The sequence below is a fragment of the Macrobrachium nipponense genome, chromosome 13, assembly GCF_015104395.2.
Source record: "Macrobrachium nipponense isolate FS-2020 chromosome 13, ASM1510439v2, whole genome shotgun sequence".
Taxonomy (NCBI): domain Eukaryota; kingdom Metazoa; phylum Arthropoda; class Malacostraca; order Decapoda; family Palaemonidae; genus Macrobrachium; species Macrobrachium nipponense.
The window spans coordinates 9,566,000-9,638,088 of record NC_087206.1 but is presented as its reverse complement, the minus strand read 5'-3'; the positions used below and the strand labels follow the sequence as shown (position 1 = coordinate 9,638,088).

At 38.9% G+C, this 72,089-nt stretch overlaps 3 protein-coding genes and 1 long non-coding RNA gene across 10 annotated transcripts in view; 2 read left to right on the top strand and 2 right to left on the bottom strand.

Moving 5' to 3' along the window:
- LOC135225635 (collagen alpha-1(XVIII) chain-like) overlaps positions 1 to 14,272 on the top strand; it is an 82,309-nt gene extending 68,037 nt beyond the window's left edge. For both annotated transcript variants that reach the window (XM_064264958.1, XM_064264957.1), the window contains 11 exons: positions 1 to 211; positions 1,531 to 1,594; positions 2,147 to 2,259; positions 3,114 to 3,206; positions 5,505 to 5,660; positions 8,244 to 8,273; positions 8,841 to 8,864; positions 9,223 to 9,335; positions 9,496 to 9,577; positions 10,151 to 10,266; positions 11,469 to 14,272. The exon at positions 1 to 211 is cut by the window's left edge and continues 8 nt beyond it. In XM_064264958.1, the coding sequence (XP_064121028.1) occupies positions 1 to 211; positions 1,531 to 1,594; positions 2,147 to 2,259; positions 3,114 to 3,206; positions 5,505 to 5,660; positions 8,244 to 8,273; positions 8,841 to 8,864; positions 9,223 to 9,335; positions 9,496 to 9,577; positions 10,151 to 10,266; positions 11,469 to 12,051 (1,585 nt within the window). In that variant the 3' untranslated portion in view covers positions 12,052 to 14,272. The remainder of the gene's footprint in view (positions 212 to 1,530; positions 1,595 to 2,146; positions 2,260 to 3,113; positions 3,207 to 5,504; positions 5,661 to 8,243; positions 8,274 to 8,840; positions 8,865 to 9,222; positions 9,336 to 9,495; positions 9,578 to 10,150; positions 10,267 to 11,468) is intronic.
- Positions 14,273 to 21,361: 7,089 nt separating this feature from the next.
- LOC135225632 (potassium channel subfamily K member 15-like) lies at positions 21,362 to 56,653 on the top strand. Its single transcript, XM_064264956.1, has 8 exons — positions 21,362 to 22,000; positions 23,658 to 23,770; positions 28,340 to 28,511; positions 29,169 to 29,360; positions 42,215 to 42,407; positions 43,136 to 43,305; positions 45,419 to 45,606; positions 56,456 to 56,653. Exons 1-8 carry the CDS (start codon positions 21,961 to 21,963, stop codon positions 56,639 to 56,641), a joined length of 1,254 nt encoding a protein of 417 aa, XP_064121026.1. The 5' UTR covers positions 21,362 to 21,960; the 3' UTR covers positions 56,642 to 56,653.
- LOC135225634 (uncharacterized) lies at positions 33,519 to 41,710 on the bottom strand. Its single transcript, XR_010317054.1, has 3 exons — positions 41,556 to 41,710; positions 41,157 to 41,264; positions 33,519 to 33,850 (listed from the first exon to the last, which is right to left on the bottom strand). It is a non-coding gene; the product is annotated as an uncharacterized LOC135225634 (long non-coding RNA).
- Positions 56,654 to 59,020: 2,367 nt separating the features above from the next.
- LOC135225631 (XK-related protein 4-like) overlaps positions 59,021 to 72,089 on the bottom strand; it is an 85,001-nt gene continuing 71,932 nt past the window's right edge. For all 6 annotated transcript variants that reach the window (XM_064264950.1, XM_064264949.1, XM_064264954.1 and 3 more), the window contains 7 exons: positions 71,282 to 71,442; positions 67,776 to 67,865; positions 67,006 to 67,223; positions 66,093 to 66,338; positions 64,741 to 64,931; positions 64,300 to 64,423; positions 59,021 to 63,597 (listed from right to left, as the gene is read on the bottom strand). In XM_064264950.1, the coding sequence (XP_064121020.1) occupies positions 63,467 to 63,597; positions 64,300 to 64,423; positions 64,741 to 64,931; positions 66,093 to 66,338; positions 67,006 to 67,223; positions 67,776 to 67,865; positions 71,282 to 71,442 (1,161 nt within the window). In that variant the 3' untranslated portion in view covers positions 59,021 to 63,466. The remainder of the gene's footprint in view (positions 63,598 to 64,299; positions 64,424 to 64,740; positions 64,932 to 66,092; positions 66,339 to 67,005; positions 67,224 to 67,775; positions 67,866 to 71,281; positions 71,443 to 72,089) is intronic.

Here is a 72,089-nt window from a genome sequence, read left to right as displayed (position 1 = left end):
TCGACCACCCCCTGGCCTCAACGAGTTCGATTCCGTCGGCATGTCCGCTGCTGTTCCCGGAACTAGCCAAATGGGTCCACCTGGACCAAAAGGACCTGCAGGCCCTCCTGGACCAGCTGGACCAGCTGGCCCACCCGGACCTCCAGGTCTTCCAGCCCCGTCTTCTGCCGAACCCGAATATATTCCAGTTCCCGGTCCACCAGGTCCACCGGTAAGTATTAGGTTTACAGGCTGGTTTGGTAAATAACTCTTTCTTTGGGCTATCAAATAGTTACTACTTGAATGCCCCTTTGACTGTCAAATAGCTACTAATTGAATGCCCCCTTTGGCTGTCAAATAGTTACTAATTGAATACCCCACTTAGACTGCCAAATAGTTACTAATTGAATGCCCCCTTTGACTGTCAAATGCTACTATTAATGCCACCTTTGACTGTTCAAATAGCGTACTAATTTAAAAAAAAAAAAACAAAAAATAAAAAAAAAAAAATTTTTTGGGGCCCCCCTTTATTTTTGGGGGGGTGAACTGGGCAAATAGCTACTAATTAAATGGCCCCCGCCTTTGGCTGGTTGCAAATAGTTACTAATTAAATGCACCCTTTGACTGTCAAATAGTTTCTAATTGAATGCTCCACTTAGACTGCCAAATAGTTATCAATTAAATGTCCTCTTTAACTGTCAGACATTTACAAATTGAATGGCACCTTTGACTGTCAAACAGTTACTAATTGAATGCCCCAGTCTTAGGGACGTATGGAGAACCCTTCTCTCAAGGGCACGAGAAGAAAATGACCAGTACAATCTCGCCAAAGTCCTCTGGGCAGTTGTTTACGATGCCAGTGGCATTTTTAGAATTAAAGATTTAATAAATATATATATATATATATATATATATATATATATATATATATATATATATATATATATTAGATATATATATATATATATATATATATATAGTATATATATATATATATATATATATATATATATATATATTAGTATAATATATATACACATAATATATATATATATATATATATATATATATATATATATATATATATATATATATATATATTATGTGTATATATTTATATATATATGTACTTAGTTTTTTACTTATAAATTTCGTCACTCTCAACAAATGATATCGGTGCTAGTGACCTTAGTTGGCACGATCCTAGAGAACACTAACCCAGTCTGTCAATCAATATACTCTTCTGTTAGCGAGCCACTGGTTGATTCTCTGTACTAATGGCCTTGGCAAGAATCTATTCGAGTTAATTTATAAATTGTCTCGGGTTACCCTGGTTAATATTTTGCTGTAATTCCCTTTTTAATAATCTATTTTAATTCATTTATAAATTTGCGTGGATCATCCACCGTTTAATTTCATCATCCAATTAGAACTGGAACTACATTTGATTTAGTTAACCTATTTCATTCCGCTGAATTAGCCCTTAGATAGCTTTGCTTGAGTAGGGTTCGAAGTGTAGCCCAATTTTGACCCCATTTCCTCCTATTCCAGGGACCCCCTGGCCCACCTGGAACCTCCGGCTCATTCTCTTTCACTCCTCCTAGATATGGATTCGGTAAGTAGAACTCATTCTTCTTAGGAGGGCGTGACACTTAGGTAGTGAGATTAAACACTGAAGGAATTTTGATGGCATGTCTCAACGGACTGCAAAATCACGACTAAAGAAAAAATGGCCATATTACATTGTCAGCTGATTCAAAAGGCGGTCACATTACATTTTCAGCCTATTATTAGCCTCTTTAGATAAACATTACATGAATTCTGATCAGTAGTAAAATCTTTCTAATTACTTTGATTTAACTTTGCACTATTTTAACCGTAAAGTGAAAAACCTTTAAATATTTTTTTCTCTATATTGTTAGAGTGATCAGTTCTTGAGAATGAGAATTTCTATAAACATATAAACTAAGGTCGTCCTAGTAATTCTATTATGATGTATTCAAAAACTATACAGGAGAAATTTACAGTACTGAAAATTTCGCCATGCAAAAGAAAAAACAAGCGCGAAGCCCATTTTTAGCTAAGTACATGTTTTGTCGCTATCTTAACCAACTTTACTAAAAAAAATCAGCCATTTCACCATTCCACTTCTAATATCTATTCAAAGGTGGTTCCTCACCAATGAATGGCGTTTACGAAGCTCCTCCCGCTGCAACCTCCAACCTAGGTCTAGGCTCAAGTGCTACACTCACCTTCACTTCTCGTCCAGCAATGCTTCAGGTAAGGAAAGGCAATTGCTCCGTTTGCCTTCGTACGCAAATTTTGACTCATTCATGGAAATTAGGTCTTAGACTCTTTACCAACTACTCGTAACTCGTAGTATATTCACAATCACGAAGTAACACGGCTTTCCAAAGCATAAAGTTTTAGCCGTTTAGTAAGCGTCTGGAAAATCAAAAACTTTTAGCAGTACAATCTGAGTTGCGTAAAAAACCGTCTTAAGTGAAACACATTCTAATAAACCAAAGTCTAATAAATGATTGACCATAATAAACAGACAGGACAGAAACAAACTCGTACTCTGTAACTGGTGGGAAAAATTTAGGCAAAACTAATTTAGTACCCATCAATCAAGCATTAAAATCATGAATTAGCCCTCTCTCTCTCTCTCTCTCTCTCTCTCTCTCTATCTCTCTCTCGTCTCTCCTCATCATCTCTCTCGTCTCTCCCCTTCTCGTCTCTCTCGCCCTTAACCGAAGTGTTCATTCTACTCCAAACCCAATGCTCTTCTGTATATGCAAGCAGCATTTTTTATTATCTGATGGTTACACGACTGTTTTTGGCAACAACTTGGAATGAGAAAGAGGGCCGAAGTGACATAAAGGACCTATCAGTTATTATTATTATTATTATTATTATTATTATTATTATTATTATTATTATTCAGTAGATGAAACCTATTTATTTGGAACAAGCCCACAGGGGCCATCTGACGAAATTCAAGCTTCAAAACATAATATAAGGGAAAGACCTCGACTAGGAATTGCCAACCCCTCCTGCCTCCTTCCCCCACCCCACCTGGACTAGAACCCTTCTATAAGTGTACTATAACCGCATTCCTTCTCATCCTACAGGCATGGGCCCAGCATGACCGAGGAACACTGGCCTACGTACTAGATGATGACTCACTGTTCCTGAGAGCAGCCAGAGGTTGGCGGGAAGTTACGGTACGTAACGTTCGTTAGTAAACAATGTTTTGTCTTCATTTTCATATATATAGCAAATGCTTCCTATGGATGACACTTATTTTGTATCTTCAGTTTCACATAAATAGCAAATGCTTCCTTGGATGACTCAGAAAAGTTATTGTTTCATCCGATATCCACTAAATAGTCTTTTTACTTAATTTTTGGGAAATAAAAGCTCTACTAGACGTTGATGAAAAGTTCTTAAGTAAATTGGAATCTTCATTTTTAAATATTAGCAAATGCTTCTTTTGAGCGACTTCTAGTTAATTTATAGTCTGCTTATTCCCTCTTCTGATAGACATTTCAAAAGAAATCCTTTTGAATTAGCAAATTCGCAAAAACTGTTACTTTTTTTTTTACTTGTCTAAAATTGCTTTTGAAGTATTTGTCAACATAATAATGAATTCATGTCACGTTAATTACTAAAATGCTTTTATAATGAATTCATTTCACGTTTATTACTAAAATGTCTCTATATTTGCCTTCATATCTAGCGAATGTTAACTACTACGAGACGAGACTGGCCTTTGTATTTAAGCAGAAACTCTAAACCCGAAACAAATAAAAGGAAAGAAAGATGAAAGAGTAAAAATGCAAAAAAAAGTTAATAAACAAAATGACAGCTTAAGTAATGAACTCTCAGGGTAACGTAGAATAAAGAAAAAAATTATACTTTATATATATTTCTCTCTCTCTGGGATTTCAGAAAGTAACTGGTCGCTTTATTCAACTAGAAAATAGTTTCTTTCATAACTTAAACATAATCTCTTCCATCATTATGCGAATTTTCACTGTTAGAAAATATGAGTTTTCAGAAACAGCAAACAAGTTTTACGTTCAGTTGCTGAGTCACTGGTCAGCAACTCTAGTCTGTTTCTACTGTCAGCTCTACTACGTTCTTCTTGCAATATATGGATTTTCGCGTACTTTAAAATCATAAACAATTATGTAGAATCTATTCAAAAATACTTTTCTTTGAAAGATTAGATGCTGGTTTCTTGTAGATTTGCTCGTAAATATACCAAGGGGTTGCTGTTGGTTTTAGTTATTTCTCTTTTACGATAATATGTCGGTCGTAAATGTAATTTTGCAAAGAAAAGTGCTTTTGTAATATGTATGATTAGTCCAACAGACTGGTTCCGTTGTGAGCTGTAGATGAAACAAAGACAACCAGTCTAGGTATCCGTGGATAATTTATGCTGAATGGCGGGCTTCCACAGCATAAATATTCAAGAAGAAAGTCATTATTAATCGCTTTCTCTACTGTACAGAAGCTTGTTGTTTGAAAAATGCAAGAGTATGATATGCAGATTTCTTCGCGGATGGGCTGACAGGCCCTAAGTAAATAAAAAAAAAATAATGCTCATTTTTGTGCACTATGAGAGGCTATATTCAGTCGCCTTTAGGCACCAGATATTCTAAATAATTTATGCAAAGAAACGGGCTGTTATTTATCTAGAAGACGTAAAATTAATATCATTATTTATAAATCAGACGTAATATTAACACCTTTATTTATCTTTCAAACATAAAATCAACGTCATTATTTATCTGTCAAACATAGAATTAACGTCATTATTTATCGGTCAGATATAAACTTAAAGTCATTATTTATATGCCTAGCACAAAAGTAACATCATTATTTACTTGTCAAACATAAAATAAACGTCATTATTTATCTGTCAGACATAAATTAATACCAGTATTTATCTGTCGAACATGAAATTTACTCCTTTATGCATGTCAGACATAAAATTAACTACCATTATTTATCTGTCGAACATGAAATTTACTCCCTTATGCATGTCAGACATAAAATTAACACCATTAATTTCGACAAAAACAAATTCATAATTAAGAAAAACGGAAACAAATATTCTATCTGCCAAACATAAAATTAACGCCATTATCCATATCAGACATAATATCGACACCATTGATTACGACACAAACAAATTTGCAATTAACAAAAACCAAAGAAATTTAAAAAAAGGAATTATTCAATTTCTTCATCAGAAACACCGACAGACAGACAGACAGACGGACAGGCTAAGCCTAAAATACGAACGACGGCCAAATAAACTGAGCCACAGCGGCAAAAGCCTCATTTGAATCCCATTCAGCTTCGCCCAATAAATTACCCGGCCGCCCGCATATACGATATTCGCCCACTTAACGGCCCGCCCACAATATATAGATATATATACACACACAAACCGCTTCATCAAATCTCGATCTGTCCACTTATTTCCTCCTCTGTCCAATTTGGAACCGCAGCTGGGAGCGGTGTTGGCACCGCAGATGTCGGCGGTACCCTTCCACCCACATACCCCGGTGCCCCACACGTCCCGGCCGCCTCACGCGCCCCACAACCCCAACGTGGAGACGCTCACGGAGGAATTAGCTACGGATCTCAGCTCTAAGAGACCTTGGGTAAGGCGTGCGTATGTGTGCTCAAGTGTGTATGAATGTGCGTAAGAGCGTTTGTGCATAAATGTGTGCGCGTATGTGTGGGTAAATGAGTGCGTAAGTGCGTATAAGTGTGTGGGTGTGTATATATGTGTGTAAATGAGTGCGTAAGTGGGTATAAGTATAAGTGTGTGTGTGTAAATGTGTGCATATAAGAGTGTGTAAATGGGTGCGTACGTGATCATAAGTGTGATTGAGCCCGTAGAAGTGTATGTAAGTTATCATGAGTGTGCGTGAGCACGTAGAAGTGTGCGTAACTTATCATAAGTGCGCGTGAGCACGTAGTAGTGTGCGTAACTTATCATAAGTGTGCATGAACACGTACAAGTGTGCGTAATTGCGTACAAGTGTGCGTAACTTCAATATACTGAGGAGTCAAGAAAACAACATTATGATTACATAATTTCCATTAATAACTACGGTAAAAGCTTGTATTTATTTTTTATAAAAAAAAAAAAACATACTTATTTTCACCAGCACTTCTATTTTCACCCGCACTCTGACATTTACCACAACGCCACATGTAAATATTCAGCAAAGAGGACTGAGGATAAGTCCACCTAGCTTTTTCATATTTAAACGCGGATGGTAAATCCGTAGACTTTATTTTGAGAGCTATTTTCCTCCACTTGCAAATCCGTTAATTGTTTTTGCGTTTGTGTGCATATGTGTGAGTGTGTGTGTGAGTGAATGAGTGTGTGTGTGTGTGTGTGTGTGTGTGTGTACGTGAGTGTATGTATGTCGCCCACTTGTGAGAATTAATGACCATTTAAATAGGTTTATGTGTCAGCTGCATCATTGATTAAGAAAGGACTGTATTTTGTTTTAAACCTTTGTGTTTTTGCTTTCTTTCGTTTGTTAAAGTATTACTTTTAAGGATTTACAATGATTTATAAGGATTTATGAATTTATAAGGATTTTCAAGGATTTATAATGATTTCATGATTTACAATTGTTCATAAGGATTTGGTGATTTACAAGGATTTGGTGATTTGCAAGTATTTATAAGGAATTGATCATTTCAAGAATTTACAAGGAATTGATAATTTACAATTATTCATAAGGATCTGATGATTTACATGAATTTATAAGGATTTGATCATTAACAATAATTTACAAGGATTTGAGAATTTATAAAGACAATGATTTGTAAGGATTTACATTTACGAAAATTTATCCAGATTTAGACCTGGTGACTAGCAACAAACGATTAGGTTTTGGGAGATATAGGAATGTAGCTTTAGAAGAGAAAGGACGGATTTTTTATGGCGGAGGTTTGCCTTCCCAAATATTCTCTTATTTAATTTCTTAGCATATATGTAAAGGTCTTATATCTATGATTAAGATTCATTAATTCAGCTACAATTTCCTCTCCTCTACAGTATTAAACCCTCAATGCCATTTACAATACAGTGACACCAAGGGATGAAAATTAATTAAATGTTTGCTTGATAGAATTAAATTTCATTGTAATTAAGGCTTGGCATTAATTTACACAGGAATGAAGGCCATCTATACTAGATTTCGACACTTGAAGTTTCCCCCCAAATCTTTCCCCCCAATTCACACCCCAACATACTCTCCTCCCACCACCTCACCCCCCCCCCCCCCAACATCCCCACCTTCGCACCTACACACTCTCCTACAAACTCTCCTTAACCCCAACACACACCCTCTCCTACACACCCTCACACTCTCCCCTCACTTTCAACCCCCTTCCTCCCTCCCTCCCTCTCTCCCTCCTTCCCCATCCGCTGTAAAAGAGGACGAAATTCCTCCATTAATAGAACCATAAACTTTGACGTTAAACCGAGATATATTTGTAGTAAAAGGGAAATTCCCTTCTCATGATGTCACCATCACTGCTTTCTGGTGCTTTCATGGTGTCTCTTGACCTGCTTGCATGTGTGCTTTAGGGTCTCTTATGCGTGTGAAGTTAAATGGTTAGTTCATAAATATAGCAATTACGGTTTATATTACTATGGGAAAATTTAATATATCTGTAAGGCTAAATTTCAATAAATTAATGACCACTTTGGATTTTACATTTTCATGGGTAAACATTTAAACCAATGTGCTATTTAAACTATCGAACAGACAACGCTCTTAAGGACTGAAACTATTATAGAGAAATACTATCATTACTATGTAAGAAATGCGTATAAAGAATGAATTACATCGCAGGATTTAAACTATTCGATTTTAAGACTAAGATTTAGCCTGTAACGAAATGAATACTCAGATGTAAACAATACATAATTATATACAACTTACGATTAAAAGCACCGACAATTAAATATTAACAGAAAAAAATTAACGATAAATTTGAGCATTACAGCTCATGATGTGCGCACTACTAAGATTAAAAAAGCTATGAATAAAATACTCTCTGAGATCAGTAAGATAAGAATCAAAGATCAAGATTAAAACCCTTTTCAATAGATTACGAAGGATGTGATCATGTCTAGGATTCGGGAGAAATAGAACTAATCTTGGTAATGAGATAAATTATGTTCTACAATAAACCATTCCCTACCTTTTTTTCAGTGGGGCGAACCTATGACTACTGAAGTAGAGGTAAGTATAAATAAATGCACAATTAATTTGAAATGTTTATACTCGGGCTATGATATAATGAACATTTTTCTCATACGCAACCAAACTTACACGCATGCACACACGCGCGCGCACACACACACACACACACACACACACATATATATATGCATATATATATATATATATATATATATATATATATATATATATATATATATATATATATAGCATATATATGTGTGTGTGTGTGTGTGTATGTGGGTGTGTGTATGCGTGTAAGTTTGGTTGCGTATTCCTGGGACCACAAGCTGTAATAGAAAAAAGTTTGATTCACCTCTATTTCACTTTGCATCATTAGCTTGTATATCCTAAAGACAATTTGTACCTAGGCATCAATAACATTCGTTGATACCAATCAGTTACAACCTTCATTCACATGAAATTCAAGTAATGTATTTAATTTCATTAAATTACATTTCATTCCTTTGGTCTTTTGAATGATGTAGCTTTGATTTGATTATATTTAGTTCAATTATTTTTCTTACTGTGGTTGCTAAAGGTGATCTTTTTGCTTATTTCACTAAGGGGAACGATTGGAATACAAAAGAGGTAAGTATCCACAAAGGAACAGAGATTAGTTTTTTGTAAAAACAATGATTATTTGTGCTTAATTCGTTATATTGAGTACTTGACCTCTTTGTGATCTCTGTTTCACGCTCACCCTATTTCTGGTATATACCTAGATTTACACGAAAACAAAATATACTGTCAGTTGAATGATGGTTTAATATCAGCCATGAAATTTAGTCATCTAGATATTCCAGCCTTGTTTATGAAATTTCCATACTTGTGTAATACAGTCAGTTGAATGTTGTTTGATATTATTAACGAAATTTATGAAGATTTAATACTTATCAAGTTATGCCTAAAAGACTACTATATTTTATTCCTCGATTTTTTTCCGCAGCTACGTCTGGCAGCACTGAACGAGCCATGGCCGGGCGAAATCCGCGGGGTCTCCTCTGCCGACTATGCTTGCTACAGGCAAGCGAGAAGCGCTGGTCTCAAGGGAACATTTAGGTACGTTTCTGGCATGAAATCGTACTGAAAATGTCGTTGATGCTTTCCTTAGGAGGTCTTAAATCAGCGTAAATTAAACAATATTCGAATTTCGTTTAAATGACTAGAAAGAGTCGCGTTTGATTACATTTTTTAATTAAATGATATTGTTTATCTTCAGGGCCCTGCTCTCGAGTCCAAGGCACGATGTGGCAGCATTAGTCCGCTACGCTGATAGAAACCAGCCTATTGTCAACCTAAGGGTAAGTAGGACTCCAGTGTATTATTGACATTTCATAACATCTAACGTTGGTTAGCTGGCTGATAAACAAGACTGAAAGTTCATGATATATAATGCTGTTTGATTGGTAGAGGATAAGCAGGCTTAGTGCCAGCACGGGCCCTTACGTAAATGCACCTTTCATAGGACTACTTCTTTTGACAACACGGGACACTAGAAGCTAATGAATAGACTCGAATGAAAGTTCAAAACACAAAAATGCTGTTTAGTCGTTGGTACAGACTAGGCTAGGCCTAGTGCCAGCACGGTCCCCCTAAATAAAGGTGCCTTACATAGGCCTACTTCTTTTGACAATACGAGAAACTAAAAGTTAACAAATAGAGATTCCAATGGAAGTTGATAGTATATAATGCTGTTAGTTGTTTGTTATAGAGTAAGTAGGCCTAGTGCCAGAACGAGCCCTTACAAAAAAGCGCCTTAAATATTTATTTTTTCAACAATACGGGAAACTATAGTTTAATAAACAGAAACTCGCGTCTATTTGAGTCTAAATTTTTCTCCAAAGTAACTCTACGCCTTCTTTTTCGTTTTGTAGGGTGACCTCATCCTAGGGTCATGGAGAGATGCCGTTTCGGGTACTGGAGGGCAGTTCCTCGAAGCGCCAAGGATTCTTTCCTTCGACGGGCGCGATGTTCTCCACGACAGCAAATGGTAAGTCCTACCCTGGTCCCTGATTACACTTGCGATTGTAGTTACTATTGTGTTTTGCTCCTCTGGTGATTAGAACACCATTGAAAATGAATTATTAACACGGGACTTAACGGAAAAGAGCTATCGGCTGGTATTTTCTCCAAATATGGTGATGATGGCTCTTTAAAATAGGTTATTAATGACTCAAAAAGAGAAAACCACATTAACCCTCGCCGCCAAAATTGATTTGACACATTCATTGTATCTGGAGTTGCAAAGACTATGGTCAACGACATGGAAATAACATGAAACGACGATTCTCTCTCTCTCTCTCTCTCTCTCTCTCTCTCTCTCTCTCTCTCTCTCTCTCTCCACGATTACTTAACCGCGCTTAGAAGTACGCAAGCTGTTGCAGATGAAATATAACGATTATACTGAAATAGTTTATTATAATGATTCCACCTTTAAATTTAAATCAGTTGCAGGGATAAGGACAAGAAAATGCATAATTGTCTCATTCAAATGTTAAAACTGACGATTATATGACAGTAGTTATGGCATAACTAGCAAAACCGAAAATATTCGATCTATTGCAGAAAAGCTCAAAATGACCCTTAATTAGTTATAATTAATATTGACAGAATATCCCTTTTATAGTGACTATATCGCTAAACCTAAAATAAGATGGGTGACGAAAATGCACTGAATGAATTGAAGCTATTACAGCTTAATTCTCAATGGCTGATCTACTTTCTTCATTCTGGCATCATCCAACTCCCACTAACAAATTTGGCCGGGTCCTATACAATTCGACCTAACTTACTATTACCCAGGACTCATGTTAATACCCGAATTTCTATTTCTGTTACGAATACAGATTTGTATAGTGAATAAGGATCCACTTAATTTGTCTGCTTTTGTTTTCATTTGAATCTGCTGCCTTTTTATTTACAATTATATATATATATATATATATATATAGTATATATATATATCTATATATATATATATATATATATAGATTATGGGCCCTAATCTATCCTATGGCAAAAGTATATGATGACAATAGTGGTAGCCACTGAAATACCTGTCACTTACGAGAGAGAGAGAGAGAGAGAGAGAGAGAGAAGAGAGACTGATCGAATGAGGAAACCCAATTACTCTTTTTATGTTGATCTTAAGATAACTCATCCAGCGCCATTGCTACTCTCTTCCTCCCCTAGGCCGGTGAAGCTCATCTGGCATGGGTCTAACAAATATGGCGAAACTGCTACCCACATCAACTGCAACGACTGGTCGACCTCCTTCTCCAACGCCTTCGGCATGGCTTCTGCCCTCAAGAACCTGCAACTGCTGGACCAGCAGAAGGTCGCCTGCGATAACTACCTGATCGTCTTGTGCATTGAGACCAGCAGCGCCCTCCCGAAACGCAGGAGGAGGGACGCCGCTAAGGGCTCCGTTCAAGATGGAGACGGAAGGCGGTTTCCCAAGAAGTCTAGTCAGCGAGACGACTTCGATGTTCAGCGCCCTCAGCTACACAGACATCCCAGTAAACTCGGCGCCCACCGTCAGGGCGTCCCAGAGGCGACAAGGGCACATTCGCGAGCCAAAGCGGACACGAAGGCGCTAACGACCAAATCAAATTCGGTGCTACATTTGATAGACAACGGCGGTTTGTCCGGCGGCAAAGAGTGCGCCGGAGGGAAGAAGAAGCAGTGCGAAGCGGACGCCGAAGAGGAGGAGGTCCTGGACTTCTCACCCTACGCGAAACCCCCTCACCTCATCCAAGACTTGTTTCTCATCTGAAACGCCCCCTCCAGCCACCCCCCACCCCCCCAAAAAAAAAATCCACCCGCCCATCTTCATTTCCTCTGAAACTCGGTATTAAACCGAAACTTTTCCTGGAGGTACTTTTCAACTTTCCTTTCTAGATCTCGAGCTGCTTCTGATCTCAAGTCCTGTAAGTAATTTAAGCGATGTTTGGAATAACACGGGTTTCCTGCTGAGTAATGAGGTTACATTCTTCTACTTATAGAACGCCAAGGGATTATTTGTGATGATAATGTCTTGTGACTGAATTCCCTCTAACGCCTTTTTCATCTCCGCTATAATACTTCGACGTTCGTCCCTTCCTTTTCGCTTCGGGGGAAAATTTTTTCAGAGTATTCTAACAAATTCTACACGACGTTCTTCGACAGAGTCTGCATTGTCTTGTATATATATTTCGGAACCTAAGGACCCCACATGACCTTAGTATTACTGCATAGTCCAATAAATGAATATACTCCAACGCTCTCTCTCTATCTATATAGTTGTTGCGGTAGCCATAATGGACGCACTTCACCCAAACTGTATACCTTATTCCTCTGTACATATAGACCATAATAGGAGCCATTTGTAAATGAACCCCTTAGCCTTTGTCTACAGTGACTGTACGCCATCAGTAAGGGCTCTTGAATTCGCGAGCGTGCATCTGTAGGATACATGAAACAAAAATATATACATTTTGCTGTATCTGCCGTAGTTCCCATTTTATAAGGAATCCCCTCTATATACATATAGACATATAAACGCCTTTTCGTAACCGAGTCTTCCAGTTGAATAAGCCTTTTTGTATATCGAACACACATACAAACGAACAAGTCTTCCACTCAGATCATATATAGGTGTGTGTATGTGTGAGAGACATCCTCATCATTCATCGCTACTCATTTTTCCCGACATCTTGCATAATTATTACGATGCTGAATTGTCGTTTTCAAGTGACCATAATATGTGTCACGTTCTTGGAGTGTAATTAAGGGTGTTTTTTTATGTATTTTTTTTTCTTTTTTGTAAATACGTAGGTTTTCAAAAAGTCGCATTGCATGGACGCAAGAATACGCTCGCCAAAACATATGCAGCCAGCCTAAATCCCCACTCTTTTGTCATACTGTAAGCAAATATTGAAATACACGTATATACCTCTATTACCTTGAAATCAATATCAGGCTTCCTTACATAGGCCTATGGCCGCTTGTTCAAGAATTCCTTGCCAATTGAAAACTTGCTCGAACTACTTAACAACTCTTCCTCGCTATTTGCTAATTGACACTCATATTTTCCCTTTCCCTACTTCCATTTTCTTTCATTCTTCCTCGGCAGGGGAATAAACTCACCATTTCTCCTCTTTGGTGGTATTTCATCATATGTATAAATAAAGATGGAGTCTGTATCCACGTGTATTTTTTTCGTATTGAAAATAAACTGGCTTAATGGAATCAGAATTCATTGAAACTTTGGAAACTTCATCACCTTTCAGAAACAAATCGCTGTTCGTGAAAGAGATATATGTTTATTGCAGTGCTTTCCAACCGCCTTTAATAATAGTTAATTGTACTGCTTTTGAAAGTCAAAAATGAAATAAGATGAAGCTTCTTCTATTTGGAGTTTCACATGAAATACAGGTTAAATATATCTTCCCTTTTATGTGAAATGCATCACCCTCTCTTTTAAGCATATCTTTCCTTCTCGTAAAATACAAATAACCCTCATTTATTTCGCCTTTCTCTTTCTCCCTATTGATCCGCACATCTGCCAGTCTCTGCTCTAATCCTCATCGAAGTGTCTGATACTCTCTCTATCAAAACAGTTACTACATTACTTTCTCCATTTCAGAAGCTTTCGAAGCCTACAAACTTTTATCCTCTCTGATGCTTATGTGATCAAGGTGTGTACTTGAATTGACATGAACGGAGAATCGCATCATCCATAATAGCTGCCAAGTCGTATTTACCTCGAGTTCGTGTATTCATGTATACGTTACAAATATATATATATAAAGGAATTCTTCATTGTATTTACGCTCTGATTGTGCCATTATGCTATAAGTATCTGAAAGGTACAGATTAGGTAACGAATCGGGAAACTGCTAGACTGGCAGGTCTGTAGATGAACGTGTTTTATGTATCAAGTGAATTACATAATTTTCTATGAAAAACTGACACTGATGTACTCTCCTTGGAGGCAAATAAAGTGTTTGATTCTGTGATGCTTTTTATTCATGCCTTTAAATCTCTTTTGTGAATAGGAAGGTGAGATTATGAAAACATTAACACTAAGTACCCTCTGATAGTTGAAAGCACTTGCTTTGTCGCAGGTCCTACAGGAAAAAAAAAGTAATTGCAGAGATGTACAGGCCAAAATTGCACTCCAGTGGTTTCTCTCAGCATAACACATCCAAATTTACCTAGGATTTTCTCAATTAAATAGAAATGGCAGCTCTTCTTCCCTTAAAATGAATTATATCATTCATTTTATGACAAATATTTAGGTAACCAATCACATTGCATTATTATTATTATTATTATTATTATTATTATTATTTAGGAAGCAGACCCTCTCTCAAGCATACTTTATTAAAAGTAATGGCTACTTCAGCAGCATTACACTTGTAGAGATTCTTCTCTATTTTCCGAACAGCGGCATTTTCCGTGCTACTTAGACAGGCTAGTAGAGCGCCTATGGAGGTCATGATCAAATACAAAGTCAAAATTGGTGTATATATTTGAATTTTACAGATAAACTATGATACCATAGTTATCAAAGTCATTAACGAAATATATATATATGTCTCTCTCTCTCTCTCTCTCTCTCTCTCTCTCTCTCTCTCTCTCTCTCTCTCTTTCTTGAAGCAAGCGAGCTTTCGTCTGGAGCTGCCAGACATCCTCGGGCTGGGAAGCTGAGGGTGGACTGATCTTGAAGCGGTGTCCGTCCTCGTTTATATTTGGAGTTGACAGCAGGGGGTCTGCCCCATGCTGATCTACTATTGGCTGGTGGCGGTAGGTCTTCGTTTTCATTGGTGGCTTGAACCGGGTCTCAAGCCACTTTCCATGCGTTGATGGTTGCGATACTGTAAGTCTTGCAAGCCGCCTAGACCTCCTTAGCGGCGCGGTTACGTCGATGGGCGTTTCGCTATGCTGCGGGACGTCACGGCTAACTTGATTATGATTGGCTGCGGGAGTATCTCGTTCGGGGCGTCGTCTTCCGTGGAGTTGTCGTGCTCGGTGGTGTCATTGTTGGTGGCAGGTCTTCTCATACTCGTAGGGAGGAGAAATTCTTCCTGCGTCGTATTTAGTGTAGGTCTTACTTGCTGGATGAGAAGCGCCTCCAGCAGGCGTAACCGACGGGCTATCATGGGCCCTTCCCGATGATCTTCGTGTTTTGGATGATCACATCCCGGGAGATGGCCTCTTGATGTTTGGTGCGTGCGTGATTTTTGATAGCCCCCTCTTGGGCGTGGCACGAGAGTCTCTTCGACAGGCGCATGGTAGTCATACCAACGTAGGCGCCGCTGCAACCGCGGACTGGGCATGTATACTGGTACACCACATGCGTCTGCTTCAGGGGGTCTCGTACCTGTGGAGAGGGGTTATTTTTCAAATAATAGGTCGCGGTCCTCCGATTCTGGTAGTAGATAATTAGGTCGATATTTTTGGTGTCGTCGGTCGGGGATACATTTTCAGAAATAATTTTCTTGACTGAGTCCTCTTCTTCACGGTTATGTGAGCTCATGAAGTCTTTATAATACAGCTTGATATTATCCTGGGGGCGGGGTTGCGGGTCTCACTACCGTACCATTTCTCCAAGGCTGTACAGATTCTTCTGCTTATAAATTTATTTGAATACCCGTTATTTACGAGTACTTGGGAGGCGCGGTCGCGAGTTTCCTGATGAGTGTCCTGCCAGGTCGAGCAGTGGGAGAGCGCTCTCCTGACGAAGGCCCTGACGGTCGGGCTTTTGAATCTGGCGGGGCACTCGCTGTCACCATTGAGGCAAAGTCCTAGGTTGGTTTTCTTTGTGTAGACGGAAGTACGGAGCCGTCTTCCGTCTTACTCACAAGGACGTCGAGGAAGGGGAGCCGATCGTCGGTGCTGTATTCAACAGTGTAATTCAGCACGCTGCACTGCTGAAATGCCTGACGGAGGGCTTCTACCTCATTCTCGGCGTCGACTTGAACAAAGATGTCGTCGATATATCGTCCATATCTGCGGGGTTGCTGCATCCTAGCGAAGACTCGTTCCTCCACGGTTCCCATGTAAAAGTTAGCGAAGAGTACCCCCAGCGGGGAGCCCATCGCTACGCCGACCTTTTGGCGGTACATCTGTGCTCGGTGGGTGGAGAAAGGGGTCTGCTTCGTGCAGATCTCAAGCAGCGTACGGAGCGAGGCTTCGGGTATGTTGAGGGGCGCCGTCGACTGACTCCTGTAGACACGCTCAAGGATGATGTCAATGGTTTCGTCTACAGGCACGTTCGTAAACAGGGACTCATTATTATTATTATTATTATTATTATTATTATTATTATTAATTATTATTATTATTATTATTATTACAGAAGATGAACCCTATTTTCATGGAACAAGACCACTGACTTGAAATTCAAGCTTCCAAAGAATATGGTGTGCATTAGAAAAAAGAGCAGGTAAAGGGAAATACAGAAAAATGGGATATCACTTATAAAAAAGTTTAGAAAATATCTTTAAAAAGATAATAAATAGATAAAAATCTTTTATCGAAGTGATGAAATGACCAAAAGACGTCGGTGGTGGACCGTCTCATCAAAGTCTAATCATACTGGCCATGATGAACGCGGATTTGCATCTCAAGGTTAATACCAGCAGCCCGAATGAATATGGATTTGCGAGAGAAATGTTACGTAACTGATTGCATAGATAGAAGATCGAATATACAATTTAGGCCGAAGGCCAAGTGTTGGGACTTATGGGAGTCATTCAGCGCTAAAAAGAAAATAGGGAGTAAAATGTTTAAATGGGGTAACAGGAGGAAAACCTCAAAGCAGATGCACTAATTGTTAAAAGAGGGTGGAAAGTAAGATGGAAGAAAGAATATGATGGAGGTACAGTAAAATGAATGAAAGGGCTTACAATTCGGGGAAGAATCTTAAACAATGCCTACGGTGCACCAACTGAGGTGCACTGACGGCACTACCCCCTACGGGGTAAGTGATATGAATATGGACCATTTACCTTTGGTTTGTAAAATACAAGGAATGAGTTCCGACCGTGTAAAATATTTGGCAACAGATATTTTATACCATCTAGATAATAGTCTACCAATACACCAGGCAAATCGATGAAGTGCATATTTCAATTTTTTTCTGTAAAGGTTTACGAGATGGGTGACGTATTGCGATCTCCCTAATTCACCACTTCGATCAACGTAGACACAGTGGGTTTTTAACGTGATGTGACCATGCAGCTGTTTTGGTCTGGAATCAGAATCCAGGGTTTTGCTAGTAAGGCAAGTGTCTAAGCCACTAGACAACGAAGCTCCTATAGTGTATATATAATATATATATATATATATATATATATATATATATATATATACACACTAGGCTGACCAACCCAGCACGGTACAGGAAAACTGAATGACAACCGATAAACTCTCTCTCTCCATCTCTCCCTCACTCTTTCCCTCTTTTTCCTCTCTAACACACCCTCTCTCTCTCATTTCCTCTCCCTCTCACTCACTCTCTCACTCAATTACATGCCCAGCATATTTGACAATTTAAATTTCATCCCTTATCAACCTCCATTTCTAATGGGACTGAGTTTGGACTTAAAGTGCAACAAGTGTGTCACCATTCATCTCAGAAACCTCGAAAACTGTGGATTAAACACTAAAATCTGTCATTTTTTACATTTTATTTGTCATCCCTTCTCAGCCCCTCCCCATTCCTGATGGGGCTAAACTTGGACTTAAAGGGCCTCAGGAGTGTTCCTATTCATCTCTGCAACCTCAAAAACTATGGATCAGACTCTGATATCTGTCGTTTTCAGTTATATTTACATGTCACCCCTTCCCATCCCGCTCCCTTTGGTGCCAGTGATTTTATACACCCCATCCACACAGTATTCTTTCCCAGATAGTAAGTTATATGTATACCAAAATGAGGTATGATAATTTCGTAGAGTTTATTTAGTTACCAAGTCAATGTGCGGAACCAGGCCCCGTTTCAGGGAAGCCCTTCCCACCCTATGTGCTTTAGTGCTCTTTGGTGCTAGTGATGTCTTACCCTCTGAGTATTCTTTTCCAAATAGTAATTCATATGTATACCAAGTTTGGTTGGAACATACACATACATACATGCATCCATTTTTTATATATAGAAAAAATTGTAAAAATTTATATATATATATATATATGATATATATATATATATGTATATGTATATATACATATAATAAAAGGAGCCGATAAAAAGGCCAAAATATAGAAAGTAAGAGCTATACTATTTCAGAGACTGCTGTCTCTCTCTTCAGATAGATAATGAATGAGAAAAGTTACAGAAAAGGCATTATTTATACCGAGAGATCCATCCACAGGTAGCCGTTTTACTATGTCACCCCAGCTGATAATATCTGTTTAATCTTCTTAATCATTGGTTGAAGGAAGATTTTATCTATAACATCTGAATCCCAGATGCTCTTTGAGTTGTTCATTACCTGTCTTTGTTTCATCAATGCTGACTCTCATCTGGCTTTTGTACCGACATTTGCTGCTATAAATTATTAGAAGGAATTCAGTTGTAACAGAACATTGTTACCAGTCATATATAGCATATACATATATATATATACACCACCTTTAGTCATACAATTCAAAACAAATAATAATCAGACTCGAATTGATTCCTACAAACAGTCCCAAATGATTAAACGTAGACGGAAATCGAATTTCCCCTTTGTGTTTACAAAGCCTCCACGTGCCTGCTTTAGGTAAATAAACAGAGGTCGGGAGAAGGGGGCCAAAATCTCCCTAAACTACGTCCCTGTGTTTACTCCTGAGGAGATATTAACGAGTTTACTGTTTACACCAGGAGAGTTCACTTTCTGTAACTCGCGATTCTCCAGTTAACACTTATAACTATGTGGAATAAATTTCTCCTCTTCTCTTATTATTCATTTATGTTAATCGTCCCTATTTTACATTAATGATGAATCTATATAAAGCTTCCATTTTAACCGGTGAGTGTTTATAAACAAATTTCTTCATTTTTCTAGGTAAGTATTTTACTACATAATTTATCTTACTACATCATGGGTCTTCCCCGTTCTTTCCCACTTCATCGACGTTCATTTAATTTCGCTTTCCACCTGACTTTTAGTCACTGTTTTTACCGTTTTGTCTCAGTATGACCTGCTGTCTTTATTCTATCCTACTTGAGCTATGTATCTTTAGAACTTTCTGTCTCGCCTAAGCAAAACATTTTTACATTTTATTTTCTATATGGACGGCTGTCTTTATTTTATCGTATTTAAACTATGTATCTTGCCTTTCACAAAGCATTTTTACATTTTATTCTGTATAGGCGGCTGTTTTTATTCTGCCATACATAGGCTGCTCGTTTAAGACTTTTCTGAATGGGAGACTGTTTCTATTCTATCATACTTCAGCTAAACGATTTCTGCATTATATATTTCTATGTGATGAAAAATTTATTTACTGTCTGTTGTACTTTTGGTCGTCAGGAATAAATCTGAACAATTACTGTCGTAAATTTATTATCAAATTAATTTAAAGAAGTAATGGATATTATTTTTGGGAGGGGAGGGGGGCTGGTGTTAAACTTGCACTGTTTGTTTGTTTGTCTGAAAGAAAAAGCTATGCCAACCTGTCACTCAGATAGAAGGCGCTTTTTATCCGGCAAAGAGCGCGAGAAACACCATATGGAATCCCATAATAAAAGACAGTGTGATGTCACCAATTTTTCCACATTAACTCTCATTCACTATTATTATTTTTTTTTTTTCTCTATCACAGTCCTCCAATTCGACCGGGTGATATTTATAGTGTGGGGTTTCAGGATGCATCCTGCCTCCATAGGAGTCCATCACTTTTCTTACTATGTGCGCCGTTTCTAGGATCACACTCTTCTGCATGAGTCCTGGAGCTACTTCAGCCTCTAGTTTTTCTAGATTCCTTTTCAGGGATCTTGGGATCGTGCCTAGTGCTCCTATGATTATGGGTACGATTTCCACTGGCATATCCCATATTCTTCTTATTTCTATTTTCAGATCTTGATACTTATCCATTTTTCCCTCTTTTTCTCTTCAACTCTGGTGTCCCATGGTATTGCGACATCAATGAGTGATACTTTCTTCTTGACTTTGTCAATCAACGTCACGTCTGGTCTATTTGCACGTATCACCTTATCCGTTCTGATACCATAGTCCCAGAGGATCTTTGCCTGATCGTTTTCTATCACTCCCTCTGGTTGGTGTCGTACCACTTATTTACTGCAAGGTAGCTGAGTTTCTTGCACAGGCTCCAGTGGAGGGCTTTTGCCACTGAATCTGGAGCTGTGCAAGAAACATCAGCTACCTTGCAGTAATAAGTGGTACGAGCACCACCAGAGGGAGTGATAGAAAACGATCAAGCAAAGATCCTCTGGGACTATGGTATCAGAACGGATAAGGTGATACGTGCAAATATTATTATTATTATTATTATATTATTATTATTATTATTATTATTATTATATTATTGTTGTTGAAGAAATCCAGTGATGTAGCTTTACATATATATTAGAAATATATTATTACATTCATGAGCTTTCGAGAACCTGATCGTATCTCTTTCTCGTTCTCGAAAGCTCTCGTTTTATATAAATTTTTATTATATATTCACATTTACAAAATTGTGATTTTTTTCACCAACTTGGTGACTCATGCTATTATTATTATTATTATTATTATTATTATTATTATTATTTTATTATTATTATTATTATTATTATTATCATTCAGAACATTAGTCATATTCGTACTGAACAAGCCCACAGTTGCCCAGTGACTTGAAACTTTAGCTTTCGAAGAATATTGCGTTCATTTGAAAGAAGTAACAGAAGGTAACAGGATAAAGACATATTTCTAGGACGTTTTCTTTGAAACTCGGATAAACTCATCGTTTAACAAAACGTAAAGCATTCACCACTGTACATATAGGTCTAGAAACTTTTGTGTGAAAGAGCAAAATCTGAAAATGTCTGGAATGCTGAGCGGGAGCGAGGTAGATACGTATTACTTTGGCATCTGATCAGTAGCCCTCCGCGAGTGGTGAAGTGGAGATCGGCGGGGCTCGACAACTCCAGTGTTTGCCGCCCTTTTTTGTTGCTAAGCGTTTCAGAGCATTTCCGTCATATTTTCCCCTTAGATCTCCTGGTTACATTGATTGATTTATCAAGGTAAATTTGCGTTGCACTGGGGAAAGTTAATCGAATCAACAACGTGTCATGGGGTGTCACAGAAATCGTCGATTGTGAAAATACTTGAATGACTTTGCGGTGATCTATTACTTTATTCACATCGGTGGAAAGACGGTCAATATTTCATTTACGGTATGACGCAAAATTTCAAAAGGACTTTCTTGATTATTTCGATTGGATGATTTGGAAACACTAGTCGTATCAACGTTTTGTCACGGGGAGTCACAGAGTTTAAATCTACGGCTATCTAGTATTTTCTCATATCAGTGGAAAGAAATTCATTGTTGAACTTGCGCTGTTACCCAAAATTTCAAAATCAATTTCTTGAGTGTTATGATTAGTTGATAATGAAACTCGTCAACTTTTCGTAATTTTTGTGCACAAAGACCAAATGTGAACTAAAATACTCGACAGTGTCTTTAAGACTACGTGCTCCCCTTCCAAATGGAACCAGAATTAAAACCTGGGGAAAAAGAAGATGAAGGTAAGAAGTGTATTGTAGGATAGGCCACGCCCTAGGACCTATGAGGTCATTCAACGCTGAAAGGGAAAGCGACGGTAAGAAGTTTTGACTGTTGTAACAGGAGGAAAACCTCGTAGTTGCATTATGAAAAGATTGTTAGGAGAGTGGAAAGTCAGATGGAAGGAAAATATAAACGGCGGTACAATAAAAGGAATAAAAGAGGTTGCAGTTAAGTGCCCCAAAAAAATTAACAATCATGTTAGCAAGGAAATTCACAAATTTTCATTTGAAAGATTAGATGCACCAAACATGATAATCATGTGTAATTAAATTATGGTTGTAATAAATCTAAACAATAATATGGCACTAAGGGATATTATTTGCTGAAAATGTATTACTTTTCAACGACCAAGTATCAACAAATGGTGTCCAATATCATTTATCTAACCATCTGGAGACTGAAAGAGACCATGAAAAAAACTAAAATTGAAATAAGACAGCAAAGGCTTACCTTATGGGAAGACCTTGTTATCAGCCACTGGAGTATTGAAGTTATTAATAAACAGGACGGTGAGATGTATTCATTCTTTCATCCTGTAATGATAAAAATGCATTATTATTATTATTATTATTATTATTATTATTATTATTATCATTATTATTATTATTATTATTATTATTATTCAGGAAACCTCTCAAAACACAATGATTGAAAATTAAAATTCTAATTCTATAACCCATGAAGGACCCATGGCTGCTTTGTCGAGTTTGAAATAAATTTTGTTCTGATCATGAATCAATATTAAGCAAGAAAATTCGTACCCAAATATCTCAAAATTTAATTGGTTAAAGATCATGACTATTTGTAGTTATAAACTTCAATTATATCAAGAGAATTTTGTCTTTAATTACCAAAATGCCTTCAAAATAAGATGGAACTTTACGAGTTACTTCTTTTTATGGTTGAAGGCCAATTAATATGGTCGGTGCCCTCTCAGAGTGGTCATACTAAGGCAAGGCTCAGAGATCATCATTTTGTTATAATAATTACCTGCGAGGCACAAGTACAAGTCTCATAGTACTTACGAACTCAAAAGAAATTCTCAAAAAATGTTTATCATTTATCAGTGAAAACCCAACATTTCTAGGAAAATTTATCACCTGCAACATCCACTTGTAACATAATACTACAATAGGATTTTCTAAGATACAGGCCAAATAAATTACTTGCTAAGAAAATATGATATCTGAATTTGAAAAGGTAGCCAGATGGCTAAGATGAGGTTTACCCTTTTTTAGTCAACTATCACCAAAATTGCTTTAAGTAAAAAGAAAAAAAAGGAAACAGTAGACTTAATTAAATCAAGAACACTTAAATTTCCAGTGCCACTTTACAGAAGCAACACAGCAGACATACAATTTTAACAAAGTATTCTTGTATTAACAAATGATTTTTAAAATTATTTCTTTAAAGTGAGAAAGGACTTGAAACATTATCTTTTTAAAATATCAAAAATGTCACCCCCTTCATAAATAACTATATTTATCTATAGAAATATTATAAAAATCAAAATTATATATCTTATGATAGTTAATCATCACTTTAGCTGTGTTCATGATAATCTGTCATGATTCCTGAAATCCATCATAAATGCGAATTTTCTTGTCACGTTTTCAGTTGGCTGTTCATGCAAGCAAGTTGCAGACTGGGTGAGGAATGACAGCAAGAAATATTTGGGCAATATCGCCCTCTTGACGGCTGTAATGCTTTACACTTGCTTGGGAGCAAAGGTAAGCCGGTAATGTTTCTCTTGTGATTGACAAACAAGCACTCACACACACAAACACACAAACACACACACACACACACACACGCACAGGAAAAGCTGTTGGAAAGAAAACACGAAACTCCAGACCCAGTTGCAATAGATTGTTGTTGCCACGAGCATGTATATATACCTCGTTTAAAAACAACATCACCTTCTTCATTCAACATCAAAAGTTTAATATAAAAGCAACAGAAAGCTCGGCGATAATGAATTTAACCAGTAATTTATGACGAATCAATTTATTGGTAAACAGTTATTGTTAAACACATATTTTGTCTCTTAGAGCACCTTATGGCAACCCCATTCAATCGACCGTTCGTCTCTCCTTCCACGATCTTATTCATTTGTCGTCTATGGATTATCAACTTGCTTGAATACACACATATATATATATATATATATATGAATATTTATCACATCACCGTGATTCATTATAAATCATTCGAGCTACAAATGTCCTTAATATCTAATTCGTCTACCTCGGAATGATATATCATATATGTACCGAGGGGGAATTTTTTAGTCGATAATAATTTCGTACCCCATGGGATCGAACCCACCGTCCAGTGGACGGGGAACGGAATAAGGATCGGACAGACGGCTGACGCTGCCGAACGGCTATCAAGAGAGGCAAAGGTTTATATCGATTCTGACCATTTCAAATCAACGCCGATCTCGTTGTATTTGTAATTAGAATCGATATGGAACCCCCTCCACTATGCTAGCCGATTCGAGCGTTTGACCAGCACGCAGCCTTATGAATATTTATCACATCACCGTGATCATATAAATCATTCGAGCTACAAATGTCCTTTAATATCTAATTCGCTCTACCTCGGAATTGATATATTTTCATATATGTACCGAGGGGGAATTTTTTAGTCGATAATAATTTCGTACCCCCATGGGATCGAACCACCGTCCAGTTGGACGGGGAACGAAATCAGGATCGGACAGTGACGCTGTCGAAACGGCTATCAAGAGAGGCAAAGGTTTAATATCGATTCTGACCATTTCAAATCAACGCCGATCTCGTTGTATTTGTAATTAAAGAATCGATATGGAACCCCTCCACTATGCTAGCCGATTCGAGCGTTTGACCCACGCAGCCTGTTATGAATTTTATTTATCATCACCGTGATTCATATAATCATTCGAGCTACAAATGTCCTTTAATATCTAATTCGCTCTACCTCGGAATTGATATATTTTCATATATGTACCGAGGGGGAATTTTTTAGTCGATAATAATTTCGTACCCCCATGGGATCGAACCACCGTCCAGTTGGACGGGGAACGAAATCAGGATCGGACAGTGACGCTGCCGAAACGGCTATCAAGAGAGGCAAAGGTTTATATCGATTCTGACCATTTCAAATCAACGCCGATCTCGTTGTATTTGTAATTAGAATCGATATGGAACCCCCTCCACTATGCTAGCCGATTCGAGCGTTTGACCCACGCAGCCTTGTTATGAATATTTATCACATCACCGTGATTCATATAAATCATTCGAGCTACAAATGTCCTTTAATATCTAATTCGCTCTACCTCGGAATTGATATATTTTTCATATATGTACCGAGGGGGATTTTTTTAGTCGATAATAATTTCGTACCCCCACCATGGGATCGAACCACCGTCCAGTTGGACGGGGAACGAAATCAGGATCGGACAGTGACGCTGCCGAAACGGCTATCAAGAGAGGCAAAGTTTATATCGATTCTGACCATTTCAAATCAACGCCGATCTCGTTGTATTTTGTTAATTAGAAATCGATATGGAACCCCCTCCACTATGCTAGCCGATTCGAGCGTTTGACCCACGCAGCCTTGTTATGAATATTTATCACATCACCGTGATTCATATAAATCATTCGAGCTACAAATGTCCTTTAATATCTAATTCGCTCTACCTCGGAATTGATATATTTTCATATATGTACCGAGGGGGAATTTTTTAGTCGATAATAATTTCGTACCCCCATGGGATCGAACCACCGTCCAGTTGGACGGGGAACGAAATCAGGATCGGACAGTGACGCTGTCGAACGGCTATCAAGAGAGGCAAAGGTTTGTTATATCGATTCTGACCATTTCAAATCAACGCCGATCTCGTTGTATTTGTAATTAGAATCGATATGGAACCCCCTCCACTATGCTAGCCGATTCGAGCGTTTGACCCACGCAGCCTTGTTATGAATATTTATCACATCACCGTGATTCATATAAATCATTCGAGCTACAAAGTGCCTCCCTTTAATATCTAATTCGCTCTACCTCGGAATTGATATATTTTCATATATGTACCGAGGGGGAATTTTTTAGTCGATAATAATTTCGTACCTTTAGCCTCTCTTGATAGCCGTTTCGGCAGCGTCACTGTCCGATCCTGATTTCGTTCCCCGTCCAACTGGACGGTGGTTCGATCCCATGGGGGTACGAAATTATTATCGACTAAAAAATTCCCCCTCGGTACATATATGAAAATATATCAATTCCGAGGTAGAGCGAATTAGATATTAAAGGACATTTGTAGCTCGAATGATTTATATGAATCACGGTGATGTGATAAATATTCATAACAAGGCTGCGTGGGTCAAACGCTCGAATCGGCTAGCATAGTGGAGGGGGTTCCATATCGATCTAATTACAAATCAACGAGATCGGCGTTGATTTGAAATGGTCAGAATCGATATAACCTTTGCCTCTCTTGATAGCCGTTTCGGCAGCGTCACTGTCCGATCCTGATTTCGTTCCCGTCCAACTGGACGGTGGTTCGATACCCATGGGGGTACGAAATTATTATCGACTAAAAAATTCCCCCTCGGTACATATATGAAAATATATCAATTCCGAGGTAGAGCGAATTAGATATTAAAGGACATTTGTAGCTCGAATGATATATATATATATATATATATAAGTATATGAAGGCAGGTAGGAACACACAGGAATTTGACATTTTGACATTTAATCCGACGTTTCGCAATACATTATTGCATCCTCAGGGAATTCTACAATAGATGTAAATAAAAATAATTTTAAAAACTTTTAAAAAATCATAAATTAAAAATAGTTATCTAAAAGTTAATTTGAAAAGACCATATTTAAAACACAATAAGTTAAGCTAAAACACAAGTTACATAAAAAAAAAACATGGAATTGAGCATTAATCTACAAGGATTTATTAAAAAATATATAATAATAATAATAAAAATAATAAATAACTAAAGGAGTGGAGCTAACCTGCCAGAGCAAAGTCAAGAGTAAAACTGAAGGCAGAAACGAAAGTAAACAATAAGAGGCTTTAAGAACAACAACAAAGTCAAGATAAAAAAAAGTTGAACAGCCGAGGACTGGGTATTTAAAACAGGAACAAGTTGTTTAAAACAGGAACAAGTTGTTTTAAATACCCAGTGCTCGGCTGTTCAACTTTTTTTATCTTGACTTTGTTGTTGTTCTTAAAGCCTCTATTGTTTACTTTTCGTTTCTGCCTTCAGTTTTACTCTTGACTTTGCTCTGGCAGGTTAGCTCCACTCCTTTAGTTATTTATTAGTTTTATTTTTATTATTATTATTAATATTTTTTTAATAAATCCTTGTAAGATTAATGCTCAATTCCATGTTTTTTTGTGTAACTTGTGTTTTAACTTAACTTATTGTGTTTTAAATATGGTCTTTTAAATTAAATTGACTTTTAGATAACTATTTTTAATTTTATGATTTTTTAAAGTTTTAAAAAATTATTTTATTTACATCTATTGTAGAATTCCCTGAGGATGCAATAATGTATTGCAAAACGTCGGATTAAATGTCAAAATGTCAAATTCCTGTGTGTTCCTGCCTGCCTTCATATCCTTAGTGTGACTGTGCCGAGTGGCCCCCTGCTGATTTTGGCTATATGTATATATATGTATGTATGTATGTATGTATATATACATATAGTATATACATACATACATACATACATATATACATACACACACACACACATATATATATGTAGTATATATATATATATATATATATATATATATATATATATATATATATATATATATATACATACATATATATATATATATATATATATATATATATATATATATATATACATACATATATATATATATATATATATATATATATCTATATATATATATCATATATATTCAGTTTATTTCATGTTCGACTCGGTCTCAAAAGGGACTAAACGATTCTCAGAAACAGAACATCCTTTGTCTATTTCTGTTCTTCGGTAATAATAGTGATACCATAGATGAATTTATGTACCGGCCATTGGATAAGAGAGGATAATCAATCATACATTTGCTGTCATCATACCGCAGAGAGAGAGAGAGAGAGAGAGAGAGAGAGAGAGAGAGAGAGAGAGAGAGAGAGACTGAAATAACAGGCGTGCATTCTTAAAACCATTACAGAAAAAATAAATACAAAGAGTGACGGAAATGATAAATACACCAAACATTAAGAGATAATATCCGAGTAATGTGCTGAGAAATATCCCTTTAGATATTCCAGGCGCTTGAATTTGACGTGGAGAGAGATAATCTGATATCTGCGAAAGAGGAACTCGACCAGTCACGACACAAGTTTGTTAAACAAATGCTCGATTTGTTGGAAACATCGAAAGCGACGAGGGATTACTCGTTTCAACCAGACATCTTCAAGGAAGAAACTGTTGGTAAGTTATAATTATTTCTGATAGATCTTAGTTCACTACGAGAAGATTATTCAAGTAAACTGGTTAATGAAATGGAATTAAATATAAGACTTAGGCCAAAGGCCAAGCAATGGGGCCTATGCGGTCATTCAGTGCTGAAAGGGGGAAAAAAGTAAAAGGTTCGAAATGTGTAACAGGTGCCCTATGGTTCATATTCAGTAAGATTATTTTCGCGCTTACTCATCTTTACGTATAAATCTACCACTAGATACAGAAAAATCACTCTTACTTATCTTTACACATAAATCTGGCACAAGATGCAGTAACATCACTTACTCTTACTCATTTTTACATGTAATCTTCCACAAGCTACAGTAACATTACTCATCTCTACCTATAAATCTTCCACAAGATACAGCAACTTCAATTACTCTTGCCCACCTTTACGTATAAGACTTCCATAAGATACAGGAACATCAATAACTTTTACTCATCCTAAGTATAAATCTTCCACAAGATACAGGAACATCTATTACTCTTACTCATCTTCACATATAACTCATCCACAAGATACAGTAACATCAATTACTCTCGCCCATTTTTACCTATTCATCTATTCAACCAATTGTTAACCACTCACAGAACCTATGAGCTGTCAATTCTATTTCACACTCACAGGAAGTATAAGCAACTCCACAACGCCTGAACAGGACACCCGGAGTGACTGGATACTCCAGCACCTGAAGAAGTACGAACATGCCGTCAAGAAGAGTCTAGAGGAAGGAGTGTCTCTAGATGACAAACCAATCGTTGGAAGGTGGCAGTACACGCAGAGTTTCTTCTTCAGTGCCACGGTGCTCACGACTGTTGGTGAGTTAGGGCGAGGTATTAATAACATGCAGTGGGGTACTTATAAAGTAAGAGCCAGTAAGTGGGGTACTTATAAAGCAAGAAACAGAGGCCTGAAGTAACATAGTGAGGTAATTATAAAGTAAGATACAGTAAGTAAGGTATCAAAAGTTGCAATTTCAAGATACAGAGAGGCTCTGAGTAACATATAGTGAGGTAATTATTAAGCAAGATACAGTAAGTAGGGTTATCAAAAGTTGCAATTGCAAGATACAGAGGCTCGAAGTAACATACAGTGAGGTAATTATAAAGCAAGATACAGTAAGTAGGGTACCAAAAGTTGCAATTTCAAGATACAGAGAGGCTCTGAGTAACGTATAGTGAGGTAATTACAAAGCAAGGTACAATAAGTAGGGTATAAAAAGTTGCAATTTCAAGATACAGAGGCGCTCTGGGTAACATATAGTGAGGTAATTATAAAGCAAGACACAGTAAGTAGGGTATCAAAGGTTGCAATTGCAAGATACAGGAAGGCTCTGAGTAACATACAGTGAGGTATTTATTAAGACTAGCAAACTTACCCATCTACGATGGGTGATAAAATACTGGTGCAGAAGTGAAAAATTTATATGTACTATTTGTTCAGCAATATTAAAATAAGGCGATACACAAATAGTCTCTCTCTCTCTCTCTCGTAATGTATTCAAGGGACGATCACTGAACGCAGAGAAATTCTTATTGTTGTTGTCCCCTCTTTAATGATATTCTCTCTCTCTCTCTCTCTAAAGTAAGTGAAGGGATGATCAATGAATGTAAAGAAGTTCGTATTCATTATTGTTTACCCTCATTTAATGATTCTCTCTCTCTCTCTCTCTCTCTCTCTCTCTCTCTCTCTCTCTCAATGTAAGTCAAGTAACGAAGACGGTGATGGGATTATCGGATTACTTAGCTCTCAAATCACAATTTATATCTCTCTCTCTTCTCTCTCTCATTTTTCGATAGCAAGATAAAATTATAAAATTGTCGTGCATTTATGTCGTTAAATGGCTCTCTCTCTCTCTCTCTCTCTCTCTCTCTCCCTCTCTCTCTCTTGTCGTTGACTTTCATTTAACGGAACAGGGATCTTGATTGGTTCGTTTCTTGGTCAATTACTTGGTACGGTGATACGAATAATAAAGTATCTTTCTTTTCATTATGTTACTGCAAAGACGCAACTTGTATGTCAGTGCGTTATGGCTACTGATAAATGCTCTTATGATCCTGTGTCTTCCAAAAAAGAGTAGAAAGTAGGAACTTGTCAGTTTCCTTCTTATTATGTCCATTGGCAGTATCCGAAATTCCGAGCACACCATTACCGGGGCAGTTACTTCTCAACGTTATTTTGTTCTTTTTTGCACTGGCAGTCCGATGGATTTAAGTTATTCAAAAAATCTTGTGGATATTGATGATAATTTTCATCTTCTATTGTGTCCGAGCTGAAATATTCGCGACTTTCTTCGGGGAAGTTGTACAGAAATTATGTATGAAAAATTGTAAAGTTACTAAGTCTACGGGAATAACCGGCCTCGTTTCACGGCCAGAAACAGCTCTGTTTCAGGGAATCCCTTCTCACCCCTACCCCCTACAAAGGAGGAGGGTAGGTTGGATGAAACCCCATTACAAACCATCTTAGGGGTCCCCACCATAACCCTGCCAAGTTTCATGCCCATCTGACCAACCGTATGGCCGTGACAGACAGACAGACAGACATACAGACAGAGACATTACGCCCATTATAGTATGATGATAAGGTAAGTAAGGTATGTACCAGGTAGCGGTGGTTTACTGAACAAGATACAGTGAGGTGCTGAGTATCATACAGTGAGGTATTTACTAAGATACTGTGAGGTATGTATAAAGTAAGATCAGCAAGGAAGGTACCAGAAGTTGCAGTGGGGTATTGAGCAAGATATTCAGTGAGGAGCTGAATTTTAATTATGATAGAGTACGATATTGGTAATTTGCAGTGGGCACTGAGAAAGGTAACAGTGACGTACTGAGTAACATGCAGTAAGATATCTAGAAAGACACATTACGTGAGGTACCAGACGTTGCAGTGGGTTATCGAGCAAGATACAGTGAAGCACTGAGTAACATACCGAGAGGTATTTAGTAAGATACAATGAGGTATTAGTAAGATACAGTAAGGTACTAGAAGTTTCAGAGGGTTATTAAGCAAGATACAGAGAGGTACTGAGTAACATACTGATAGGTATTTAATAAGATACAGCGAGGTATCAGTAAGATACAGAATGTAAGGTACCAGAAGTTGCAGTGGGGTATTGAGTAAGATAGAGAGAGGTACAACTGAGTAACAGACTGAGATGTATTTGATAAGAAACAGCAGTGCTTTTATTAAGAAACAGTAAGGAGGATACAAGAAGTTGCAATGGGGTATTTAGCAGGATAGAAAGACGAGTAACATGCAGCGAGCTACAAGTTTTAGCGTGGTACTGAGCAAGATCCAGAGGTCACGAGTAGTATATTGCATGTTTAGTAAGCTAAAGTAAGAAAGGTACTAGAAAGTTTTATTTCTATATAGTATGTATATTTGTACTGTTGTATAACTGTGGAATGTTTCTTTTATGACATGTATTTTTTAATGTTATATTTAGTCAGCTCAAGTTCCAGTGACGTATTGGGTAAGTGACAGTGGGGAATTTATCAAGCTGCAAAAGGGTGCTTAGTAAGTTGCTAAGATTTATCGAGTTAGTTGCTGTTAATACTCAGAAAGTGAGGATTTATCAAAATGCCTTCAAAACTTAGTAAGTTGCAATGAAGTACCTTATGAGTTGCAAGCTGCATTTAGGACACTACAGACATTTTGAGAAATCATACTGCGGAGTTATTTTCATTAAATCACAATTTTATTGAAGTTACTAAATAACCAACATAAGAGATATCTAGTCAAATTTATAAAGTAACAAGTAACTGAAGGTATTTCGTTAAGATACAACGAGGTATTCACGAAGTTACATCGAGGTTGTAAGTTACATTAAGCCCATTAAGATGTTTTGCCAAAAAATATTAGCACCCTATTTACTTTATAGCATTGTGGAATTTTCCAATGTAAATAAAGTGCTTCCTTAGTTACTATTAGTATTTTAGTGCATTTGACAACAGATAGATGCTTCCTATTTTAAATTAGGAAAGGTTTTGTTATTCTACATAAAAATCTTACAAATTCACAATTCTTATGAGGCCATAAGTTATTTTAGTATTGCCTGGTTATCAAATTATTCTCTAACGGGCTATTAGCCTGCCTTAGCGTTTATCATTTCAAGCCGAGGGGTCTCTATTGTCATTTTAATGCAAGTATTCATTTAACATTACAGAACTAAAGTGAACCCATTAAAAAAAATATTTCTTATATAAATAAATTTCTCAACTAAGAATTCTAAATTACGGAGTTTTCTAAAGCTCATAAGAAGCCTATCTTCCACTATCAATCTGGAATTAATAATGCATCAAGCCTGTCAAATCATATATCAGCAGTTCAAATCCCTAAAACGTTGACAACTTCAAAATCATTGACCTTTTGGCCAGTTTGCGTCTATTTCGAACTAAAAAGGAGGCATTAGGTGAAAAATACATCTGCTATACAATGGTGTACTAAATAAATCACTTATATTGTTTAACTTTAATACCACAACGCGATACTGGTGTGTGTATGCTTTATTCTTAAGTCTCCCTAACATGCTGTATACCAAAACCATTTACACACTTGAAATCTATTGTACATTTACTGTTAAGATTCATGGTCAATTTTCTGTGGGCGATCGTAGAATTGATGATTCAATGGGAGTAACAAGCACATTTAAACCTATCAGTAATCAAGCAAACTAGCGAGTAATCATGACTTTGCTAAACTTGTAACTTTTTTTCCGCTCTCTCGGAGAGTTCAGACGTTTTGAATTTGTTCCCGCAAACGCTTTTTTTTAAAGCAAACTGGCCATTTCGAGTTTAAAGATAAGGACGACACCCATAAGGGGAAATTTTTTTCTTTTCTTTTGCATCGTGTAAATAATACCCATTCCTCTTAAAAGTAAACTTTAAGTATTGTCAGATAATGACATTTTCACCGAACTTATCACCGCATTAGTTCATTCAGTTTTAGCGTTGGTAAAAGTACAAGTAAAGTGGCATACAAATTTTCATTATAATTCCACACTATTAGTTTCATGACAACTTACGAAACAGCATTTAGAAGCCTTTACTAACTTTGGAAATAATGCAAGCAGCCAATCATGGTAAACTTTTTAATATTGCAGTGAAGTAAAGAATCTTTTAATCATCTTTTGCTATCGCTGAACTGCCAGAGTCCCATTTACAGACGAACATCAGTTCAGCTGACCGGGCAGATTCGTGACCAAGTTCTAGTGCTGGCAGATTCGTGACCAAGTTCAGTAATGGAAGATTCGTAACTTAGTTCTGGAAACCACCGTTGCTATGGCCACTCGCACCAATATAACCTGCCAAAAACTACGAAATATTAGTCAAAACACCGAAATATTAGTCAATTAAATTTTAAAACTAAATTTCTATCCGCATGACTGCTTTAATCTTAAGCAAAATCCACTCCAAAGAATTTAAAATGAATTACTTATAACTACATCAAAATGCAATACCTTATTTATACATTACTTCGATACCTAAAAGAAATGCAATCCAACTTAAACTGAATTATAACCGTTAAGCAGCTGGTTCATCACAGAAAAGTTAAACTATCTCGTAACTAGGGAAATTACTTTCAATGAATATAGATAGTAAAATTTCAATTTAGTAAAATAAAAAAAAATTAAAAACTTATTTTGAGATGTTGACAAGGCTTGGGGCCATAATCTACACCTAACTATGTAAAACAAAGTTTTATGCATTCAACTTACCTGTCAGATATATACTTAGCTATAGACTCCGTCGTCCCCGATAGAAATTCGAATTTCGCGGCACACTCTACAGGTAGGTCAGGTGATCTACCGCCCCGCCGCTGGTGGCGGGAATAGGAATCATTCCCGTTTTCTAAGACAGATTTTCTCTATCGGCCGTGACAGCAAACATTGTTGTTGTTACTCCTGATTTGATTTTCGTGTTTTTTCATCGCTATTGATCTTCTAAGCCGGTTATTTTGGTGACTATTGGATCTTTGGTTTGGCATACTCTTTCGTGGACTGTTTTTTGGACTTGGTTTTGGATATTTCTCATGATGTCGGATTCTAACTTTACGGTTAGAAGACAGTGTGTAAATGAGGGATGCATGGTGAGGCTACCGAAAGCTTCGGTAGACCCTCACACAGTTTGTAAGGGGTGTAGAAGGAATGAATGTTCAATTTCTAACACCTGTGATGAATGTGTAAATATGAATGAGGAAGAATGGAAGAATTTAAATTCATATTTTAAGGAAATTAGATATGGATAGGGCTAGGAAGGCTTCCTCCAGAAGTGTAACGCTAGGTTCTCGCTCTAACGAGCCTATTAAATTAACACCTAACCCTAAACCTCTATCTTCTTCTAGTACTAAGACTGCAAATCCGGCAACGGAAATTGCAGATCTTAAAGCTGCGCTACAAAGGATGGAACGTCAAATGCTGACGTTGAAAGGTAAGCACAGTGATAGTGAATTAAGTGTCCCTAGTGCAGTGGAGGGTGCGTCTGATCGGCTCTGTCTCGCTCCCAGGCCTAGACCTCTTCCAAGCTCACAGGCCCAGAGGAGAAGGAATGTCGAAAGCCGTACGGAGGTTACGGAGAATCCCCACCGATCAGGCGTCCCCTCGGCAGATTCTGTGACGACCCGAACTGCCAAGGATCGCTATCGAAAAAGCATCCTAAAGAAGTGTTTTTCTTCGTCAGATTCTTCACCGAATGTAGGGGATGGAGTTCTGATGAACTGTCACGCCCCTTAAAGAGAAGTTGGAAGGCTCCAACTTTGGATTCAAGCCCTGAACTTTTCTCCGATCTATCACCTTGTGAGAAGAAGAAAAGGAGATTGGTTCCTAAACGGAAATCGGAGTTTCCTTCCGCTTCTAGACATCCCTCACCTGAATCAGGGAAGGAAAAAGAGAATGCGGCTGCGAAAATTATCCTAAATGTGCAGGAGCAACTTTTTACTAAGGAAACTCCCAGGAGAAAGGACTCTTTCCTTCCTATAAAGAAGACGAAGGGAAGGAAAGAAGAAACGGAAGTTTCGGCTTATACTCAGAGGAGTAATAAGAATGCGCCAAAAACGCCAACCTGGCGCAATGCGCCAGATGCGTTTGAGACTCCATACGAGTCAGAAGAGCCAGAAGCGCCAGATGCGCCATATGCGCCAGAAGCGCCAGCCTGGCGAAATGCGCCAGAAGCGCCAGAGGCGCCAGATGCGCCAGAGGCGCCAGATGCGCCAGATGCGCCAGAAGCGCCACCCTGCCGAAATGCGCCAGAAGCGCCAGAAGCGCCACTCTGCCGAAATGCGCCAGAAGCGCCAGCTTGGCGCAAGGAATCACGAGCGCCAACCCGGCGCAATGAGCCACAAGTTGACAAATAAGAGACGGACTTCTTCAAAAGACAATTAAGCCAGGAAGATTTGTTTGGCTTTCGGAAGGATAAACCTTTACCTGACAAGGACTCTAGTTGTCGCACAAGCGGCCGTATTCCTTGTCAGGACATAGGTGGTTCCGGAGAAAGCGATAGGAGAGGACATCCTTCGTCTGACAGGAGAGAAAGGTGTCGCACAAGCGGCCATCGCTCTTGCCAGGAGAAGGATAAGGTCGTTTTGCAGGATCAACCTATCTCTCGTAGGGATGCAAGTTATCGCACAGGCGGTCGTCGTTCTTGCGAGAGTGGGTGGATGTTGCAAGAGGCCAGTCCTCCTGCTGGAAATAAACAATCCTCTTCGGAATTGGATTTGGAAGAGATTTCGGACTCTGAAGATCACCTCGGCTCCGGGTTTGTCAGATTACAAGATGCTGGCAAGCCCTCTTACTTCAAGAGTTTGGGGGACTCTTTAAGCCCGACTGCTCCTCCTTCTCCAAGGTCCTTATTTACAAGCACGAAGGTCCGAAACAATCATCTTTTATTAAAATGAAGCCAACCATTTCCATGAACAAGGCTCTCCGATTCGCAGGAAATTGGTTGGAATCCAAGGAGAAGGCGGGGAAGACAGTCTTTGCCTGCCCTCCTTCCGACTATCAGGAAAGAAGGGAATTTGGTACGAGACGGGCAAACCACGGGGTCTAGCTCTCCCGTCCACTGCCGAAGCAGATTTTTCGAATCTGGTGGATTCGTCTAGGAGACAAGCCTTGTCATCAGCAAAGATCACATGGGGGACTTCTGAGATGGACCATCTCCTCAAGGGATTGTTTTAATGTCTTGGAAGTTTTTAACTTCTTAGACTGGTCCCTTTGGGTGTTGGCCAAAAGACACAAGAAGAAGGAACTCTTAGTCCAGAAGTCCTTCATAGTGTCCTTTCCTGTATGGACAAGGAGTTTCAGGATGGAATCAGGAGAGGTGGCCTCTCTGTTTTGGAACTGGTATTCTGAAGAAGAGAGTCTTATTTAGCTCTTTCTGACGAAAGCAGTTACTCCTACTCAGAGGTCATCTCTTCTATATGCTCCTCTGTCGGACCAATTGTTTCCTTCAAATCTAGTAAAAGATATTTCTCATTCTTTGACAGAAAAGGCCCACACAAGATCTCTTGGCCCAATCTGCAAAGAAATCGAGGACTTCGGGTCCTATTAAGAGAGAGACTCGGGCTCCTCAACAGCCCTTTCGAGGGAGTACCTTGGCCAGACCCTCTTTTAAGAAGAGAGGAGTGCAGAAGAGAGGTAGGTCTTCCTTCAGACCTGTCAGAGAGCGAAATGAGACAACAGTCCTTCAAGCACCGTGAGGAGCCAGACTTCGGAAATTTCCGAAGATGGGCTCGGGACAGGCAGAAATTTGGTCCCTTTCCGTGGTAACAAAGGGATATATGATCCCCTTTCGAGACAGACCTCCCTTGACTACGAACCCGAGGGAACTGTCAGCCCAATACAGGGACCCTGCCAAGAAAGAAGCATTATTGCAACTGGTAGAAACAGATGTTGCAAAAGGAGGCCATCGAAGTGGTTCGGGATCCGCATTCCCGAGGATTCTACAACCGTCTTTTTCTGGTTCCGAAATCCTCGGGAGGGTGGAGAACCGGGTCCTGGATGTGAGCGCATTGAACCGATTTGTGGAGAACACAAAGTTCTCTATGGAAACATCAAAATCGGTTTTTGCTTTGGCTCTTCGTCCAGGAGATTGGAGGTCTCCTTAGATCTACAAGATGCATACTTTCATGTGCCTGCATCCATCATCGAAGAAATATCTCCGATTCATGATGCAGGGGAAAGTATACCAATTCAGAGCCCTATGCTTCGGCCTTTCAACGGCCCCTCAAGTGTTCACGAGGCTAATGATGAATGTTGCGAGATGGCTACATCTAGAGGGGATAAATATATCCCTTTATCTGGACGATTGGCTAATAAGAGCAAAATCGGAAATTCAGTTGAAGGACTTGGAGAAGACTTTGAACTTGACAAAATCTCTGGGGACTGCTCGTGAACGTCGAGAAATCACAATTGATCCCAGACAGAACATAGTCTATCTGGGGATACAGATGGATTCTCGGGGTTTTCGGGCGTTTCCATCTCAAGACAGAATTACTCGAGGCTTAGAAAAGATCTCGAACTTCTTAGGGAAAGAACGGACCTCGGCGAGGGAATGGCTCAGTCTGCTGGGCACCCTTTCCTCGTTAGAGCAGTTCATTTCCCTGGGAAGATTAAATCTCAGACCTCTGCAATTTTATCTAAAGAGGATGTGGAGTTCAAAAGACAGGAGACTTGTCAGACTTTTTGTTTTTCCCATCCAACAGGGGATAAAAATCCGACCTAAAAGTGGTGGTTAACCCCATTAACAAGGAACGAAGGGGTTTGTCCCTCTTGATTCGGAACCCTCACCGAGTGTTGTTTTTCCGATGCCTCGGAAACAGGTTGGGGAGCAACACTGGGTCCAAAGAAGTAGCAGGTTATTTGGACCAGACAACAAACTACTCTGCACATCAATGCGAAGGAACTCCTGGCAATTCATCTAGCCCTGGAATACTTCGAAGCGGAAGTCAGAGGGTGGTAGTTCAAGTCAATTCCGACAACACCACAGCTCTGGCTTACATCCGGAATCAAGGGGGCACTCACTCTTTCTCTCTGAACGAAATAGCGAGAGCTCTATTAACCTGGACGGAGGTAACGGGGCATTATTCTGCGTACAAGGTTTGTCCAAGGAGTAAAAAAACCTAAGGGCAGACAGGTTGAGCAGAAAGAACCAGGTTCTCCCGACAGAGTGATGCTCCACTCAGGAGTCTGCAGACAAATATGGTCACTCTGGGGGAGACCCCAGATCGACCTGTTTGCCACGTCCTCTCAGGAAAAATACAAACTTCTGCTCGCTCGAAGAAGATCCCAGAGCCACAGCGATCGTGCCTTCCTCATGGATTGGTCAGGCATAGATGCATACGCCTTTCCCCCATTCAATTGCTGGGGGAAGTAGTAAGGAAATTTGTGGCATCGGAAGGAATGAGAATGACTCAATTGCTCCCTTTTGGGCCTTCCCGATCTGGTTCACAGAGGTACTGGAATGGACGGTGGACTTCCCCAGATCTCTACCACAGACAGGACAGATCTGCTCAGACAACCCCACTTCGAGAGGTTCCACAAAAACATCCAAAGTCTCTCCCTGACTGCCTTTCGACTATCGAAAGACTGGTCAGAGCGAGAGGCTTTCAAAGAAGTGGCAACTTCAATTGCTAGAGCCCGCAGAGCCTCTACCCTGCGGGTCTACCAATCGAAGTGGGAAGTTTTTTCCGTAGATGGTGTAGGTCGAAGAAGCTGTCCTCTTCCAATACCTCTGTAACCGAAATCGCGGACTTTCTCCTCTTCTTGAGAGAAAAATCCAAATTGGCCGTATCAACTATCAAGGGATATAGGAGCATGCTCTCAGCTGTTTTTAGAAACAGAGGGCTGAATCTCGAGAATAATAAGGATCTTCATGATCTCATCAGGTCTTTCGAGACTAAGAAATTGAGATCGTCGATTCCCGAGTTGGAACCTGGACGTTGTCTTAAAGTTCTTGATGTCGGACAGGTTCGAAAACCTATAGATAAAATCTCATTCAGAGATCTTACTAGCAAATGCATATTCCTGTTGGCTCTAGCAACTGCTAAGAGGATCAGTGAATTGCATGCTTTGGACTCTCGGTGGGATTTAGAAAAGACTCGGCTGTCATTTCTTTCCAGGAGCTTTTCCTAGCTACAAGAATGAGAACCCTTCTAAACCTTGGCCTAGAAGTTTCGAAGTCAAGGGACTCTCTTCTCTGGTAGGAAGAGAGTTGGATCGGTCCCTTTGCCCAGTCAGGACCTTAAAATTTTATTTAGAAAAGAAGACACAGCTTCAGGGATGTCGACAAGGTCTTTGGTGTTCGGTAAGAAACCCCAAGAGACCGATGTCAAAGAACGCACTGGCATTCTTTGTCAGAAATGTAATTACCGAAGCTCATAGGAATTGCCAAGAGAACTCTTTAAAGCTGCTGAGAGTGAAAGCTCACGAAGTCCGGGCTGTGGCAACTTCCCTTTCTTTTACGAAGAATATGTCCATGAGAAACATTTTAGCAGCAACTTATTGGAGGTGCAATTCAGTATTTGCATCCCACTATTTAAAGGATGTTAGAATAACATACGATAAATGTTTCGCTCTTGGACCTTATGTATCAGCGGATACTATGCTGGGAAATGGAGCAGACGCTGATCCTTAAATTTGTTTTTTTTAATAATTTTAATAATAGTTTTGATATTGTTGTTGAGTTGTGGGTTGCTTGAAAGGATGTTCGGGGATAGACTCCTTTTAATCGTCGTAGTTACTAACCCCAATGAGGATCAGGTGATCGGGATTAGTGTCGTGCTCTATGATCATGCCAATAGGCAAGGTGTTTTGTCATGTAAGTGGATAGGACCCCATTGACAAAGATTCCTATGTTGTCTGAAGCGTAAGTGGGTAAGACCCCTGTAACAGACCATCAAGAATTCTTAGCATGAGGTCACTACCTCGCTGAGGCTCTTGAAGCGATACGGGCTCCTAGGCAGTAGCCATGAAGTCTTTCGCTAACACAGGTAGGAATCAAGGTTTTTAATTTTATTACCTACAACATATGTTGTTTCCTGTCTATTTCAGTAGATTAGCTGTCTCTTACCCTCCGCCAAAGGTGCCAATCAGCTAAGTATATATCTGACAGGTAAGTTGAATGCATAAAAATGTTATTGTCATGATACAATAAAGTTTTATGCATACTTTACCTGGCAAGATATATACGGTGTATGGCCCCCACCGACTCCCCTCAGGAGACAGGTGGAAGAGAAAATCTGTCCTTAGAAAACGGGAATGATTCCTATTCCCGCCACCAGCGGCGGGCGGTAGATCACCTGACCTACCTGTAGAGTGTGCCGCGAAATTCGAATTTCTATCGGGGACGACGGAGTCTATAGCTAAGTATATATCTGCCAGGTAAGTATGCATAAAACTTTATTGTATCATGACAATAACATGTACACTTTCTAAAGCATTTTAGTAAAAGAAAAAATAAAAATAGTGCAAGCCCCTATGCCTGACGTACTGTAGACAGAGGTCTACCGTACGCCAAGAGGAGTACCTCCCCCTTCAGGGGCTCTGCCCCTGAAGGGGGAGGTTTAGCTTGCACTGTGTTAGGTTGGAAAATACTCAAAGAGGATGTATATCTTACCTTCCTATTCAGAGGCAAAAAATAGTTACCAACTTAGATCCTGTGACGTCACGGAGTCCACTCAGTTACGGCCGTAATGAAGCTTTTTCAACTCGGTAGTCCAGACGGCTGAAAAATATAGGTCAACTTAAGCACCATTATACGTGGAACAAGTATGTGAAGCACATTACTTTAAAAAAACATACCGAATACAAAAGAATCATTTGTGAACAAAGCTTCTATAATAAAAAAAAAAAAAAAAAAAAAAAAAAAAAAAAAACCGAACACGAGAGAATCATTTATATACTACAAAGCTTATATAATTTTTGAAAATTATGCAATATTGCAACAAGTCAAGCAGTAAATCCTTAAACTTTTTAAAAAGTGAATTTGAACTGCTGAAAGATTAGAGATCCTCACCCACAGAATTAACGAAGAGAAAAACACGAAACGATTAAAAAAATAAATAAATAAATAAACACGCAACTTCAACGATAGAGAAAATATATACTTCTCACTGCACAAGAAGTCTTTACGACTGCTCATTATTTCAAGCAGCTCAACAAAAGTCTCCCATTCACAAACAAGGACAACGTCAGTTGGAAATATAGCAGGGACCCGTGAGTAGTTGAAGGAAGGAACGATAGATGACAATGGCGTAGGTACAAAGCATGATCTCCATGTTCGAAATGAAAATAGAACAATACGTTACAATGATAAGTATAATCAAAATTGTACAGATGAATGAAGCATTATAGAAGCTAAAATGTATCCGTTTTAGGAAACACTTCATCGATGACGAAGGGATCTCTCTCTCACTACATAATTATATACCAATTACCAGTATATACCAGTTGCCAATTCCGCTTGAAGTTACCAATTCTGGCAATAAAAGCTGTCGAGATCAGCCACAAGTGACAAAAATAATTATGAATATTTTTATTAACCGTCCCATATTTATAGGCATTTTCTATTCAGCTGATGATGAGCACTAAACAGCTACAGTTGACCGGTTAAGTCGAGGGGGAAAAATCTCCAATATTCCTAACTAATTAAAACCCCGGTTTTTCCATCCTCAGGGTATGGCAACATCGCACCTTCAACGGCGGGAGGGAGAATCTTTTGCATGATCTTTGCCCTAATTGGAATACCGTTAACTCTGAGTGGCATCGCTGTCATTGGCGACATACTGGCTTCTGTTTTGCCCCTCAAAACTCTCCGGCGTCTTTTGCCTGAATGCATTCGAGCTCCTCTCCTGAAATGGTTCGGCAGGTTTGTAAAAAAAGCTCTCCATTTCTCAGGGCCGTTAAAAGTGTTCGTGTTTTAATCGACCTGTTTCCCTTTGCACTACATGAATACCCAGGTCTTAGAACAGATCCGATCAATAGAGAAGTTCTGTTTTTCCTGTTATATCCTAATTAAGAAGAAGGTGATACTTATGATAATAATGATGAAGATGATGATAATGATCTCTGGAATAGACTCTTCAATGATGTTTCATTGTTGAAGGTTTTCTATTATCAACCAGTGGGGTCACTATCATTGCTAGCAACGCAAAGTTATCTGTGAATAATGTCAAATTATTATTATTATTATTATTATTATTGGTGTTAGTATTATTATTATCATCATTATTATCATTGTTGTTGTTGTTGTTGTTGTCGGAGAAACAAATCCACAGTTATGTATGGGTACAAATACATTTCAAAATGAATTTCAACAGATTTAATTGTAACCATACATAATAGTAAATTTATTTCTCCATTTCAAGACTGATGCCACATGAGTATTATTATTATTATTATTTTTTTTTTTTTGCTTTTTTTTTTTTGCTCTATCACAGTCCTCCAATTCGACTGGGTGGTATTTACAGTGTGGGGTTCCGGGTTGCATTCTGCCTCCTTAGGAGTCCATCACTTTTCTTATTATTATTTATTATTATTATTAATTATTCATTATTGTATTATTTTATTTATATTATATTATTATTATTATGCAAGTGGCAAGGGCCAGGCAGTGGCGATGGTCCTGGGAGCCGTGGCAAGCCTTCTGGCCTTCATAGCCTTGGGCGGCGCCTTCTTCATGTGGCGTGAAGACTGGACGTTCATGGAGTCCATTTACTTCTGCTTCATCTCCACCACCACCATAGGATTCGGAGATCTCGTTCCTGGTAAGCGAAGTCAATGAAATGTCCTTGCATGGACAGCGTTGAATGATAATAGAGTATAGAATTCAGGCCAAGCGCTGGGACCTACGAGGTCATTCTGCGATGAAAGGGACACATTGACAGTAAGAAGGTTTGAAAGGTGTAACAAGAGGAATACCTTGCAGTTGCACTATGAATCGATTTTTAGGAGCGGGTGAAAAGTAATATGAAAGAAAGAGAATATGAATGGAGGTAGAGTAAAATGAACGAAAGGGGTTGCAGCCAAGGGCCGAAGGGACGCTGCTACGAACCTTAAGCAAAACCAGTTAAGTGTCCTTGTGCAGACGTCATTTGCTGATTGACCCTGCAGTTGTGGTAAGTCTTGATTCGCATTTTCTTTTCATAGGGGTGTGGGGTCCGGTTGACATTCTACTAAATTCCCTCTCCCTTCTAGAATATATCTAACTGACTGGAACAAAATTAAAATCTGATTTCCAGACCAAGATTTATACAACTGTACTAATGGACTTAATGTCGTTATCAAGTTCAAGTAGGCCTTTTAACATAAATTTTCACATATAAGCGTACATGAGAGCTATAAGATACTTTTATGACCGAGTCCCGAGACAAGAGGTATGGAGGAGTCTGAGGGAGAAGATGGTGCCAGAGAAGTATGTGCGACTGATACAAGAGATGCACCGGAACGTATATACCAAAGTGAGGAGCAGTGTTCGAGAGACAGAAGGTTTTGAGGTGAGAGTAGGATTACACCAGGGGTCGGCCCTGAGCCCATTTATCTTTTAACATAGTGATGGATGTTATAATAGAGGAAGTAAGGGTGACCGTACCATGGAACATATTGTATGCAGATGATATTGTTCTGTATGCAGAGAGCAGGGAAGATCTGGAAGTGAAATTGGAAAGATGGAGACAAGTACTGGAGGACAGAGGAATGAGAATAAGTAGATCTAAGACAGAATATATGTGTACCACCACTGAGAGGGGATGATAGAGAAAGTATTCAGCTTGGTGGAGAGCAAATAAGGAGAGTTGATAAGTTTAAGTATTTGGGATCTTTTGTTAACGCTGGAGGAAGTATGGAAGAAGAAGTAAAACATCGGGTACAGGCAGGCTGGAACAATTGGAGAGCGGCCTCTGGAGTTCTTTGTGACAAAAGAGTGCCGCTTAGGTTAAAAGGAAAATTTCACAAGACGGTGCTAAGAACAGCAATGCTGTATGGTACGGAAACAGCAAGCATGAGAAAAACAGAGCAGAAGAAGATGGATGTGGCAGAAATGAGAATGCTTAGGTGGATGTCTGGGGTGACAAGAGAGGATAGGATCAGAAATGACTACATAAGGGGGTCGACTAAGGTGGTGGAAGTATCAAAGAAAGTGCAGGAGGGGAGGCTGAGATGGTATGGACACCTGTTGAGGAGAGATGAGGACCACGCTAGGAGACATACTATGGGGGTGGAGGTGCAAGGAAGAAGAAGAAGAGGGAGACCAAGAAAGAGATGGAAGGACTGTGTGAGAGGAGACTTACATGAGAAGGGAATTGATGAGGCAGAAGCGCAGGATAGAAATAGATGGAAACGGCTCATCCGAAACTGCGACCCCATATAAAAATGGGAACAAGCAGGGAAGAAGAAGAAGAGGGCTATAAGATACTTATGTGCCTGTCGATAATTTTGCTGTCACTCAGTGAATTTGGATAGTTGCACTTGCAAATTCACTATTGCACTAACAGCAAAGTTTGGAAATATTACTTACAGAGTTAACTACGGTCCCGTATAAACCACAGGAGTCCGTGCTACTTCTAAATTTGGCGGCTACAGCTCTTACTATAGTCGTTTATTTTAGTAGTTTTTTGTAGGTTTCCGAAACTAGGCCTATATGATTGGGTTTAACTGATCCCACGCGGCTTTAAGTCCATTATTTCTCTGTAAAGTCTTCTAAACAACATGTAAAGTATACGGTGATGAAATATAGATTAAGTTGGCATATTGTAAATATCATAGCTCAACCTGTGACGGTCATTCTAAATTGCCAATCATTTCATAAAATCAGTCACACCGGTGTTTGTGAACCAAGAAACTTATCATTACCTGTCATGCTGTTTCTCAATATCTCGACAGAAGACGTGTTTTTCTGCACGATCTACGTGTTGGTTGGACTGTCACTCACTTCAACCGTCATCGAACTGGTTCGTCGACAGTACGCCACCTCGTGGGACCACATGAAGCAACTTTCTACTCGACTGCACACCCTCTCTGGGCCGCTGGCCGAAGCCATGAGAAGAATGGCGGAAACAGGAGCTGGGACGGTAAAGTTCAATTCAATTAGTACTACAATTATGAATGCTATTGAACAAATGCTTGCAGAATATAGGACAAGAGTTAATTAAGACTTGAGAGGGTTTAACAACTACTAGTTTAAATATTGATTTAAACCATTACCACATTTTGGCATTGAAAATTTCCTTTTCCTTTGTTTTAATGTTAAATATCTGACTAACAGTAAATTTGCCGTTGATCTGAACATGAGTTCATACATATAGCTACGGGAATAGTTAGGGGAAAAAAGATCGCAGCATATAAACTCCAATGTCAAGTAACAGTTTAAAGTGAAATAATACCTCTTTCACTTTTGAGACATTTCCTTGAGTAACATGAATTTGAGTATGTTATGACATTAAATGGCTTGTCTGCTGCTATCCAAGCTTTATTAAACTTAAACTTCAGTAGATTATTACCTGAAACAACCATGAATATAATTAGCAATGTTGGGTTTGCAATGACACAACGTCCTGGAGACTGAACTTTATTACAGGATACTCAGGAGCCAACTGACTCGCAACAGCGTATACAGAATTACAGATAACGGATGCATGCTCGGCAGCGCATGGCCGAAGAACATATCGTACATCCCCCCCTCAAGAATATACTTATACATGGCAAAAATAAAAAGGGGAAAAATACAAAACATATCGTACATCCCCCCCCCAAGAACATTCTTATACATGACAAAAAATAAAAAGGGGAAAAATGCCCTTAGATCAATGAGAAATGAGAGACAAGAGAAGAAACAAAAAATTAAAGCTAACTTCTCGATGCATACACAAAAACGAAATAAAATACATAAATTCTCTGAAAAGAAATATCAATTCCTGATGCAATTGCATACAAAAGATAATAACATCACTCTACAAAGTCTTTGAGCCACTTGGGTTTACCTGCGGCTCTTCTGGGCCTATTACGGCGGTTGGGCTCCTGTGTGGTGCGTGTCCCCTGTTCTGTCGGGGTATGGTTTGCGGAGGACTCGTGCTGAGACATGGGCGTGCCAGAGGGCGGAGCGATGACTCTCAGGTGTCGTCTGTTTCTTTTTGACAGCCTGCCGCTCCCATTAAGCTTGACGGTGTACTGACGATGGGGCTTTGTTTCTGTTACTATGCCCGTTCGATCCCATTGCTTGGTAGCTTGGTTTTGTATGCGTACATGGGTACCTAGTTCGATGGGCGGCAGTCTTCTGGTAGTGCCAGGGATGCGCATCGCCTCCTGCGACCTTGCCACTTGTAACTCCCTTCGACGTATCGTCTGCCTCCAATATCTGTCTACTAACAGGTGTCTCCTGGCCATCGGTACCCCATCGCACAGCTGGCGACCCGTTGCAAGCTGAGACGGCGACTTGTTAATTTCGCTGAGAGGAGTGTTGAGATACTGAAGTATCGCCAGGGCCGTTTTGTCCGACTCAAGGGCTCCCACCCTTTAACGTATTTTCCCGGAGTAGCCTCTTCACCGATTTGACAACTGCTTCTGCCCTGCCGTTAGACTGGGGATACTGGGCCGACGACAGCCGGACCTTGACTCCCCATCTCCTGAAGAAGGCCTCCATCTCCTCGCTGGCCAAGTTCGTGCCTCCATCAGTTGATATTTGTTCTGGGGCTCCCCAACGCGAGAAATATGATCGAAGGTGATTACTGATTTTGTTAGACGTGGCACCATTGGGGAAATGAGCCACTTCTAACCAACCTGTTAGTCTATCCGCATACACCATGTATACACTGCCTTCTATCTGGAACATATCTGCGACGACTTGCTGGAAGGGATATTCCGCAGGCGGCGTGTGTATCATTTCTTCAGGAGGCAGTGAGGGGGCATGTTCATCGCATGAAGTGCATCGGGCGCGGCAATGCTGAAGGTCCCCTTCTATTCCCGGCCAATAGACCGACTGCCTGGCCCTTCTAAGCATCGAGTCGAGGCCTTGGTGTCCTGCGTGTAGGTTAGCGGCATAAATCCTCGGGTATAACCAAGCGAACACATCCTTGGTCCACTGAGTATGTCACCAGATCCTGGTTGATGGCTAGCCGGTCCCGAACGCTGAAGAAGGGGCGAAGGCAAGCGAGTTCTTGCGACTTCTGTTGGGGCCAGTCGCCCGCTGCAACCCTTGCAAGCAAGAGCTGATATACAGGGTCGTTAGATGCGGCGCTACTGACGCAGTCTTCATCCAACACGATGATATCCGGTTCCAAGGCGGCCACGGTTGCACATGCCACTGCCATTTGAATGTCGTCCTCCAAATCCACGTCGGAAGCTTCGCGGGGTGCTCGCATGGTCGGGTACCTTGAAAGAAAATCTGCGGCAGTGTTCCTTTTTCCGGGCAGGTATTTCATGTGGAACTTGAACTGGAGTGTCTTCTCTTTCAGGTTGAATAATCTCGGGTTGATGACGTCCTTGAGGGCTCTGTCACCCAGCAGCTTGACGAGAGGATGGTGGTCCGTGATGATGGTGAGATTAGGACACCCAAGTAGGAACAGCCTGGCCTTCCGCAAGCACCAGGTAAGTGCCAGGGCTTCTCCTTCTACGGGGGCATACCCAGCTTCAGAGGAGGTGAGTTGTCGACTACCACACAGAGCAAGGCGCCAGCCGCCCTTGCAACAAAAGGGGCTGTCAGCTGACTGACAAATACAATACTGCTGAAGGACTACGAACCCGATACCTTCTTTACTCCAATCCGTCATTATCGTCGTAGGGCGTGTTTTGTCGTAATATGCCAAGCCGTCCTTGGCTAATTGACAGATGACCTCCTGTGCCTGCCGGAGTTTGTCACGTAGCTGACTATCCCAGTAAACGTTTTTTCCAGTGGGCTTTCTGAGGAGGTCCCTAAAGGGCTCCATGATGGGCGCCGTTGCAAGGAAGGGAGCTAACTGATTCACGAACCCGAACCACGACCTAATATCCATGATGGAGGGCTTCTCTGGCATATGGAAGTTACGAATGGCGTCTAGTCGTTCGTCTGCGGGTTTGTATGACTCCCATCCCAGGTAATAACCGACGAAAGTGACCTCTCTTGCAGAATTTAAACTTCTCGAGCTTGAGTGTGATACCTGCATTGGCACACGTTGACAGGAATTCATATACATGCCAGAACGCCTCTTCAATGCTGTGATCGTATAGCAAAGTGTCGTCAATGCATTTATGCTTTCTGGTGATGTCTTGCAGGGCATCATCAAATCTTTTTGTGTAGGCGTCCGACGCCGAACAGTGACCCATGGGTGTTCTACGATAACGGTATCGTCCCCATGGAGTGATAAAGGTCGTAAGCGGGCGGCTGTCTTCGTCCAATTCCACTGATGGAAACCCCAGTGGGCGTCCGCCGTAGTATTGTACGTATGAATGGGGATGCTTGAAATTATGTCGAAGGGTGCCGGTGTATGATGAGTTTCCCGAAGACAGTGGGCGTTGAGGCGCTGGAAGTCTACTGTGCGGCGAGGTTGACCCGTCTTCTTGGCGACAACGACCATCCTTGCACACCATTCCGTTGCATCCCCCACTGGGACTGGTTCTATCACGCCCTTCCGAACGTCCTCGTCAAGTTGAGCCTTGACCTCCTCTTCCCAATGCTTAGGGATTGTCGCGGGCATGTGACAGGCATAAGGCACGGCATCAGGCAACAAATGGATGTGGTGCTGCTTGCCCGTCATGACAGGTAACGGTTCCCTGGTTGTATTAAAGGTTGTTGAAGAGAAATGCCGTAATAACCATTCCTCAAGTCTCGGTATATTCTCCTCCACAGGCGGGATGGGTAAGGCTTCATTGTCTTAGGGGAGTTAGGCCGTGCGACGTCTTCATTAAGCACATCAGCTGATGCAACAAGATGGTAGGGGTGAGGGGAGTCAGGGGGTACTATTCCCAGCTCCTTACAAGCATTCAGCGATATATAGAAGTTCTTGGCCGTCGGCACAAAGTAAACCTCCTGCTTCGTGCGTCGCACCTATATCAATGAAGCATGCCGTTGATCCAAGACATCTCACTCGGAGATTAGCTACGTCCCTCAGACCTGTTCGCGGCTGCAACTCCAGTGAATTTATTTGCAGTCTTGAGAGAATCGTGGGTCCGGCAACGCAGATCTGTGCTCCTGTGTCTGCTACGACGAGTGTGGATACTGAATTCCCGTTTCTATGGGAAACACAAGCCTTGATTGTGGGGTGGGGGGAGAGGTGCGTGTCTGCAACAATCGCTAGACTCGAGGCAAGCGGTGCTTTCTTCGTATTCCTGCAGCATTTCTGAAAGGGCCCTACCTTTTGGCACCCGTGGCACGTCATACCTCTTGCTGGGCACGACGCTCGACCAAAGGGATGGCGCCCCCCACAATTTCCGCAACGCTTCACATTGGAATTGCCGCGCAACACCGCGACGTCTGGCTCTACGTCATCAATGCCTGTGACGTCATCACTCGAGGCGCCAGCAGACTCCCTCTCACTGATAGCGACGCGCGGGACACTTTAAACATCTTGGCGTGCAGCTTCGAAAGTGCAGCACAGTGCCTGAAGGGCATCTACACTTTTAAATGTCTCACATGCCTGAAAAACATGCCTCTTTAATACAGGGTCACTGAGGCCTACCATTATTTTCCGCAACAGCATGTACTCTATTAAACACTCCCCGCATTTGGGACACTCAAAATCACAGTCGGTGGCCTTCTGAACACACCTCGAAAAATAGTCGCTCACTGATTCCTCGCGCCCTTGTGCGAGGGCAAAGAATTCAGACCACTGAACTGCCTGATTCGACGACCGCAACACAATATTCCCGATGGCGTCCAGAGCCGCGTCTGGGGCGAGGGCATTCCATTTGGCATCTGAATACCGAGCGTCCAGTGCACGTTGCAACGCCGGTACACAGTTGAGCCTAATGTGCAGGACAACATCCTGCGGCGGGAACTTGTTAAGGTGAATCCAATACGTCATTGAACGTCTCCAGGATCTGAACGCTGCCGAGGACATTACCGCCTCACACTTCTCAGGGGCAGCAGAGACAGGAACTTTACCGGCACGTGCTCCTGAACCGGGAAGGGCATCCTGAAGGGAATGGATGGCACGCTGCTGGTCTGCAAATAACGTCTGTGCTTGCATGACGGCCTGTGACAAGGCCCTTGGCATTGCAGGTGAGGCACGCCTCGGCGTGGCCTGGGGTGGTCGACGTATCTGGGGTATGGCTTGGTCCTTATCCTACTCACTGCACCATGTTGGGTTTGCAATGACACAACGTTCTGGAGACTGAACTTTATTACAGGATACTCAGGAGCCAACTGACTCGCAACAGCGTATACAGAATTACAGATAACGGATGCATGCTCGGCAGCGCATGGCCAAAGAACATATCGTACAAGCAATGACCCCATAATAAATGTAATAAACTATATAAGATCCCCAAAGTAAATCTAATAAAATCAAACAGATACAAAAGAAATAAAAAAAAGGAAATACAAAAGAAAAGGGAATTACTTGGTACATTGCTCTGACTGTCCCTCCATCAGGTAAGTAAACAAAGCATGAAAAGATCACCAGACAAACAGTTCAGCATGAGGTATGAAAGAGCAAAAGAACAAAACAATTTCATAATATTCTTCCCCTCTAGGTATAAAATTGGTTACATCACTTCATAAGTAATCAATCCCATCCGTATCGGTCCGGAGCCCTTGACACCCGGGTTGATCTCGTACTGGAGGCAATGCAGCCTCTGTTCCAATCTCAGCTTCTGGGTGAAGTTCCATGCCCTCCGGAAACTCTTGATGGGTTGTTGTGGGTGACACTGGAGAGTGAGATTGTACGGCCTCTGGTGACAATGGGACAGAAGGGAGTTCTTGACTTTCAGCAACAGAATAGTCCCTAGGGCATGGGGCCAAGTCACGTATGGAAACTGTTGACTCTCGTCCGCTGGGGTATCTAATTTTAGCATATGTTGGGTTAGCATCTAATAGTTCAACTTCATCCACCAGGGGTTCAGTTTTGCTTGTTCTGACAAACCTCCTCAGTAATACCGGTCCTGACGACATAAGCCATGAAGGCAGAGAGCTCCCAGAGGATGAGCGGCGCGGAAATCCAAAAAACTGTTCGTGGGGTGTGACATTAGTTGCTGTCGACAGAAGGGATCTAAGTGAATGTATTACATCAGTGAGTAGTACTAATTCCCAGTGCCGATCGGGAAGATTTTGGGACCTGAGTGCCAGCTGGATTGACTTCCATACAGTACCGTTGAGCCGCTCCACTTGCCCATTAAACGATTGGGTGAAAAGGGGTAGTTCGACTTGTTGCAACTCCCTTCTGTGCGAGATAGGTTTTGAGCTCCCTGGACATGAATGAGGTTCCCTGATCTGAATGTATATACTGAGGCATCCCACACAGGCTGAATATTTGTTCTAAGCACTTAATCACTGTAGTTGTGTTCATGTTGGGACATGGAAAAGCGAAAGGAAAACGAGAATATTCATCAACCACAATAAGTAGATAGGGGTTGCGTGAGGCCGTCGGAACTGGTCCCTTAAAGTCAATGCTTAATCTCTCCATTGGTTGTGTCGCCTCGGTTTCAACTCGGCGCATATCCTGCAGGAAGCACAGACCTTAACGTTCTCAGTGGAAAAGGGAAGATTTTTCGATCTCACAAAGTGCAATAAGCGAGTCACTCCTGGATGGCACAGATTCCCATGTAGTTCAGTATGGGTAGATGACATGGAAACCACAGAACCGCAAAAAGCTTGAGTGAAGGCATCAGGAACCACATTCTCTTTACCGGGGCGATAATGTACGTATAACTGAAGGCTGCGAGTTCCATCCGCCATCCCTGGATCTTATTATTCTTAACTTTAGTGCGTTTCCTCTTATCGAACATGAAAGCAACTGAACATTGGTCTGTAACGAGATCAAAGTGCTGTCTAGCAAGGAAATGACTCCACTTACGAACAGCTTCCACGATAGCCATGGCCTCCTTTTCTATGATGTGATAGTGCACTTCACTTCCTTGTAAAGTCGTAGACATGAAGGCCACAGGCCTGCCACTCTGGTTGAGTACTGCCGAGACTGCTACTTCAGAGGCATCACATTCGACCTCAAAAGGCAAATTTTCATCCACGGAGTGTAGTGTTGCTCCTTCAAGTTCCCGTTTGAGTAGTTCAAAAGCCTGCAAAGCTTCTTCATTTAAAGGAAATTTCTTTACTCTTGCAAGTGGTTGAATCTTAGCAGAAACATTCTGTATCCAGTTAGCATAATAAGCAAACATACCCATTGCCCTCTTTAAAGATCCTTGACTAGAGGGAGGTGGTAGTTCTTGTAGAGGCTGGAGTCTTTCCATGTCAGGCTTTATAACACCATTCCCCACACAGTAGCCAAGAATGTTAATGGTACTCACAGATTTAATAGTTTTAGTAGCATTGAGAGTTAAGTTCCTCGTTGATGACCTCAAGGAAACGCTGCACATTCTGAACATGTTGTTCTTGAGTGTGTCCAGCAATAGTGATATTGTCCAAATATGGGAAAGCACCTTGTATAAGTTTTCTTTTTTCACCATCTTATCCATAGTTCGTTGAAAGACTGCAACTCCATTGGTAACTCCAAAAGGTACTCTACAGAACTGGTACAGGCATCTGTTGGCTTCAAAAGCTGTATACTTCTTGTCTGATTCCTTTAGTGGGATTTGGTGGTAAGTGCTTTTCAAGTCAAAAGTCGAAAATACTCTATATGTTAGGAGTTCATTAACCATGGTGTCAATCTGAGGTAATGGATAAGCATCCAGTTCTGTATACAGGTTGATAGTTTGTGAATAATCAACACACATCCTTTTCTTATGTCGATTTAAGGGATCCTTAACCACCACAACTTGAGCTCTCCACGGCGATATGCTGTCGTCAATAACACCCTCAGCCAAGAGACAACTAGTCTCCGCTTCAATGAATTCTTTGTCATCTTTACAGTAGTGTCGTGATTTGGTGACAATAGGCTTACAATTAGGTAACAAATGCTGGAAGATAGAAGGCTCATCCACAGCAGCAGCTGCCAACGAACGGTAGGAGTTAGCACCAGATAAGTTGAGCGCAGGTTTCGGTCCACCATATTCAATAGTCGCTTTCTGATGCTGTTCATGGAAGTCTCCTGACCAAGTAATACTCCCGAACATCAATCCTTCATTACTGCTAGACGCGTGGATGGATAAGTTTCTCCATTAAGATGAAGAGTCAAGTCCACATTGACACAACCTGGAGAGTTTGTATGCAAAGATTTCTGTGCTAAAGCGACGTCTTTATCGGTGGGATGTATTGGCAGCTTCAATTCCCATGCTACACCTGCATCTATATAACTGTCATCACTGCACGAGTCGACAAGGGCTGTCAACTTCTGTCCATTGATTGTTGTTGTGGTAGCTGCCCGATAGAGGCTCTGAGGAAAAGTGGTCCCAGCGTTAGTCGCAAGAACAGATGACTGTGAGGGATCAAATACTGTAGCTGCTGTAGATTTACCTCCATATGCAGATTGTTTGGACAGGCACGCTTTTGCAAAATGCCCCTTCCTGCCACATTTATTGCAAATGGAATCCCGAGCTGGACAGTGTGTACGAATATGATAGGGACCTCCACAAAAAAAAGCCCTTTCTCTTCATGGACAGAGTAGCTGCTAACACTTGATTTCCAACAGTTACCTCACAGCTCTCAGACTTTGGTCCACTCTTCACATGATCATCTGCAATAAGAGCATGATCAGGGGTAACCACAGCAGCAGTATGCCCAACATGAGGAAGCATGTGACTGTAAAAACTAGCATTACGTTGCGCAAGGTCTAAAGAGTAAGCCTGGTCGTAAGCTGCCTTTAAGTCTAGAGTTTTATTTTCAAGGAGACGCTGCCGAATCATAGGTGAGGCTAGGCCATTTATAAAAGCATCCCTGATCAGCTCTTCTCTGTACTGTTCTGCACTAACTGCCTTTAAATTACAGTCCTTGCGTAATTTACGCAATTCTCTCGAAAACTCATCCAAAGTTTCTCCTGCCTTTTGTTGGCGAGTAACAAGTAAATGCCTGGTGAATATTTCATTAGGTGCCTTAATATATACCTTTTCCAAAGTGGAAATGGCAGTATCATAATTCACACACTCCTCAATGTATTCATACACATTAGGACTGACATAGTTCACGAGTGTCCTTAGTTTATTTGGAGCCATTTCACCACATTCTTGAATAAAGTTGTAAAACGTCTTGTGCCAATGCCGCCATTCCTTTGCTGCAGAATGGGAGCTGGGGTCCAGATCCAGACGGGTAGGCTTCAATTGTTTCTCCATAGTTTAAGTTGAATAAATTGTTATGACATTAAAAGACTAGTCTGCTGCTATCCAAGCTTTATTCAACTTAAACATCAGTAGATTATTACCTGAACCAACCATGAATATAATTAGCAATGACCCAATAATAAATGTAATACAAACTATATAAGATCCCCAAAGTAAATCTAATTAAATCAAATAGTTACAAAAGAAATAAACAAAAGGAAATGCAAAAGTAAAGGGAATTATGTGGTACATTGCTCTGACTGTCCCTCCATCAGGTAAGTAAACAAAGTATGAAAAGATCACCAGACAAACAGTTCAGCATGAGGTATGAAAGAGCAAAAGAACAAAACAATTTCATAACAGCGTATAAAAATATTTTATTTCTGCACTTTTTATCTCCCACGAAAAAATATCCCTACTTATTTTCACACTTAAATGAAGTTTACCCCTTTATAAGTCAACGCGTCATCTTCGTTTTCTATTGTATATCTTTCAAAGAGCATGTATATAATTGTATCTACGGACCTATGGTAGACTTAATATTTTTTCCATGTGCATACCAAACACTCGTGGTTGATTCTGAATTTGTTGCCCTTTTTATATTGGTGGATGTTTGTTAATAACTGCATTAACGCGAAGAAATAATTAATCTAAAAATATACTTATCATTTATCAGCTCTTACATCAGATAAATGTTGAAAATAATGCGATGTAGTTTACATATTCCTGATTTTTTTAAACGTAAAACCTAATCCAATACATAATGTCGGCGGCAGATTAGTTTCTGAAGAAAATTAAATATATAATAAATATAAAAAGAGGAAGATAACCAGTTGAAGGAAACGACTTGGAGAAAAGAAGGCTGGCAAAATAATGAAGACCAAAATTGGTATATGTTGGGTTTGTCGTATATTTGAAATGCTCTAGTTTGATGTTAATAAGATTTTAATGTTTTGATTTTTAGCTGCTGTTTCACTTACGTCTAGTTTTAGGATGTCTTTTTTTTTTACAATATTAAAGTGCTATAATTGTAGTATACGAGATAGTGAGGATGCTTGAATGTGTTCTGTGTAAAGTATTTTGCATATGCTTTTTTTTTATGGCATTTTCATTGGCGAAATTACTGGATAAATTTACGGTACCATCCTGGATTCTAACATCACATAAAATCAACTTGGTCTTTTCCACCCTGAAGCTAAAGTGGTTGGTTACCCTATTCAGTACTATAGCAAAAGTATTTTGGAAAAAGTTTTGACAGATTTCATGGCCTGATTTCGTATGGTTCGTTGCAACAAAAAAACTATTTATGTATTGTAAAGACATGAACAATTCCTATGTTGGAGAGAACTTTCATAATGGGTTTATCCTAACCTTAAACTTTGTTCACTAGTGATGACTTTCATAAAAACCAAAAATTCCTTTACTCCTTCAAATCTTGGTGAGTTTTCTGTGTACAGCACACAAACGAATGATAGTCTGAATGGGTTAATTAAGTATGGAAAACATCTCCCAATCAAATATGAAGCACATTAGATGAAGTTACAAAAGCATTAAGGATTGACTTAACCACTTCAAATATTCCAGGTCGACATGGATATGGAACTGGTGAGGGAGTTACGGGACCTCAACGTGGCACTTGCCAAGGTACATGAAGAGGAGGACAGCTCAGATGCCCATGTTGGTCCTGCTGAAGATCCTTGGACAACCCTCTTAAACATGGCTGCCAAGAAGAAAAGGATAACTGTCGTTATGTACGAAAGCAATGTCTAGGCGTTCTGTGAAAACTGTAGTCTACTATAGTAGATTCACATCAACCGTGCATTTGACGTCTAGGCCAGTCTCATACGACGCTCCTGATTGGCTGTTGATAATCCAGTCACAAGGCTGGAAACTCTCAGTCTCTTGAGAGGGTTAACATAGGTAGGATGTATGTTCCACCTCTCCTGAGGGATACTTTTGAGAGACTTATCAGGAGCGTCGTAAGGGACTGGCCTAAACATCAAATGCACGGTTGTGAATCTACTATACGTATTTCCGTACCTTAGCTGGCCTGGTAAGAGTGAGGTCATTTCCATATGAGTCTCCTAGTTACTTGATTCCTGAAAAATTAAGCACTTGTTAATTTTATTTTAAAAATTACATACTGATGAATAGAACTCATTTCAAAATTGTTTAAAGAATAAAAGCTGGTTTATATAGTGTTGAGTAATGTACATGGATACATTGTAGTTAAGCATATTTAACTGACAAAGAAAAATTACTATGGTTCCAGGAAAATGAAGACCCTTTTATTATTCTTCTTATCTTATGCTATAAGTATGAAATTTCCCTATTTTACATTCTCACAAGCAACATGAATTTTGCATTCTCTAATAAAATATTTACTTAGACTTAAAGAGTAAATTATTCTTTGCTTATAATATGTTGCATCACCATTACAATCTACAGTGTAAATTTAAATGCATTCAATATTAAATTAGGACTGACAAAACAACTAAAGCATCAAGTCACAACAGAACACCATGCTGATACATCTGAATTTCACTTAATCCCAAAAGAAAGAAGCTTTTGCAAATTGCCATCTTGCTCTCGCCTCCTTGAATTGAAGAATCAGCTTTTCATGTTTACTAGTCTGCTTTGGCAATCTAGACATAATGTCCTGAATAAGTAAGTATCCAGGTGTGTTTTTAAAGCTAGTTTACAGCCTTTCTAATTTACAAATTTCAAGCATTTTAGCTGTTGATACATAGCGTCTACTGTTGATTTTGAAAAATAAATTACTGTATAGCAATGTTGCCCCTTTGGTTTTATTGTTACACAGGAAAGCTCAATGAAACTTAAAAATTCTTTAAAATCTCACTTGATACCTTCCTTGTTGTCTTTTTATATGCAGACATCATTTCATGCAAAAACTAATAAGACCAATTAAAACTGCAAATATCACTTCAGTACTCACCAACATACAGTTGGGTTCATGGTTGAAAGAAAAGTCAAAGCACTAAGTAACAACCATGAATAAGAGCTTCTATAACATGAAGGTGGATTTTCTTTGAAAGTGCAGGATTCCAAGCATCAGACATGTTGCTAATTATTTTTGACAATACTTGATCTGCAATCTTACGGGTCTAGTCCCAGCAGCAAAATCATCAGGCACTATGGAATTATGGGAAACAATTATCTGCACTTCATGTGTCAAATCAGATAAGCTACGCTTAAATTTCAGTACAAAAAAAAAATTGTAACACTAATGAGAATATGCATCTTCCCAGTAGTATCCCAGTTTACAAGTTTATTTTATGAATTACATAGCGTACATATATAATAATTTTGTAAATATGTATCCATGAGTAAAAATAAATTTTTTCAAGGAAGCTTTACAGTTCAATATGCATAATTACTGAAAATCTTTATAACTGTAGTATAAAAAGCTTACTTAAATTTGGTTGGGGTGGTCCTAACTTCTCTATGGCATTCAAGGATATAAAAAAATAGTATAAGCATATAGCTAACTGACATGCCACAGCACTCAGGGGATATTATGCTATGGAATAGTACCCACTGTCTTTAAATACATTGGTAAACGGAAAAATTCAACACTCAATTAATCAGTACCTTTCCCACTTTATAAATTCTTCAAGAGATATGTAACAAGTTCACCAACCATAGTACTATACCTAAATGTCAGGAATGAATATACAGTACTACTATATTAACTGAATATGGTAAGAACAAACACCACTTACCACGAAAAAAAAAAAAGTAAGAACTGATCCAATTGCTGTCACCCAGAAACCAAAATTAGCCAACTGGAAATGAAAATTGTTACTGGTTAATACTGGAAATCAACTAGCAAATTAGGGGCTTATAGTCAACTTAATGTTTTAAGCCACAGTAGATGAATTACAAGGTGCTAAGAGCTAAGCAGTTGTCTGTTAATTTTGAAGGAGAAATACTACTATTTTGAAACATACAATTTGATTAACCAACTTGTGCATTAATTTATTTTGCACAAGAAATCCTTTATAAATAAAACTCAAAATACAGTATACGCACACTAAATGGCAACTTCTTGTCATGCGTATATGACTTGGTGAACCTACTTCTGACTCAGCTTGCAAAAAATTGATAAATTGGGTTAAATGATTAAGATTGTATAAAATTCATTTAATAGCATTAATACGTACATGGCAGGCAGCATACAACTACAAAGTAACAACAGTACGTAATAAAAATACCCATCTTTGCATTGTCTGAATAGATTTGATACAAAACTGTTCATGATACAGTAATCAAGTTCATGTATAGGTAATTGCATGAAAAAAATACTAGATATCTAAAAATATACATTCTCTGTCATTAATTTCTGTTTAAAAGAACATTAAAAACATCAAGAGGACTACAATGAATTCGGTAGTGTTTTAATTATACAGTTAAAGATCACAACATCTATAGCTTTCACAGTCTTACAATTGTCTCTCTTATAATATATGGTATGAAACAAGACAAACTTTCAACTGAATGGTAAGCCTTGTTTCTTCTCACACTTGCATGTGAACATGCTTTTGTATAGCACAAAATGATAGCTTACATAGGAATTGTAATTGTAGGTGCAAAAGGTGGCACCTATCATAATACAGTAATTTGCATTCTCAGTAATTGCTATCAGTGTTCACTAATTTATGCAAAACACTAAGTCACTTTTCTTTACTTCCATGAAGTTGGGTTTGTTCACAAATATTGTGTAAAAATGAAAGATGGACAACTAGTCAAGAAGAAATCAGGGGAACGGCAGAAAAGTGAAAGGTCAGAAATGTTTCATGGGAATGGAGGGGATGCAATATGAATCACTGGTACAGCCTATAGAGCACTGCCAATGGCACACTGTGGGTTTTACCTTCATAGTGAGCTAGTTGACGTAAAATACCAATATGCACTATAGAAGTAAACAAAGGCATGGATGAAAAGAAAAAAAGTAGAAAAGTTTGCTACAAATGGAGGCAAATTATGAAATGCCACTGATTTTACAGATATGTAATTTCAAAAGGAGTCATTGTAATTTTAACATCCTATGATAAACAAAACTATCTCATTTCTTTCAATACTTTCACAGTTCCTACAATTTTTCTTAGTAAAGATACTTAAGAATTTTCACATACTAATCACAGATCTGCTTAGAAAAGAAATTCTTTAAAATAAATAAAATAAGATGTATCTTAAACCTCATTTGTAAGTTCTCATGAAGTAAATTGTTGCCAGTGAACTAAACAAAAAAATGAAGAATTAGCTCTGCTAAGGTGTGGATATTTTCATTCTTTTTGTAACATGATAAATCTAAAATATTTGTTTAAATTGATAGGGGTAAGGCTCAGAAATGTTTCTATTGTTATTTTCTCTCTATGTATTTGTTTACCCGTTTCTTGTCAATTCAAGTTTTTGTTTTCACTACATGACAGGAAAAGTTTAGCAACTACACAGTTCACAATAAAATCTGGATGTACACAAATTTTAGCACTGAGCTTTATACAGTACGTACTTCAATTTAATTGCCGATAAATGCGTTACCCTCTACATATCCCAAGAAGAGAACTTCATAAAATTTAAACATGTTTTCAAGTCTTCTAAACCTTGAAAAGTAGTGAACTTATCAACTAATAGATTGCAAAGGTTATATCTTCAACAAGAAATGATATCTTTAATTCTTCAAAATAGCAGTTTCTTGGAATACTATAGAACTGAAAATCCCAAAAGTAAAATGCATTACGTGAAGAGAGGCACAACCCTGTACATTTGACTATCTAATAAAAGTGCATGCCTAATAAAGGGATTTTGATGTAGGAAAAATCTATTTCTGGGCGAGGAAGCCGTGTCGCTCCGTGAAATACGTTCCTTTAGCACTATTTCTAAGGTAAATTATTGCTAAAATACCAGAGAACTGCTAAATTGGACATGCCAGAATATTCTGACTCACTCACCCTTTCTAAAAGGGTGTCGGTATGAATCTGGGGCGAGTGAAAAACACTACCACAGCAGCCTCTCCAATTAGCCTTTTCCACATCAAAACCCTTTAGAAAAGGATTTACTCCAGATTAAATGTTTTCAACATGTTATGTACAGCACAAAGGAACAGAAGATAGGAACTTCAAGAATATTTTTCACCTCACATGCAAATAGTCGTTTCATTTCTAGTGTTTTTTTGCAATTCAACAACACACACCCACAGTCCTCATTCCACCTATGAAGTTTGATGTATTCGGCATCACATCCAAATGACTGGTTCATTTTTAGTTCTCAGACAAGCACACACTACTTAACTATAGTGTTCAATCTCTCACTCACAAAATTCTCACAGACAAAATAAACACTATATATTTTTAAGGTGTTCTTTTGAAATTGCACACCCTATAAGTACAGCACCCTATTACCAACTACTCAAATGCTCCAGACCTGGTGTGATCTCATCAATGACCTGATGATTTATAAGAGTAAGGTTGCCCTGACTTACAAATTTAATGCCTTTTCAGCGACATTGCTTCAATAAGTGATACAAAATTGTTAAATCTTCATATAATGATGACTGTTGTGGGTCATGAAAATAAGGGATACTAAATACAAGTTGCAAGAAAGTGAAATGGCTTGATGGGAAGTTAAGAGAGTCAAGGAGTAATGATATTTAATTTGTCAAAGGTTTAACTTTCCCTTACCATGGTGATGAAGATACTGTCTTCTGTAAAACTAGGGATAACAAACAATGGAACAATTATCACATGGCGGCTTTAGTTAATGATACAATAAAAAAAATGTATATATCACACAGTACAAATGTTTGAAATAGTACCTACAGGGCCTGTAAACATAAAATATAAAGAAAATAGTTATTCTAGTACAAAATCACACCTGTATCAACATTTTTGTTTTTCCTGTCTTAATCAGCTTCAAGGTGATACCCCAAATTTGTTTCTGTATGCTTTTATCTCTAAATCCCAAGATTTCCATATTACAACATAAGAATATGAATCATTGACCGTTGTGGCACTATTTAGTGTTGCTAACTTGGTTTGTTAATATGTATATAGTTTTTGTAGTTATAGTACATTGCATTCTATAAATTCTACCTGCCATATCACACAGAAGAACTTTGAGGATCCTTGTACAGTCATTGCGATGTTATTTTACTTTCTATATACCTCTTCTAAATGCAAAGCAAAACTGGTCAACAAAAGTGATTACCTGTCACACACACTTGAATCTCACATAAGAGAACCAAATATGAAATAAAATGTCTTATTTCAAGGAATACCAGATATCATACTGACAAGGCACAAATTGATTCCAGAGCTAAATCAAAATGCATGAATGCTTATATGATTTTCCTCCTATAATTATTTCAACCAAAAGGCACAAATGTTTACATGGTATTCAACAGGCACAAGTGGTTAGAGGGAGGTACAAATATATATCAAGAGCTTGCAGAAGAGGCACATAAGTCTTCATTTCAAATATGCTACATAAAATATATCTTTTATTTAAGCATCACAGAAAAGGCTTACTGAATTAGTTAACAAGAATAAAAAGATCTTTTTCAACAACTTTCACAAAATGTCTCACCAAACAGCCAAATATGACGGGGCCTTAAAACAACTAGCACTTTCAAAAATAATTAACCTTTCTCCCTCCTAACAAACACAAACCAAGTACGTATGTCAAGAAGTTTGACTAGGTTTCCATATTAAGTATTCTATTTGCATTACGATAAGAATTCGCGTTACACAGATGCTTCATTGAGAGACTGGCATCATCTGCATTGTAAAATCTAAGTGTTTAAGAAAGACCAGGGGAACCACAGATATTATTCAAATGCATAACAATGAAAAAATTCAAGATACTGAATAACAAATTCAGCGTGTATAGCTTGAATCAAGTGACAGACTAAATATGTAAAACTACATTTCTGCACAACCTCATTGTCAATCAATCCTCAGAAAACAACTTCTGAACAACTACAAATTCTAGTGATGTACTGTGAACCTTCCTGGAAGCCATGATCACTTAGACTCATAATAAAAGATACTATTTACAATGAACATAATGACTAGGTCTGGCTGAATAAATAGTTGAAAAATGTCCTTACTAGTAACATTGCACTTAATACCCACCAAATCACCATATTAAAACACTCGCATTTTTCTTATTATCAAAATATGTTTTCTCACTCAACAGGATTTCACATTTATAATTACTAAGCTTGTTCTTGTTAAGAAGGTTGCTTAATAACATTTAAAATTGGCAATTTTATGTACTGTATACATGTTGGTGTATAACTGATTTGTACAATCCATACAAAGAATATTTTTACAAACTATAACTCCTAGCAAAAGGTAAATCTTACTTGAAAGGTTCTTCTAATGACAATTTCCAAACTACCATAAAACACTGAGAGAATTTACCATCAAGCAATCAAAATGCCATTTAACAGGACAGCATAGAAAAGACAAGGACTTCTGCATAGTACAAAAAGTTCCTGTTCACTTCCAACCTTTCGTCCTGAGAGCTTTTATATTTTTTTATGAATTGTATATTAATAATATATACAGCCTATTACACAATGCCTGGTCTGTTCTGTCGCTTTTCCCGCAGCTCATGGAATTTTTGCCAGGCCCAAATGTTCTGCCTGTCAGGATGACACCAGCAATAGTAGATCATAAGGAATATGAGGCCTCCAATTGCACCTGGAAAAAAAAAATAAAATTTAATCAGACACCAAAAACCAGTGACAAGAAACAAGATATTCATCAATGAGAGTTGATAATTTGAATTCTTATTTTAAAAATTTAAAAGGCTTATAATAATATTTTTCATTCCTCTCTAATTTCAGTAGAAAACTTTCTAAATTCTGATAAAATACAGTTCACTTAATGGATAATAAAATACATTACAAAGCTTGTAGTTAGCATTCCATTACATTTCAATATTTTCAAGACCAAATACTTAATATTATATTTGTTACCATTCAGTGATTTTACTACACCACTGAATCAAAGCACCCTTCATTGGTTAGCCCATAATTTTTTTCTTTAATAAAATGAAAATTCTATCAAATAAGTTATACATGTAGTGCTTTAAACATTTAATGACTGGAAGCATCAACAAAGATACAGATTCTGACAAAATTTTCTTAATAAATTTATTTCAAAAACTAAATATTTGCTGCTGCAAAACAGTGTGTAAATTCTTATAGACCTGGTGAACTTTTAGTCTGACCTGAATTTTGGGCATATGGGATTTGAGTTATTCGTGGTTTAATTCATTATTTATTGATCAAATCATTATAATCAATTTGAAGACCAAATTTCTTCAATATGGTGCTTTTTTGGTTTAAGGACTGCCATAACTCAATGATGGATTTGAAAGTTCAGACTAACAAGACTTACCTCCAAACATGACAGCAAGACCACAGGCTTGGAAGTAGTTATCTGGAGCATAATACGACCACAAAATGGCAATTATGATGTTTTCTCCAAAAGTTATCACGTAATATAGTAGGATGCGTAGTATCTGGCACACATAATAAAAGAAGATTTTAGTTTTCCAACACTAAATTATAACATTATAATTCCACTTTTATTCAATGAAAATAAAGGTACTAAAGAAAACAAACAAAATAAGATAATAGTGATGCAATTTACTGTAATTAATCTCCCACTGGACTGGAACCACTTACAACAAAATGATAATAACCATCATTTTATAAATGCTGACAAAGGTTGGGAGGGGAACTGGAGAGCAGTGGTTTTAAACTTTGCAAACTGATTTAAAATATCATAAATAATCCTCTAACATGTGATTTCACTTTGAAAGGTATGACCACTCACCTGGTGCCCTGGTGAAGTTGTAACGAAGGAGAAGAGGTAAACGCCCCCAAATGCAACAGAGTTGATGACGGACATCTCACGAACATCAAAGTAGATCCACAAGGTGTGAATTAACCAACGGATTATGATGGGCACCCAAAGGAGATTGAAACGTACCACAGAAAACAGGGCATACGCAGTCACTCTGGAGCCTGAAAGACAACATATTGATTGATTTTTGTTTTCAAATGATAATACACATCAGTGGTCATGGACACTAGAAATATCATACATGCTAAAACTTAATGCTTTCATTACATAAAAATGAAGTCCCAAAACTATGTTGATATAATCTACTCTTAAGTGCATTTCACTTAATTGTATTTCGTTTAAAGAAAAAACTTATATACTTATCAAAAAGCACCTATATTTATTACAATTATTTTCTTATAAATAACTACTCAAACATTTGATGCTATGAGAGTTGCTTTTCTGCTATTATATTTGTTATGTATACAGACATCATATAGTACTGTACGTTGTACAAGACTTTACATCTTAATTATGATAAAGAAATCTACTGAAGAAAGGATTAGGGTCACGTTTATATTTCTGATCAAAATTCGTAAACTGTAACCAAATATGTTCGGTGACTTCTGTTCTGTTTCTTAAACTGGCAAGGAGGTTATGCAAACCAAAGAACAAGTAGCCTACCCTTTGAGCAGGGTTCCTAATGACTTTTGGAAGCTATAAAAACTAAGAATGTTTTAAATCATCTTTTTCAGACTTGCCAAATTCTGCAACAGTCAAATATCTGTCTATTGGATATATAATTTTAAATCGCCTGTTGGTCTGGACTGAGCTGTGATTCTAAATCACCTTTTAATTGTTAATTTGAATCAAGGCACTTCGTTCGTTGCAGAATCTGACTGCTCAGATAATCTTAAATTAACTGCAAGGGAGCCAAGTTTGATATTCGGTAGTACCGTATCACTTCAATAGAAGGTTATTGCAGATATGTTACTTGATACCTGTTTTGGAACGCCAGTAACAGCAACCAAATCTACTGGTTTATCGGGTCACGCTGTGCCCCATGGCAACTCAAGTTTCTAAGTATACTTCTAACTATTTGGTTGTATCCTGACTAATAACTACCACCAAAAACTTTAATATTCACGACTACAAACCTATAAGAGAGAGAGAGAGAAGAGAGAGAGAGAGAGAGAGAGAGAGAGAGAGAGAGATGCAGTCTCGATTCATAGAGAATTATTCAGAGACAGACAGAGAACAACTGAGTCTCAGCCAAAGACATTCACGAGTTATTAAAAGAATCAATGAGCGTCTCAGCACCAAGATATCAATGGCGCACTCACCAATCGAGAGTAATTGCCAGCAATATATGGTAACTTCAGCCACCCAAGAAAGAATGCCCTTCCTCTCCCATGCGGGAGCGGTCGAGGACGGGGTGTGGGTCCCATGCCCATCCTCTTCCCGGGAATGTGCCAAATGCCAAGCGAGTTTGTTGCAGGACATGTAATGCACCACGCCCAAGGTCATGGTGCAGGCTAGCTTGGCTATGACCAGCCCCAGACGAACGGCTTCGGGATCTTCTTTAATGCCTGAAAGTAGACACAAACGTGTTAAAAATACAGGTGTATGATATAATGTAAACACTGAAAGATATATGGAATAGAGATATATAAAAACACAAATAAGCAGATAAATCGTTACTCCACTCGAAATCTTCTCATGAAAATGGAAAACAGCAAAGGTGAAATAACATTCCCTTGTGGAACCCCACCATATAATGAAAATTCACTTAATAAGAAAGAATCCATCAACATTAAACTTTTCATCTCATTCGTTCTTGTATTACTTCAATTATCTTTACATAGCCTTGGAGTAAAGAAATAAATAATAGATTATATGCTTCATCACTGCTCTCCTTTGTGTAAATGTGACCAACCGTCAAATCAAGCAAATAATCAATAAAAATTTATAATAACCTTAAGACAAGTCCAAAATTTCAACAGCTAATCACGAATAACCTGCAACAGTTTCCTGAACAGTACTAAATGCCAACAAATGCACGTGAATAATATGTAAAAATATGAACTCATTTCAATTCTAAACTATTAACCCTTAACAATCTAAACTAATTGCAGTCTTCAACAAATTTATATTTAATCATGCGTAATGAGTTCCTTGACTAGTCCCACATTTCACCAATAACCAACCCATTAGGCCGAATTAAATGCTACGTAACAATTCAGTGACACCTCTTACCCGGAGCCATGGCCCACTCCCCCGGGGGAGCCTCGATCAAGATGGCCAGGTTCAAGACGACGATGGGCGCGTCCTCCAGGAAGATAATGACCAGCCTCAACATGGCTACCTCGGCGCTCTCCACCAGGAAGCCCTCGAAGAATTTCTTCTCCTGTCCGTAATTGTGCTTCTTCCATGCCTGTCTGGCTCGGAAGCCGTACCACCAAGCGTCCAGGTACCTGTTGGGAATATCACAACAGCATTTCAATGAATGGAACAGGAGATAGAATTTAGGCCATAGGCCTAGCGCTGGGACCTATGAGCTCATTCAGAGCTGAAAGGGAAATTGAGAGTAAAGGAGGTTTGAAAGGTGTAGCAGGAGGAAAACCACAAAGCAGTTGCACTATGAAATAACTGTTAGGAGAAGGTGGAAAGTAAGATGTAAGAAAAAATGTGAGCAGGGGTACAGTAAAAGAATGAAATATCCTCTTTCGACTACAAATTTATCACTACTTGTTATTACCGTCTTTTAAAGCATCAAGATTGCCTTGCCGTCGGCCTTTTCACAAGATGAAACAATTACAGGCATGTAGCATCTACGCAGATATCAATTCCTTCAATGGTTAGTACTAATAGTAGTAGTAGTAGTAGTAGTAGTAGTAGTATTAGTAGTAGTACTAGTAGTAGTAGTAGTAGTATTAGTAGTAGTAGTAGTATAGTGGTAGTAGTAGTAGTAGTAGTAGTATTAGCGATACGCCTTTGGAACGGCTCCAGTACACTTGGACATTTACCTGAGTATGGGACTGATGGGGAAGAAGAAGACCCGGATCATCCATATGTGAGGCTTCCTCAGCGGAGTAAGGGCGTGGGCTCTTAAGTACCTGTGAATAAATAAATAAAATAATAATAATAATAATAATAATAATAATAATATATTTTTCAGGGGGTTGGTGAAAACCTCTCTCTCAGGAGAGCATATTCAATGAACCAAACAAAAACTTATTTCAGGTTTCTACTGAAGATTGAGAAGGAAACCAACAATACTACTGTGTATAACGTTTTTACTTATAAATTATAAAAGTGAACACGTTTATACAAAGTAATTTTGTGGGTTTCTTTTTTCAGTATATACAATGTTCTAAGGGGTCCACAATAATGAAAATGTTAAAAGTTCGTGTATAATTTATAAACACTATAAATCATACACGAACTTTTAACAATTTTATTATTGTGGACCCCTTAGAATAATAATAATAATAATAATAATAATAATAATAATAATAATAATAATAATAATAATAGAGGACTGCGTCAACATTGAAAACAGAGCACTGGGGCAATATCTGAAAACCAGTGAAGACGAGTGGCTAAAGAGTGCATGGGAAGAAGGACTAATAAAAGTAGACGAAGACCCAGAAATATACAGAGACAGGAGAAAGATAGAAAGAACACAGGACTGGCACAACAAACCAATGCACGGACAATACATGAGACAGACTAAAGAACTAGCCAGCGATGACAATTGGCATGGCTACAGAGGGGAGAGCTAAAGAAGGAAACTGAAGGAATGATAACAGCGGCACAAGATCAGGCCCTAAGAACCAGATATGTTCAAAGTACGATAGACGGAAATAACATCTCTCCCATATGTAGGAAGTGCAATACGAAAAATGAAACCATAAACCACATAGCAAGTGAATGCCCGGCACTTGCACAGAACCAGTACAAAAAGAGGCATGATTCAGTGGCAAAAGCCCTCCACTGGAGCCTGTGCAAGAAACATCAGCTACCTTGCAGTAATAAGTGGTACGAGCACCAACCTGAGGGAGTGATAGAAAACGATCACGCAAAGATCCTCTGGGACTATGGTATCAGAACGGATAGGGTGATACGTTGCAAATATACCATATCGTGGACGTTGAACTGAACAAAGTCAAGAAGAAAGTATCACTCATTGATGTCGCAATACCATGGGACACCAGAGTTGAAGAGAAAAGAGAGGGACAAAAAAATTGATAAGTATCAAGATCTGAAAATAGAAATAAGAAGGATATGGGATATGCCAGTGGAAATCGTACCCATAATCATAGGAGCACTAGGCACGATCCCAAGATCCCTGAAAAGGAATCTAGAAAAACTAGAGGCTGAAGTAGCTCCAGGTCTCATGCAGAAGAGTGTGATCCTAGAAACGGCACACATAGTAAGAAAAGTGATGGACTCCTAAGGAGGCAGGATGCAACCCGGAACCCCACACTATAAATACCACCCAGTCGAATTGGAGGACTGTGATAGAGCAAAAAAAAAAAAAAAAAAAAAAAAAAAAAAAAAAAAAAAAATAATAATAATAATAATAATAATAATATAATAATAATAATAATAATAATAATAATAGCATGAGTCTTGAAATGGTGAAACAAATCTACAGTTGTGTATGGGTACATATATTTAAAAATAAAAAAACTCTACCAAACCTCTCTCTGTAGAGATTTATCTTTAGATAGTTGTACCCTTACATAAGTGTGGTTTTTGTCTCTCTTATAATAATAATAATAATAATAATAATAATAATAATAATAATAATAATAATATAATAATATTTTAAAATTTAGGGTGTCAAGTTCAGCACTAGTGTACTGCCTGGTATTCAGTGCTTAAGACTGAAAATAGGGAGTTAAAGAATGGTTGGACAGCAAGATAAAGGAGGTCCAGAACTTCAAGGCGACAAAGTAAAGGATTTAAAGGCGGAGCTGAGAGAAAACCCAACGGAAGCACTAAGAATTAACAGCTAGAGAGGCTGGACAGCAAGAAAGGGGAAAATGGAAGCGTGAAAGAAGGTAAAGTAAAAGGCCAAAGTGGGTCCGAAGGGGTGCTACAAAAACCCTTTAGTAATCCCTACAGTACACCGTGTGAGGTGCACTGATGGCGCTACCCCTTTACGGGATTATATAATAATAATATTTTATTCACAATTATTATCATTTTCTTTATCACAGTCCTCCAATTCGACTGGGTGGTACCTATACTGTGTTGTTCCGGGTTGCAACCTGCCTCCTTAGGAGTCCATCACTTTTACTATGTGCGCCGTTTCTAGGATCACACACTTCTGCATGAGTCCTGGAGCTACCTCGGCATCTAGTTTTTCCAGGTTCCTTTTCAGGGATCTTGGGATCGTGCCTATAGTGTTCCTGTGATTTTGGGTACAATTTCCACTGGCATATCCCATATCCTTCTTATTTCTATTTTCAGGTCTTGATACTCATCAATCTTTTCTCTTTTTTCGCTTCTACTCTGGTGTCCCATGGTATTGCGACATCAATGAGTGATACCTTCTTCTTCATTTTGTCAATCAACGTCACGTCTGGTCTATTGGCACGTATCACCCTACCGTCCTGATACCATAGTCCCAGAGGATCTCTGCATGATCGTTTTCTATCACTCCTTCAGATTGGTGTTCGTACCACTTATTACTGCAAGGTAGCTGGTGCTTCTTGCACAGGCTCCGGTGGAAGGCTTTTGCTATTATCATTATTATTATTCAGAAGATGAACATTATTCATATGGAACAACCCCACAGTCAAGATGGGAAATGGTCACCACAACTTGGTTGTCATATCTCAAACAACTTGTTAGCTAATCCTTCATTCACTCAAATCAAACAACTCCTAAGCTCAAGAGTCTTTGTTAGCTAAAAGAGGTTACTGATAATCAGCATTCTCTTTAAGTACGGACTGAAAACATTACATCCTGAATATCCTAATGCTGTCCGTCTTCTGTTGTCGGCGTGTTTGCACGCACGCCCCTCAGGGCTTACCAAGCACCACCAGCACTACAAGAAAATATTATCAACATTATATATGTTTCTAATATTCTTTTGTCGGTTTGTGAGCGGGTGAGTACATCATTGCAAACTGCCTTAAAACATAAATGGAAAGGAATATGAAATACAGGCCAAAGGCTAAGCTCTTGGACTTATGAGGTCATTCAGAGCTGACAGGGAAATTGTGAGTACAAAGGTTTGCAAGGCGTAACAGGAGGAGAACCTCTCAGTTGCACTATGTAACAATTGTTAGAAAAGGATGGAAAGTAAGATGGAAGAAAGAGAAGACGAAAGGAGGTACAGCAAATGAATGGAAGGGGTTGCAGCAAGGGTCCCTATGGGACGCTGCAGAGAACCACAGTACACTACAAAAGGCGCACGATCGGCAATACCAACCCCACCCCCCAACGGGACACCAAAACGTGAAAAAAAAATAATAAGTTTTTAACTTGCCAGAAATAACTGATCACTTCGACTCACCATTGCAGCGACTTATATCCAGCGTACAAATTGGGCAGCAGAATTGCAAAGAAGATGAACCACGCCGATTTGGGCTTCTTGGTGTTAAAATGAACGGAACAGGTCCAGAGGTCAAGGCAGAGGTCACCCACGTAGAAGAGGAGCGAACACCAGATGACAATCTGTTGGGACATAAAAGAAAAAAAAATATTAAAAATTAATAAAAACTTTAATAATAATAAAAATTGTGGCTTCTATTATGCCAGAGCCCAAAACAGTTTTTTTTAAAACAAGGTTAGTTCACTTTGAAAATTTCATTAACTGTTAGAACAATATGACAATCTGTTGGAAGACAAAAAAAAATCCCCGAGCCCAAGATGGCTTTTTTTAACATTAGGATTGTTCTGTATTAAAACTTCATTAACTGTTAGAACACCAGATGACAATCTGTAGGAAGATAAAAAAAATCAATAATAAAAAATTTCGTTTCTATTCTTCAATATCCCAGACCCCAAGATGGTTTTTTCTTATAACAAAGTTTGTTCACTTTGAACAATTCATTAACTGTTAGAAGACCATATGACAATCTGTTGGAAGATGAAAAGAATCATTTTAAAAAACTGTCTTTCTGTGATTCTATATCAGAGCCAAAATGGTTATTTTTTTATGACAAAGTTTCTTCACTTTCCATATTTCATTATCTGTCAAGTCAGTGTTTCTTGAAATATTATTATAGATCGAAAAACCACATCGAAATAAGACGACGATCTTCGTGTACTTTACCATCCCAGAATCAATGATGCCGCTTATTTTTTGGAGCAACGTCATT

Coding starts and splice junctions, on each gene's coding strand:
- LOC135225632 (XM_064264956.1), top strand. CDS start 21,961: ATGGAACCAGAATTAAAACCTGGGGAAAAAGAAGATGAAG. Junction 23,771..28,339: donor ACACTTGCTTGGGAGCAAAG/GTAAGCCGGTAA, acceptor ATATCCCTTTAG/ATATTCCAGGCGCTTGAATT. Junction 28,512..29,168: donor CTTCAAGGAAGAAACTGTTG/GTAAGTTATAAT, acceptor TCACACTCACAG/GAAGTATAAGCAACTCCACA.